General features: G+C 40.2%; 1 protein-coding gene, 2 long non-coding RNA genes and 2 pseudogenes across 4 annotated transcripts; 3 read left to right on the top strand and 2 right to left on the bottom strand.

Moving 5' to 3' along the window:
- Positions 1-1,855: 1,855 nt before the first annotated feature.
- Positions 1,856-13,702, bottom strand: LOC122658722 (bifunctional riboflavin kinase/FMN phosphatase). 2 transcript variants are annotated; one of them, XM_043853809.1, is made up of 11 exons: positions 13,684-13,702; positions 6,541-6,669; positions 5,844-6,030; positions 4,608-4,738; positions 4,396-4,465; positions 4,211-4,276; positions 2,862-3,016; positions 2,671-2,766; positions 2,331-2,482; positions 2,144-2,227; positions 1,856-2,026 (listed from the first exon to the last, which is right to left on the bottom strand). In XM_043853809.1, exons 2-11 carry the CDS (start codon positions 6,620-6,622, stop codon positions 1,877-1,879), a joined length of 1,173 nt encoding a protein of 390 aa, XP_043709744.1. In that variant the 5' UTR covers positions 6,623-6,669; positions 13,684-13,702; the 3' UTR covers positions 1,856-1,876. The 2 variants fall into 2 exon arrangements, with proteins under 2 accessions (XP_043709744.1, XP_043709745.1); XM_043853810.1 differs by lacking the exon at positions 13,684-13,702 and adding an exon at positions 7,571-7,579 and having other exon boundaries at positions 6,541-6,672.
- LOC122658723 lies at positions 7,018-7,603 on the top strand. The gene is made up of 2 exons (XR_006332484.1): positions 7,018-7,179; positions 7,298-7,603. It is a non-coding gene; the product is annotated as an uncharacterized LOC122658723 (long non-coding RNA).
- Positions 13,703-21,394: 7,692 nt separating the features above from the next.
- On the top strand, positions 21,395-42,198 carry LOC122660572. The gene is made up of 4 exons (XR_006332714.1): positions 21,395-21,552; positions 29,776-29,781; positions 33,768-33,777; positions 42,186-42,198. It is a non-coding gene; the product is annotated as an uncharacterized LOC122660572 (long non-coding RNA).
- A 5,056-nt stretch (positions 42,199-47,254) lies between these two features.
- Positions 47,255-51,229, bottom strand: LOC122659433 (annotated as a pseudogene).
- A 26-nt stretch (positions 51,230-51,255) lies between these two features.
- Positions 51,256-52,545, top strand: LOC122659431 (annotated as a pseudogene).
- Positions 52,546-60,948: the final 8,403 nt, after the last annotated feature.

The raw sequence follows: 60,948 nt of genomic DNA, 5'->3' as shown, positions 1-60,948 counted from the left end.
AATTAAGTAGGGTAGGGGGAGCCACTGAAAAGAGATAAGTAAGCAAGCGAATTACTGGGACCAACGTTTGTAATTTTTCTCTTAGTTGGTAGAGACGTCCATTAAACAAAATAAATCAGATGGCCTAAAGATAGAAAGATCCATACCAATTAAACATCACCTCCTACAATGGGAATGGAAGGCATAAGCTGTGACATCATGAACCGAGAGCTTAATTATGGTTCTCTCAGTAAAATGGATCCAATTCGATCACTAACTTGGCTTTCATTACCCCCCCCCCCCCACACACACACACACAAAACAAAAAGCAACTATCTATTCTTGGACACTTTGAAAGCATTCACCACTCCAAAGCATACAAAAGAATCAGAATATTCCTTCACCATACTCGTGAGTTTAGGCTAATTCAATTTCACCTCCTCTGCCACTTTGAAGCATTCTCTCTCTCTCTCTCTCTCTCCTATTAAAAACCCACCCTATTGTGTTTTAGCGAATCCTCCACCAAAAAAAATTAAAATATATGGTGCAATCATTAGGGCAGGAAACTTGTTGGCAAACCATTCTCCTCCAATTTATAATAGGAAGAGGATACCATAGAATCCACAAAAATGAAGAATATTGATGGGTATAAATTATGCACAACGCTAATTCAAAATTGAAATTGCACACCCCTTCACATATTATTGTTCATATGAGGGATGATGTCATAAATGTCTCTCCCCTATTATCAGATTTCAAAAGGGTTTCTCTTATTCGCCTAGAACTATACTTAGTCAATGTAGGGAACCCTCTCCCATTTGAACATTTTGTTATTACATGAGAACTATCCTAAACTTGACAAAATTCCACCAAACAGCTGGTGATAGAGACCCTTGTACGTGAGGACTCTTGAGTAGGACGAGTAAGCCCTTTTCTTGGAGTCTCAAAGCTTGGAGACAATTGAGGTGCTCTTACCATCCCCATCCAAAAAAGCTTGCAAAGATGTTAGTATCATTCTATTTTTGTTTCTTTTTACCTCATCTTGCTTATTTTAAGAATATATTAACTTAAAATTTCAAAAATTTTATCTTCTCAAGTCCAGTGCACTGCCCAATGCATTGAATTTTTATCCGCTCAAGTGCAATGACCATCGTCCAATGCACTTTAAAGGTGCACTAGGCAACGCACCACACTTGAGAGGATGAAAATCCAAAAATTTACTATATATATGGTATAGAAAAGGAGTGACCAATAACATAAAGGAAATTTATCATCAAAAAATAACAAAAAGGCTATTTTGTCAACCACGATTATTCTACCTAATGGCAACTGGCAACTCATCTAAGGTACATTGGTAGTTTCAACTTTTCACAATTTCCTTATGAAATTTCAACCCAATTTGAATTTTATATATGAAGAACAGAGGTTCAAGGCTAAAAGGTCAATTACAAACAACATAGACTTGCCATCGAAAAATACACAAGGAATAATCCAATACTACTTGGCCAAATGATAGACTTAGCTCACCAAATTTTACACATGGTTAATAATGGGTGGATTTTACCCATCCATACACGCTTGAAACTTTGGAGTAATTTGTATCATCCATTCTCACATCTATTTGCCATTAAAACATGGTAAATATTTTATATTTTCATTTTTCTATGGTGGGAACAAAGTTCCAAAAAATTGTGAAAAAACACACAACTTGAGAGAGAGAGATCCATCTCTCAGTTTCAATTTATTTAAGGCATCATGAGGCAGTAGCTGCATGAGCACTATCTCTCAATATAAAATGGGCAAGGAATTTTTTTTTTCCCACATTTTTGTATGGGTACCAGGAAATAGACTTTCTTGATGTATCTATGGCACAGCTGGGACACAGAACTGTTTAATATCATGAATGATGTTCATTATTCTGCAAAGAGATTGACAAGTAGGGATCCTTCTTGTATTTTGTGAACAGGGGAAGATCTAAGGCCTTCTCTGCAATCCTCCTGTCCTCCTGAATTTTGTCTATCAGGCTCTCAAGAGACGAAAAATTGGCCTGTCATATTCCAGGAAAAAGCTGATGTTACTAAATTATGGAAGGTATGGATTGGGAAATGGACGAACCCCAATCGCAGGTTTGGTAAAAAAAAAAAAAAAGGACTTTCTTGGCTACCTCTGGTCGAATATAACCAACGATGGTAAGGCGTAGCTCCTCACCATAGAAATCCTCATCAAAGTCATGAAGTAGCCATGGCTCCTACAATATGACCACAATTTAAGCAAACAAGAAAATACTACTTATTGCAATCATTAATTCATTTTACATTCTTCTTGTTAATTTAAACAGAAGTTACACTCACAATGGTCTTCTCCGTGTTATTGAAGTATGGATTCCAGCCAATACTCATGACCGTCTTGTAGACACCGCGTGTTGATAGCCCAGCCCAACCAAAATACACCCCTGATGTATATTCAGAGAGGATTTTTGAACAGCCTTCTGTGGATAGATTAGCTGAAGAAAACAAAGGGGACTCACAAAGTTCAGTTACATAGACAATGGAAAATAAATGATGAACTGACAAGCTGAACTCTACCCACGCAAAGTGGGCGGATGCTCACATCAAGAATACAAGAATGAGCCACATATGTACTGTAAATCTATTGGCAAACCATGGTAAGGAACTTTAGCTTTCTACACACCTGTGGGTATTCCAAGTACCTTTGAGCCACGACCAAATCCCTTAATGACAGGTCCTCCAATATACCAAGGTTCAATTGGTAAAATACCCTCTACCCCTGGAAATCCAAAGCAGAAAATGACAATGAGTAGCCTCGAAATAAACCAACTTATGATATAGTTAACAAATAGGTTTCGAAAGTTCAGGAAATACAATCTTGAAATGGTGGCAGGCCCCATCTTTCAGGTTGTAGATCAAACAGAGAGTTGATGACCTCGTCTGCTAAGGTGTATAGATGTGACTGCTTTGGAAGGGATGGAACAGCAACTACTTCCATTCCAGCAGCCTTACCAGCCGTAATACCTGGTCTGATCTAGTAAAAATCATTCTCCAGGTCAGAAATACAGAAGCACATACAGAACGAGTGGGTATACTATAAACTTGAAATGAAGTTAAAGTCAAGCATAAAAGATTACAGACAGTAATTATACTATTATAGAACAGATACATGTTTCCCATGAGTTACTAAAAATATTCCCAAGCTTTCCCATCACAAAATGTATTATCCCTTATCATATGCTACTCACTCTAACAACCATTTCCAGTGGAGAATCTCAATGCTGTTCAACTTGGATTTTTAAAATAAATATAGCTCCATAATTGGAAATGGTAAATGGAGTTGCATGATTGGATGGCTTTCAGTGTTTGCAAACTCCAAAACATCTAAAGTAATGAAACAATGACCTACATATAATTCAATGATCAACCTTTCAACTCTTATCGCCACACATAAAGAATATATTTGTGTTATAATAATTGTTCTTTTTATCATTTTCTTTCACTTTCTTCATTCTTGAATTTAAATCATAGAAGTATCAAAAGCTTCATAGAGTAGCTGAAAAAAGGGTCATGTTTATTGGCCCTCCTCTGCCGACTGCATATCATCATTCTCCAAACAGCTATTACTTGAAGCTGAAATTAATTAATCAGTAACCCCCTCTCCCCACCCCCAACCCCCCCCCCCCCAAAAAAAAAAAGATTGCTTAATCAACATCAATTTAATTAGATTTGCCTTAATTGGAAATAAGAATCAATATGTAACTTGGGATTTCCTAGAAGTCCTCAAAGTATAAAAAGCTTCATAGAGTAGCTGAACAAAGGTCAAGGTTTTTGGCCCTCCTCTGCCGACTGCATACCATCATCTTCAAACAACTGTCACTTGAAGCTGAAATTGCTTAATCAGTAACCCTTCCCCCCCCCCCCCCCAAAACAAAAAAAAAAAGATTGCTTAATGAACATCAATAATGAGGTTTGCCTTAATTGGAAATCAGAATCAATACGTAACTAGGGGTTTCATTAATTTTGAACGATAATTTATGGTAAATTCTCTTGAAAAGTGAATTCACAATAATTGATGTAGATAGTTTAAACAAAATCAATTTTTTGTGAACAGTCAAAAAAAAAAGGGGGTAAATTCCCTTGAAAAGTGCTCTTCGGTATGTAGTATGCTCATAAAAGAATAAGTGTTGGTCAGAAAACACATAAAACTGAAAACTACTTACAATGAATCTTCAATGACAAGGCAGCAGGAAGGTTTACTGTTCAACCTTTTAGCAGCTTCGAGGAATCTTGGAGAACAATAACAAGAAATTAGCTTCATAGAATCACTTGTCGTGGCGTACAATATCAACAGTAAGGAAACAATAGGCAAATCCAAAATAATGAAATATATTATGTTGTATCTCACAATTCAGGAGATGGCTTCCCCATTTTCACTTCATCACTGCCAATGATAACAGAAAAGGATTCTTTCCAGCCTACAAATGGAAGATAAGATTCTGATAAGTTCAAAGATAACAATCATAAACCACAATGCCCCTGAAGCATTAATCTGTTAGGAGCATCATGAGCTTATTACCTCATAGACTAAATACTTTTGATGTTATAACATGAAATTACCTGGCTGATAGGATATTTTGGCTTCTATACTGGCCCTCGGAGAGTTTGAAGCCAATGCCATTGGCACTCCATGACCATTAAAATGTTTAATCAATCGTGAGGCACCTGGAAGAGGTTTAATGTTGCACCATCTGCAACAACAATCTATGTCAGTGTGGTACAAGAATATGTCAAATCTGAAAGGGAAGATTTTCCAACCAGATGAGATAATGTAGCCAGCAGTACATTGTTGGAGAAATGCCCTGAGTTTTGAACGTTAGATATCAGGATAGGGTTTGCAGCTGAAAGTAGAAAGCATTTTCAACTTGGATAAATTATTCATGCTAAACATTCTGTGTAGGTAGTCCATTAATGATGCATTGGTAATAAAACACAGCAGTATTCAAACTCAAGCTTTATGTTTTAAAAATCAATGTTTTCTTTATTCTTAGAAAAGGCCACGACTGAAAACCCGTAAGTACACCTACAGTGTTTTGTGATACTGTCCTGTATATAAAATTTCGCAAGGGTGGAACCTACTTAATTTGATGGGTGTCGTGGCAATTTAGGCCCTTCAGGCATTGGTAGCATCTTTAGAAATAGAGATGGTAGAATCATCTACATGTTAATTGGCCCTTTGGATAAGCCATTGATGTAGTGCCCAGGTTTAACCTCTTCTCAATAGAAAGGAATAGCCAAACCAACCAACCTGGCTGGTCAATCCCAGAGATCGTATCGGCTGGCAAACCAGAGATGTAAGACCTTAGAATCGATAAGGTTCAAATGCAAGGAAGTTGATTGTTGAGTGGAACTCCAGTGTAACTCTCTTTATGCTAATGCTAGAACTTCAAGATAAGAAAGGTAATTGGAGCTTTTCACATTTATCAACGAATAATGAAAATCATGAACCAGAAGATTTCCAGTTCCTTTTCGAGGGCGGAAATCAGCTCAACGGTAAGATTGTTCTATTGCAACCTGGTGGTCGCGGATTTGAATCAGGAAACAGCCTCTCTACGAAGTGGGGGTAAGGCTACATACATATGCCCCTCCCCAGACCCTGCAGTAGTGGGAGCCTCGTGCACTAGATACGCCCTTATTCCAGTTCCTTTTACACACCCTACTACCTTCAAGTCTCTATTGGTCATTGTTTATGTTTTATAAACAAAAAGTGTCCATGACTCACATTGCAATTTGCAACAGATCTTTGCCAAGAAAATTTCAGATTCAAAATAAGTTTAAGTGTATAAAAAAGATTACTGATCAGAGAACATCGGATTAAGTTCTGATATAAGTTCGTCCACCGTGCAGGGTAGCTCACAATCCTCCACAATAGCAGCTGCAGCCTCAATAGGTGTTTTCCCTACTATTCTCTGAGCTACTCTGCCATCCCATGGCTTGCCATACTTACCCAAAAAGGCTTTTAACACTTCACTGACAATGCCATCTGTCATGAAGTTGAAACAAATAATAAATAGAAAAGAAACAAATAAAATAACTTAAATAATAACCACAAAGGATATTATGGGGCTAAAAACACATCTAATATTGTTGCCTGCAACATAACCATGAGAAAAGAGTATCTCCATTCATGATCAAAGGACAGCAGAGACCATCCTGCTTGCTTTGATCATAGACATGCTACATGGCCAGAGAACTTGAAACCAAGGATTCAATAGACTCAAAGGAGAAATCTCACACAAGAATATTTAGCATTCTCAGGTTAGTCAGGAGAAGGAAAACAATGAATGATGCTCAACTGTGGACAGAAATGTGCATGCACAGATACGCCAAAAAAGAGGGGGTGGGGAAACGAACACACAATTTTCCTGTTAACCAGTCCAGAGTACTCTGGCAGAAGCATTCCTTTTGAAACTCACCTTCCAAAAAAAAAAAAAAAAGAGAAGGAGAAGAGAGATAGAAAGAAACAGATACAAAAGAAGGAATAGGGACTCACCCGTGTTGAGGAGTGTACCATCCAAATCTAAGACGACACACGAGATCAATTTCCTCAATGGCATGGTGGTCGCAATCCTCATCCAACTTAGAGAACTCTCAAGTAGAAACTATGTTTCCATTTACAAGATGCCTGATAAAAAAAACCGATGAGCAAGCAATAGTTAATAAAAGTCCTTTATTTGAAATAATGAATCCAAAATAAAATCAATCCCATTCAGATCCAATAATCATGGTCTATCGTATTACCAGAATTACATACAACAACATTTTAATGTAATAATATTCTGTCAAGTTCTTGTTGAACATTATAAATATATTGAAAAGATTCACTATCACATGAACTGACATGTTTTACAAATCAACATTGCTCCAAACAGGCACACTCGTACAGCAGATACATCAACATTGCTCTAAACAGTTCTTCAACCAACAAAGCCTTATCTCAACTATTTTGACCAGGCTACATCGACTCCCAATGCCATTAACTAATTAAAAAACCTTCTTGTTCCATTCCACTTATCAAGGGCCTTCAACAATGTGGCACCAAATGTGACAATACAAAACACATTTTTACTGTTCTATAATTTATGCTATGAAATATTATTACATCAGATAATATAAACAACAAGAAACTATGGTACAACAAAATTCAGACAACATTGTAGAGGTAAAAAGTTTTAACCATTTATTATGGTCCCAATTTAGACCACTTTGGATAACTGTCTACTTATCATTCTGGATTTCTTAGGCAGCAGTCCAGAGAATTGAATCATGATTCCTAATCTTTTTAGTCAAACTTTTAACTCTTTCTGCACTTGTTGTCACTGAACAAGACTAAAGTTTGTTTGCTTTGTAATTCAATTCTGTCATTATTTGTTGCTTTTCAAACTGTTTTACTAGGCCACTCTCGTACCTCATCTGCTCAAGCTATCCACAGTCCCTCCTAGATATTTCTTGTCCATCATAGGTGAAGTAGAAAAGAATGATCAAAACTGAAACAAGAGGCAACAACCCACAGTGAAGAAAACCTAAAACAACTGTCACCAAAGATTTATTCAAAATTTTATTTTCAAAGTACTAGAAGGTGGTGGACCAACAGATCGTACACAATCACGCAACCAAATGCTTGAGGATTTGGATTTATAAACTTTCACAGCAAAAAAGTTGTAGGTGATATGTTTGTGAAGGTTAATATAATTGATATGGAAGGTACCCAGGTGAGTCAAGTGAGATGGTGGTGACAAATATGAAAATAAGGGCTTCTGTTCGTAAAATTTGTGAAAAATATCGATTGATCCATAGGCAGGGACGAATTATAGTAATTTATTCCAACCCAATTATAGTAATTTGTTCCAACCCAAGACATAATCAAAGACAAGGATAATCTTTCTAAAATAAAAAAGGGAATCTTTTCTGGAGGAATTACAAGAACATTTCGAAATAGATAGATCTCGGCAACAAGACTTCCTATATCCACTTTTCTTTCAAGAGTATATTTATACACTTGCTCACGATCATGGTTTAAATAGATCGATTCTTTACAAAAGTCGTACACTCGAAAGATAACCCAAAAAATCAAGGAAATAATTGGATGGAATGTAATGACATAAGGATCCATATGTAAACATAGTCTCTATTTACATACGCTCGAATGAACCCTTCTCATAATTAACCCTATTCTGGTGCATAGTTCTAAAACTCGCCGAGATCTTGGAAAACTCAAGAATCTCGACCTAGTCGAAACGAGTTCTCTTACGATACCCCAAATCTGAATCGTTTTGGTAAACTCGACCGAAATTTCGGTGAAATCTCAAAAATCTCGACCTGCTTAAGAAGAAACTACTCTTGTTTCTTCTCAAACACTATGATGTGGCATTCATATGTCATGCAGACAGAAGACAATGCATGTACCATGAGTGGACTTGATCCAACATGTCATAGTTTATATCAATAGACAGTCACAGACTCACAAAATTGTATTGTTGGGACATGGAAGACTATGGTGCTATGAATGTATTGTTCATTGTCTTGGTTGTCTATTTAATATGCATTGTTCACTCATCACTGTACTTTGTAGTTTTTACTTTAAGTCCTTAACTATTTCTTAAATAGTTATTCAATATTAACTGTCTTCATCCATTATTGCATAATTTACTTGTTTTATTTAACCATTATATCTCATAGCACCCAAACAATGTGTATAGGAAAATATTACATAAGGATTCAATGTTCACTACCAACTAAGGGTATCAACCGGTACGGTTTCAGTAATACGCTATGGTTTTGGTATGATACAGAAAATAGGTACCAAATACCGATACCATACCATACCGCATAATATGCATATTTCTAATACCGATTCGGTACGGTATATATACTGTATGGAAAACGGTATGGTCTCAATACAAAAACGGTTCAAATTCGGTATTGTAATCTGACTTGTAAACCGTTAGTTATTCGGTATAAAAACTGCAGGTGCCAAGGGGAGAAGATCTGATCTTGAATTCAATAGAACTTCTCAAAATGGTACTTATTCAGTATAAAAATTGCAGGATTGGATGAATCGATGATGATTAGGCATTAGGGTTTTCCACTTTTTTGTTTTCAATTTCATATCCCTTTAGTTATAATTTTAATTTTACAATCTTACGGTTTCCAACCCTTCTCGGCTCATCTTAAGAAGAAAAAAAATCCAGAGATATAAATACATCAAAGAAAATCTCAAACTACAATCGGATCACAACCAAAATATTCCCATAACAATTTTAATATATTATATAACAATTAAATACATAATAATTAACAATGAAAACAAAACAAATGAAGAAGATAAGGTCAAAAGACTCAAAGCCTCAACCCCAATCTCAGACTCTCAGTATTGGAATAGATCTGTGCAGCGTAGGAGAAGTGACCGAGATTGGTAGTGGGAGAGACAAAAGTCTTCTCATCTACATCAAGAGATTCATCCTCTATTATCCAAAAGATAAAGATTAGAAGAGCAAACCGAAAGCAAGAGCCCTTAAAGAAACGAAAATGGCAGGAACGAATGGGGCTGCGTCGAAAGCAAGAGCAGTGCTGGAAGCTTCAACCATGAGGATTACAGCTTCAATGGCTCCATTTTCATTTGTTTATTTTCTTTGTCAGAGAGAAACTATGATTTGTCTCGAAGGCCGAAGAGAGAAATTGCAGAGAGCCGAGAGCGAGAGAGAAGCTTCAAGAACCATCAATGTTAAAATAAGATATTGTTTGTTCTTTCCCCGAGACTGAGAGAGAAAGATATTGCAACGGCTGAGTGGCTGTCACTATCAGCCTGTCATTCACTCTTCACCAAAAAAAAAAAAAAAGCCTGTCATTCACTCATTCTTACCCTCCTATACGGTACATTATCGGCACCATATGTGTAAAACAGTATGGTATCGGTACATACCTGACGGTTTCAACTTAGAAACCGATACCGTACCAAGGGCAACACCGTTTTCTCATACCGTACCATACCGAATTTGTAATGATACGGTTTGGTACGGTTTTATGCGATTGGTTTCGGTATACAGTTACAATTCCAAATTGACACCCTTACGACCTTACTGCCAACCAAGGGTGCAAATCCAAAGCACAACATTGGGTGCTTTTTTTTACAATTTGAAGATTTAAATATGTTTATCAAGCCTAAAACAAGCTTCTTTTAAAGTTTCAGAGCCAACTATGGCCATTTTCCCACCGAAACCCCAAAAAAAATGCAATGTCTCACTGAGATCTCAACCTGGTCGAGACACCTCCTCGAGACGAGTTTTTGAACCTTGTTATACATTACAAGGTTAACACCTCACCCCCCCCCACCCCAAAAAAAATGATAATGAGGGCTGGTTATTGTTTGTTGTTGGGTTCAGATTATTGCGAGTGTGCTTTATTTTTCTAGACAGATATCAGTATAGTTTCTGTAGAGCTTTTAGGGCCAGGGTGATGCCGCTGCCAAGAAGAAGAGAAGAAGAAATTAGGCTGCCATATGGTCTTCCTATAGTAATAAGGAGAGTAGTACAGCCTGGTTATGGGTTAGTTTAGGAGTTATTTTTTTTATTTGAATTCTATTCAAAGTCCTAGAATAATTAGGCATTGAGTTGCACTTTTCCTTTTCAATTTATGTTTATTTCTAGGATTCCTAGTTGGAGTAGGAGAGCCACCATAGGCTGGTAAAAAGGTCATTTGCAGGGTTCAGTTTAGTTTTAGGAATCCCTTATGAGAATGTGATTTGGAGTTGGGTCCTAGTTAATTTGATAAATAGATCCAAGGCCGCATGCATGACTTCTTATGATAATAAAGTCCAGTTTTTTTAAACGGATCTGCTGTAAGTTACAGTGCTTGCTTGGTGGATTCCAAGGGTCCCTCGTAGATGGGTTCCTGCTCTCCATCTATCTTCTATTTTCAATTTTATTTCTTTCATTCCCAATGTCAGTATTCTCATCTTTCACAAGCTTGTGGCACTTGTGTTTCTGCTTAGCTTTCTAGTTTGCTTTCAATGGTCATCTGTCTTATTAATGTAGAACCAATTCAGAATAGAATTAGTCCCAAATAACCCAGGGAAACTCAGCAATTAGGGTAAGGTGTAGACTGAAATACATCCAGATTTCAGATTTTCAGTAGGCAACCAAATTAGAAAGTTAAAGAAACTTTTCTGTGGAAACTAATCCAGCTAGCAGAAGGGAGCCAAACTCAGGTCGAGTAGGGCTTGTACAGGGAGTAACCTTGGCAAGCAATCCCAACCTGATCTGATGCTGTGATTGTGAGAACCAAGGATTGATCAAAAAATAGAAGGTTAATGGTTAGGCCAGATCTAGCCAATGGAAAGTGGGGTTGAATGGGGTGGATGGATGCTCAAAAACCCAGCTGAGTTGGACGGAGGGATAAGGAGTTATCACGCCTGAAAGTGGCAGCAGCCACACTAGATCGCAGGAGCAGGAAAAGGACTTGCAGAAGTAGTTCTCGATTCTCTTTCTGATGGTAATCAGCAGCAACAGCAAGGTTCGAATGGTCCTCTGAACAAGGAGAAAGTCTTCACAGGGGTTGCAGTAAAAGAACTCGAACAGGGAAAGGAACAGAGGAATAGAAGAGGAGAAGGGGGGGTCGGGGAATGGGCCTCTCACCCTGGGTTTCTCACCCACAGCTATCTCAGCTGTTGCAGCATAGAAGGAGCTCCCATACACGATGGCTAAAGTGGCCTCAATATTCTTTTCTCTAAATTCTTATCATTCCTTACAATAGGGGGCTATTAATAGCTTAGGCAAGCTTACAAAATAGAAGGTAGAAAATAGGAACTTCCTAAAACCAAAATAGAAGGTAGTAAAATAGCAACTGATGAAAAATAGAAACTAGATGAAAATAGAAACTACTAAGGCTTTATAGATCCAGCCTTCTAAACAAGCAAGGAAACAAAAATAGAAACAAACTGAAATTAGAAACTATCTATTATACTTTCTAAAACTGAAAATAGAAACTAAACTATGGCAGCTTTAGGATAGAATCTTTCTCCACTTGATGGGCCCACAAAATCCTCTAAAAGATATCTCCACACAAGGAAAATATGGGCTGTGACACTGTCCACGTGAACAGTGTTTTGGCCTCTTTTCTTGGCCATTCTAGAAGACCTGCTGGGCTGGTTCGATCTGATCCAGTTCTGGTCCATCTGGAGCTGGTTCGATGGGCCTTGGTTCTTCTTCTTCTTCTTCTGGTCAGCCGTGGGATCTACATCACTATTATTGATCAGAATTCATTCAAATTTGATATCACAGTTTTTGTTCATATTTTCTAGTTAAATCTATTCTTGAAACCTGAGTTAAACTGCTTATAATTCCAATTCCTGCTACCTGCCCTGTTTTCGTACTGGTACTAGGAATAGCCATCACACCACCTATCTGATCTCAGATTTTATGAGTTTCAGGTCATGACCTCTCTATTTCAAGTTTCAGATTTTTCCCTTAAACCTTTAAATTCGAGTATTCTCAGTGTCCTCTTTTATTGGATCCTATTTTCCCAATCATCCTTTAGTCTCTCTAGAGCTTGGGAATTCAGGTTTGGTATCACAAGGCTGTCAACATAATTGAACATCTGCAGAATCTAAGTTAATTTGATTGCTTTGTTTTATCTGGAGATCAAGAAGGCTCAAAAAAAAGTCCATCCCCCACCCCCCACCCCCAAAAAAAAAAAATCAGAGCGCAAGGGCAGCTGAAATCACCAGCAACAAGAAAGTAGATGTTTTGAAACTTAGTAATGAAGGCCTATTTATCATTTGAAAAGTTACAGATAGGACATTAAAGATGTAGACAATCCAGTGATAATTCCCTAACACTGAAGACAAACAGTGATTCTACTAAGAAAAGCTACAATACAATCGGTCACTAGAAATTGGTGCAGAAGAGTCTAGAAGATTGGCCAGTTAGCCTGAGTGGAGGCTGTCAAAAATTTATATCAGAAGACACGACCAAATTATTGCTATATTCTACAAAAGATTAAAGTGAATTGAGTGCCAGCCCCAGTAAATTCCTAAACTGAGGAGAGCTAGGCCAATACTTTGAGCTCATTTACTGGGCAATTTGTGTCCGTTCTGCATGTGTTAAAATAGGTGTCGTTAGCTTGCTCCTCACTTTATCAGTTTATTGTGTTTTCTAATGGTCAATCAAGATAGACTCTATTAACTTCCATCCCCAACAACAGCCCATACAGTCTAAGAAAGGAAATGTAGCCAAAAATTATTGCAGAGACTTGACAAATTGTTTTGGGGCTTTAGCCATAGTAAAGCCCCACAATTACTAAGCTCATTATTATCTCAACCATAAGAAGAAATGAAAGTCAAATACGAAAGACAATAAATCAGTCGGTTAAGAATTCTCAGAGAATCCGTGACAAAACTGCAAACTATTAACCTGAATTCAATCAATAAAATTATTCATTTCATAAGAAAGAAGAAGCAACTCAAAACCATCTCAATTCTGACAAGTTGGATAAGAAAAACATGAATTTTATTGGAAAAAGCAACCAGAAGATGAATGAACTCTGCTATTTTAGAATCAAACTGATACCCCAAAAATTGGTGAAGCAGGAAAACACATACCGGCGATGGACTTTAGAGAATTACTTCTTCGTTCTTCTTCAACCGTGGAAGAATAATAAGAAGAAAGAAGAACTCACAAATGACGAGGGATTTTATTCTTCCGATGTCATATAATTTATATATAGGAGAAGGTTTTCTGGTCTCGCGGTTCATACAGGATCAGCCTCCATATGACTGATGTGATATCACCACCTGCTTCCAAGCCAACGTCCACGACGACAGTAAAAAGACCTAGAAACCCTAGCCTCTAAATTTAACCAGAATAGTTGGAGAAGAAGAGAAAGAAACCCAGAATGACTTTTTTTTTCTGTTTCTTGGGTAACAAACCCAGAATGACTGAACCCTCTTGAATCGTCTTATTTTTTTTGTCTCCTCGGATGTGGGTTCCATTGTTATTGTGCGTATCTTTGATTTTTTTTTTTTTTTTTTTTTTTTTTTTGGTAGAGCGTATCTTTGAACTGACTAAACAGGAGTCCGGCTCAGCTCCTCATACGAGGAGCAAGAGTTTTTTTTTTGGTGAATTACGAGGAGCAAGAGTCTCTCCTCGTACGTTTTAAAAGTGGACACGTGGCCTTTACAAAACTGAAAACCACCTTTGTGGTTATGATTGTTCTTTATTTTTTTAGGTTTGTGATTGTTATTTATTTTTCACGTACCCTCCTGAGGTTTGACCTAATTATGAAAAAATTCCTCAGTTTTGAAAAATTCTGCGTGCCCCCCTAAGGTTCTTAACAGTTAACAGATACCCCCATTCCATTAGTCTAGGGTACCGTTTGACAACGTTACGAGTGTTTCTGTTCCGTTTCTCACCAAAAATGTATTTTGGTGTTTGTGTTTGCAGAATAATGTTTCTGGATTGCAAAATGGTGTTTGATAAACCTTTTTGTTTTCCCCATTGTTCTTCTTCTTCCTCCTTTTCTTTCCTAATTTCTTTTCTCTGCAGTTGGAAAGAGAGAAACCAAAAGAAGTCCAGTAAAGAGACACTCATTGTGAATCACCTTTCCATTGTCATGCATAGCCCATTAGTTTGATGGAATGAAGTATTTTAAAACCAAAAAACTGTCTCAGTGGCAAAGGAACCACTGTGTTCACATTAAGGTCATAAGAGATTCACTTCTGTGAATGAAGTCAACAGCTCGGCTAATATCTGTAAGTGATGGGGCAAATAGGTAGTCCCTTGTTGAAATAACCAGATGGTCAATTCCATAAGCCTGAAAACCATAAAAGAGAATAGCTGAATATACAGAAGAAAACTTGAAATCAAGCTCTTTATGGGATCTATAGTAAGCTTTACAGGGAGCAAATCTGAATTTTCACTTATTCTCCTAGATCAATTACAACGAAATTGAGAAAAACCTCCAACCAAATGGAAGAAAGTGAAACACCACCTCAACAGAAAACAGAAGACCAATATTCTATATAGAAATTCAGATAAGTTAACTCAAAGCTTCACTGTTGCTTCACTGATGGGACACCAGACAATCTCTTTGTCAAGCTTCCCATTATATTGAAACTAATTAAAAACTAATCCATTGAATTCTATGGAAATACTCAACAAAATAGATGGTGAAAGGAAATCTTTTTCATCAGATTCCACCTCTCCTAATTCCTCGATTTTCATAGTTACGATCTGTGGACACCCAAATTCAAAACCGGAAGCCAATCCCGACCACCCGATTCCAGTCTGTTAATCTTCCAAACAGCAAACCGACCCAACAACTACAAACGATTATTGTTTGTAGAGAATTAAGGTCGACTGTTTCAAACGAAAATTGAAGAACCTTAATTAGGAATTCAATCCCTTCTGTCGGAAACCGAAAATAAATCGAACGCAAAAATACCTTCTTAAGCGCGAGAGAACTGAGAAGGTTGATGTCCTTTTCACTTGTTGAGGAAGAAGTTTCTGGGAACCTGATTTGCAGAACAAGTCTCGTAGATAGATGAGAGAGAGAGAGATCGCGGTGGTGGTTTGACTCCAGGCATCGACGGCATCCTTCGACGCTTGTTCCTTCCGTTTCTTCAAACCCAGAATGACTGAACCCTGTTGAATCGTCCCATTTTTTTTTGTCCCCTCGGATGTGGGTCCCATTGTTCTTGTGCGCATCTTTGAATTTTTTTTATGTTTTTTTTTGATAGAGCGTATCTTTGAACTGACTAAACAGGGGAAAATTATGGGAAAATTATCGCCCCCAGTACGGGGCGGTCAAGTTCGGATCGTGCGGCTGGGGCACCGCCCATGTGTGTATAGTGGATCCCCCGTGCACACATGGGTGGTGCCCAATCGCACGATCGCCCCCAATATTGGGGGCAATAGAGATCCCTAAACAAGAGTCCAGCTCAGCTCCTCATACAAGGAGCAAGAGGTTTTTTTGGTCAAATACGAGGAGCAAGAGTCTCTCCTCATACGTTTTAAAAGTGGACACGTGGCCTTTACAAAACTGAAAACCACCTTTGTGATTATGATTGTTCTTTATTTTTTTAGGTTTGTGGTTGTTATTTATTTTCACCTATCCTCCTGAGGTTTTTTGACGTAATTATGAAAAAATTCCTCAATTTTAAAAAATTCTACGTGTCCCCCTAAGGTTCTTAAGAATTAACACTTAACAGATACCCCTATTCCATTAGTCTAGTAACATTGTTAGAACCACGGGGGGCACAAGGAATTTTTCAAAACTAAGGGATTTTTTCATAATTACGTCAAACCTTCGGGGGATACGTGAAAAAAAACCCTTTATTTTTTTAGGTTTGTGATTGTTATTATTTTTTGGGACATTTTTACGGACACCCCCGATAAGTATATCGTATATCTCGAACACCCCAAAAACTATCAAAATATCAACCTTCTCTTAACCCTAAGCATAGTTAGCACCCAAAGTTGAAATGTCCATTTTAACCCCATTAATTATTTAAATAATAACCTCTCATTCCATCTTCTTCCCTATTCTCACCATTGGAGCATCTTCTTCCCTGTTCGTACCTTTGGAGAATGCTACAAAACCATCTTAGGCGATCATCACCTGGCCCAACTCTAGTTCCGACGACAACTCATCATCATCCACCTGCTGACAGTGAAACATAGAAAATGACATAAAGAAAAACAACAACAAAATGAGATGAAGAAAAGATCAAACGGCTCTGAGAAAACATCATATATAACCCCAAAAACATACCCTCTAGGCCTCTATTACAGAATTTGCAATACCAAGAATATGAGAGAGAGAGAGAGAGAGAGAGAGAGAGGTTGATAAAACAAAAGGCAAAGAGAAAAGTAACCAATATCCAATACAGAATTTCCAACAAAAAGTAGGAGGGGTAGAGGATCTATTGAAAATATCAGAAGAAAACAATTGTCATGACAACTACAGTGCTACGCACAAGAAAATTAGATGAAGGGCCATACATGAAGCTGAGATTTTACATGCGCAGAAACCCAGAAGTCCCCATAACACTTTACAAGCAATGAACTAAGTTTAACCTTATAAAGTGGGGCAACAAGCACACACCCTTAGAGGTTGCAGAAAGAGAGGTTATTTTCTAGGATAATTAGACAAAATTAGAGTGCGAGAGAGGGGCTTGACGTGGGTTGGTCGAGAAAGTGGAGCTGAAAGATGGTTTGGGAGGAGCGAGGGAGGATTAGAGGGAGATGTGAGACAGAGAGAATATCGGGGACAGGATTTTGACTCTGTTGTTAGGAGCAGAGAGTAGGGATGAGGGTTTTGAAGTGAGAAGAAAATTAGTGGGTGATAAACCATAAAACTAACGGCCTATCAATGAACGACACGTCGCTGGTTCTAGGCCGAGTCTGAGAACCCGGTCCAAAAAGAACCAAATGCCGACCAATCGGAGATGATGGATCAAACAAAAGGAAGACCCCTCAATGGTCGGCGAGGTGGCCGAATCCTCCATGATCGGCGACATGGCTGAGTCCTCCATGATCAGCGACATGGCCAAGTCCTCCATCATCGGCAATGTGGGCGAGCTCTCCATTGTCAGTAACTCCGCTGGGTCCTCCATGATCGGTGATCTTGAAGAGGCCTCCACAACCAGTCATATGACCGAGTCTTGCACGATCGGTGGGTAACCCGACCCCTCCTCACTCAGAGCCCCTGACAAGCCCCACGAGCTCAGATGACAGGTCTGATGAGGATACCTGAGATGCCCCCGAGGCCTAAGGATCGAATATTCCGAGCCGATCCCTCTAACAAGGCAATAATTGTCACTTGCTTAAAACATGGAGCCACATCATCACGTCCCGATGTTCACGGGATATGATGAGTCAGCCGAATTTGGCCGTTATCCGATAACGAATCCGTCTTACACTCAAATAAGGACTCTTACCTACGGAAGAGTCCGTTTTCAAATATAACTCTCATGTTCCCACCATTAGGAAGATTCCATCCAAAAATAGAACTCTTGCCATACGAGGACTCTTCTCCACCGCCCCATTCTTGCTATATAAATATTAAGGTATGAGGCATAAATGGGGGCTCACTTTTCACTAAGTTGAATCGTTGTTGCATCGGAGAGTCTTCGGTTGGGGTCACACCGGCTCTCTTGTGCTAACTCGGTTTTTTGCAGGATCATCCGTAGGCAGACCGCTGAATGAATCGACGTTAACGAAGCAGCGTCATTTCTACCATTAATCATAGTGAAGACAATGGTGCACACAAAGTCGGGTGAGCACACCGCCGCTTCCCGGGGGGAGGAGGTACAACCCAATGGAGGTGTGAAGAACTCCCCTCCACCCGAGACTTCACGTTAAGGAGCAGCATGAAGACCTCCTTGGGGAGGAGGGACCCGACACAACGCGAACGCAACCACCGACCCAGCCTTGCCAGTAGACAGTGACAATGGAGGTAGTGTTTTGAACACGGCTCAAGAGGGTCGGCCGCTGAATGAACCGACCATTGTCGGGGTGAACTTGCCACCGCCACCTCCCATACCGAAGAATCTGGACCCAGAAGCTCCAGCGAATAACCGGTAAGTCATGGACCTTCAGTTGCAGATGCTCCACACCAACGAGATGCTACGCACCCTCGTGGCTCAGATAGCTCGGGGAGGGAACTGGGTCTAATCAACGGGAGGGCCAACCCCTGGAAACTGAGGTGGAGCGGCGACTGCGAGAGCTCACCGAGCAGCTTGATGGCTTGAAAAAGCAATCGGCCAAAGATATGTACTCACTGGTCGGACATCATCCATATCCTCCCGAGATCATGTACACACCACTCCCTCTAGGGTTTAAACTCCCCTCCTTCGACAGATATGATGGAACGACTGACCCTAACAATGTAGAAAAACAGTGATTCCCTAACAATGTAGACAAACAGTGATTCTGCTATGAAAAGCTACAATAAAATCGGTCAATAGACATTGGTGCAGAAGATTCTAGAAGATTGGTCAGTTAGCCTGAGTGGAGGCTGTCAAAAATTTATATCAAAAGACATGACCAAATTATTGCTATATTCTACAAAAGATTACAGTGAAGTGAGTGCCAGCCCCAGTAAATTCCTAAACTAAGGAGAGCTAGGCCAATACTTTGAGCTCATTTACTGGGCAATTTGCGTCCGTTCTGCATGTGTTAAAATAGGTGTCGTTAGCTTGCTCCTCACTTTATCAGTTTATTGTGTTTTCTAATGGTCAATCAAGATAGACTCTATTAACTTTCAACCCCAACAACAGCCCATACAGTCTAAGAAAAGAAATGTAGCCAAAAATTATTGCAGAGACTTCACAAATTGTTTTGGGGCTTTAGCCATAGTAAAGCCCCTCAATTACTAAGCTCATTATTATCTCAACCATAAGAAGAAATGAAAGTCAAATACGAACAGACAATAATTCAGTCGGTTAAGAATTCTCAGAGAATCTGTGACAAAACTGCAAACTATTAACCTGAATTCAATCAATAAAATTATTCATTTCATAAGAAAGATGAAGCAACTCAAAACCATCTCAATTCTGACAAGTTGGATAAGAAAAACATGAATTTTATTGGAAAAAGCAACCAGAAGATGAATGAACTCCGCTATTTTAGAATCAAACTGATACCCCAAAAATTGGTGAAGCTGGAAAACACAGACCAGCGATGGACTTTAGAGAATTACTTCTTCGTTCTTCTTCAACTATGGAAGAATATTAAGAAGAAAGAAGAACTCACAAATGACGAGGGATTTTATTTGTCCGATGTCATATAATTTATATATAAGAGAAGGTTTTCTGGTCTCGCGGTTCATACAGGATCAGCCTCCATATGACTGATGTGATATCACCACCTGCTTCCGAGCCAACGCCCACGACGACAATAAAAAGACCTAGAAACCCTAGCCTCTAAATTTAACCAGAAGAGTTGGAGAAGAAGAGAAAGAAACCCAGAATGACTTTTATTTTTCTTCTTTCTTGGGTAACAAACCCAGAATGACTGAACCCACTTGAATCGTCCTATTTTTTTTTCTCCTCGGATTTGGGTCCCATTGTTCTTGTGCGTATCTTTGAAATTTTTTGTTTTTTTAGGTGGACAGGAGTCCGGTTCAGCTCCTCATACGAGGAGCAAGAATTTTTTTTGGGTGAACTACGAGGATCAAGAGTCTCTCTTCGTACGTTTTAAAAATGGACACCTGGCGTTTACAAAACTGAAAACCACCTTTGTGGTTATGATTGTTCTTTATTTTTTTAGGTTTGTGATTGTTATTTATTTTTCACGTACCCTCCTGAGGTTTGACGTAATTATGAAAAATTTTTTTAGTTTTGAAAAATTCTGTGTGTCCCACTGAGGTTCTTAATAATTAACAGATACCCCCATTTCATTAGTCTAGTAACATTGTTATACCTCAGCGGGGCACGCAGAATTTTTCAAAACCGAGGGATTTTTTCATAATTACGTCAAACCTCAGGGGAGTACGTGAAAAAACCCTTTATTTTTTCAGGTTTGTGATTGTTATTATTTTTTGGGACATTTTTACGGACACCCCCGATAAGTACATCGTATATCACGAACACCCAAAAAACTATCAAAATATCAACCTTCCCTTAACCCTAAGCATAGTTAGCACCCAAAGTTGAAATGTCCATTTTAACCCCATTAGTTATTTAAATAATAACCTCTCATTCCATCTTCTTCCCTATTTTCACCGTTGGAGCATCTTCTTCCCTGTTCGTACCTTTGGAGAATGCTATAAAACCATCTTAGGCGATCATCACCTGCGCCAACTCTAGTTCCGGCGACAATCAATTGCGACAACTCAACATCACCCACCTAGAGAAAGTGAAACGTAGAAAATGACTTAAAGAAAAACAACAAGATAACGAGATGAAGAAAAGATCAAACGGCTCTGAGAAAACATCATATATAACCCCAAAAACATACCCTCTAGGCCTTTATTATAGAATTTGCAATACCAAGAATATGAGAGAGAGAAGTTGATAAAAACCAAAGGCAAATAGAAAGTAACCAATATCCAATACAGAATTTCCAACAAAAAGCAGGAGAGGTAGAGGATCTATTGAAAATATTAGAAGAAAACAATTATCATGACAACTACAGTACTATGCACAAGAAAATTAGATGAAGGGCCATACATGAAGCTGAGATTTTACATGCGCAGAAACCCAAAAGTCCCCATAACACTTTACAAGCAATGAACTAAGTTTAACCTTATAAAGTGGGGCAACAAGCACACCCCCTTAAAGGTTGCAGAAAGAGAGGTTATTTTCTAGGATAATTAGACAAAATTAGAGTGCGAGAGAGGGGCTTGACGTGGGTTGGTCGAGAAAATGGAGCTGAAAGATGGTTTGGGAGGAGCGAGGGAGGATTAGAGGGAGATGTGAGACAGAGAGAATATCGGGGACAGGATTTTGACTTTGTTGTTAGGAGCAGAGAGTAGGGATGAGGGTTTTGAAGTGAGAAGAAAATTAGTGAGTGATAAACCATAAAACTAACGGCCTATCAATGAACGACACGCCGCTGGTTCTAGGCCGAGTCTGAGAACCTGGTCCAAAAAGAACCAAACACCGACCAATCGGAGATGATGGATCAAACAAAAGGAATACCCCTTAATGGTCGGCAAGGTGGCCGAGTCGTCCGTGATCGGCGACGTGGTTGAGTCCTCCATGATCGACGACATGGCCAAGTCCTCCATCATCGGCAATGTGGCCGAGCTCTCCATTGTCAGTAACTCCGTCGGGTCCTCCATGATCGGTGATCCTAAAGAGGCCTACTCGGCCGGTCATATGACCAAGTCCTGCACGGTTGGTGGGTAAGTCGACCCCTCCTCACTCAGATCCCCTGACAAGCCCCACGAGCTCGTATGACAGGTCCGACGAGGATACCTGAGTCGCCCCCGAGGCCTAAGGATCTAATATTCTGAGCCGATCCCTCTAACGAGGCAATAATCGTCACTTGCTTAAAACATGGAGCCACGTCATCACGTCCTGGCGTTCACGGGATATGATGAGTCAGCCGAATCTGGCCGTTATCCGATAACGAATCCATCTTACACTCAAATAAGGACTCTTACCTACGGAAGAGTCCGTTTTCAAATATAACTCTAATTTTCCCACCATTAGGAAGATTCCATCCAAAAATAGAACTCTTGCCATACGAGGACTCTTCTCCACCGCCCCATTCTTGCTATATATATATTAAGGTATGAAGCATAAATGGGGGCTCACTTTTGACTAAGTTGAATCGTTGTTGCATCGGAGAGTCTTCAGTTGGGGTCACAATGGCTCTCTTGTGCTAACTCGGTTTTTTGCAGGCTCATCCATGGACAGACCACTGAATGAATCGGCGTTAACGAAGCAGCGTCATTTCTACCATTAATCACAGTGAAGCCAATGGTGCACACAAAGTCGGGCCAGGACACTGTCGCTTCCCGGGGGGAGGAGGTACAACCCAATGGAGGCATGAGGAACTCCCCTCCACCCAAGACTTCACGTTAGGGAGAAGCATGAAGACCTCCTCGGGGAGAAGGGACCCGACGCAGCGTGAGCGCGACCACCGACCTAGCCTTGCCAGTAGATAGTGACAATGGAGGTAGTGTTTTGAATGGTGGGTGGGTGTGTGGGGCCCATATAGGCGCCATGTCGCGCTGGGTTGGCTTGGGCATGGTGCTTATTGGTCGGTCATTTAAGGTTATTACCTGTGTTGGAGTGGCTCAAGAATATTCGGGCTTAGTGGGTTAAATGGGGCGGCGGCTGTCGAGGCTTTAATGGGGTGTCGGCAATGAACCGAGCGACCATTGTCGGGGTGAACTTGCCACCGCTTACGCTGCCTCCCATGACACTAGTTTTAAACATGGCTCAAGAGTCGCGACCATTGTCGGGTGAACCCGCACCTCCCATGAGAATCGGAATAACTCGAATCGGTAAGTCATGGACCTTCGATTGCAAATGCTCCACACCAACGAGACGCTATGCACCCTCGTGGCTCAGATAGCTCGGGGAGGGAACCTGGGTCAACTGTCGGCCGCACCATCGCTGCCCCTCCCACCTGCTGGCGAGAGACCTCATCTTGTGGGTGACCAAACCCAAAGAGAGTCGAGTCGAGCAACGTCATCCTAACCACCTCGCCGAACCTCCCCACCTCGATTGAATGGAAACGGGAATCGCGAGGAGCCAGAGTGTCTACCTGCGTCCAAAATGCGTGAAAAGCTCGACCCGAAAAATTCAGTGGCCAAAAGGTCTGTGTTTTTTGGCCGTCTAGATGAGAATACCCTGTAAAGGGGCCACCAAGGCCAACAAGAAGACCCCCAAAGCAGCCACATGCATAAGGAAGAATCTCACTGTGGTCCCCCGTGCCAAAGTCCTACACATCGGGATGATCACTAGTGGAGTCCCCAAAGGGCTAACACGCGAGAGAATGTCGAACCGAGCAAACTAGCTAATCATGAGGAAATGGTCGTGTCGACCATGGAGCAAAGAAGAATGGTCGATCACGGTCTAATGAACGGGAGGGCCAACTCCTGGAGACTGAGATGGAGCGACGACTACGAGAGCTCACCAAGCAGCTTGATGGGTTGAAAAAGTAGTCGGCCGGAGATACGTACTCACTGCTCGGACAACATCCATATCCTCCCGAGATCATGAACGTACCACTCCCGCTGGGGTTTAAACTCTCCTCCTTCGACAGATATGATGGAACGCCTAACCCTATCGACCATGTCAATTACTTCAACTCCATGATGACTATGTACGGAGGGTCGGAGATAGTTTTCTACCGTGCATTCCTGGCATCCGTTAAGGGCGCGGCTACTTCTTGGCTCTCATGGCTGAGGCCGAACTCCATCCCCAATTTCTCTCAATTTTGTCGGGCCTTCGTTATATGCTTTCAAAGCAGCATAAAGAATAAGAAGACGACAGTTAATCTTTTGAGCGTGAAGCAAAAATCTGACGAGTCCATCTGAGCCTTTGTCTCACGCTTCAACAAAGAATCATTGGACATCAAGGATCTGGATGAAGCTACGGCCCACACGGCGATGAGCTATGGCCTCTCGGACATGGACCTCATCAAGGATCTAGCTTGGAAACTGACCAAGAATATGGCCAAGCTCCTAGAGTGGTGCAATGAATTTGTCAATATGGCAGAGGTGCTCCAAGCTCGGAAGGCAAGTGAAGGAAAGAATGAGAAAAGAGATTAGCAGTGGATGATCATAAAAAAAGAAAAGTGCTCCAAAATCGACTGCCGACCCGAGAAGACTGACCGAGCCCAAAGTCCTGATTACACTCCTTTGAACACATCCCAAAAAGAGATTTTGATGCAAATCCAAGATCATGGGTATATTCATCGACCCCGATCGATGCAAGCAGGGTCATCCTAAAATCCTAATAAGAACTGCTAATTCCACAACGACATCGGTCATGATACCGAAGATTGCTTTTAGCTGAAGAGAAAAATTGAAGAGCTGATAAATGCGGGAAATCTGAAACTGTACGTGAAAGGAGGCCGAGATGAGCGCGAAAGTTGGCGAATTGATGGCCAGGGTCGGAGGAAGGATGAGCCGAGGCACGTTGATAGGAAGGCCGAGCGTAATGATGATAAAGCTCGACCAGGAGGAAAAGATGATGGCTCGAGACCAAGCGGCACTAAAGGGGCACATATCTACACTATCCTCGAAGGACTAGGGCAAGAGTCAACGAGGAAGGCCAAAGCCAATGCACGGTTCATCGAGATCACGAAAATGCCCAGCAAAGTAGATAAGATAGAGATGGTGATCTCCTTCACCGACACTGACCTCAATGGTATAATCTTACCCCATGATGACGCTTTAGTAGTGTAGGTGGAGATTGCTAAAAGACCCGTACATCGGCTATTGATAGATATGGGAGCATCGGTGGATTTGATATTGCTTGACGCGTACTGACAATTCAGCTTGGTGACGATGTGCAAACTCGAAGGTACCTCCATACATGGATTCTCAGGAGCCTCAACAACGATTAATGGCTCAATCGAGCTGATGGTTACAATAGGAGAAGAACCATGCCAAATGACCATTAAAGTCAAGTTCATGGTGGTGAGGTCGGTTGTGGCCTTCAACACAATACTTGGGCGACCGACCATCATCGCCCTCCAAGCAATCATCTCGCCGACCCACCTGAAGATGAAGTTCCTGATAGAGAATGGAATAGGCGAAATCCAAGGTGACCAAAAGAAGGCCAGAGAATGCTACGCTTCATCAAGCAGAACAAAGGCAATGTCCGAGGGATGGCCATGTGTATAGAAGATCTCCCCAAAGATCAGAGATATTAGCTAACTAAGAGACGAGGGAAACTAGTAGAAGAACTTGTTCCATTCCCGCTCAACGAGGAAAACCCCTTTAAGACAATCCAACTAGGCTCATTGTTAAGCAAGGAACAAAGAAGTAAGCTTGGAAATTTCTTAAAGGAGAACGTGGATGTCTTCGCCTGGTCGGTCGCGGACATGCCAGGGATACCCAGATGTATAGTCGAACACCGGCTTCAAGTGGATCCGACCCAAAAACCAGTTCAGCAAAAGAGAAGGAACTACACCCTTGATCGGCAGATAGCAATCAAAGAAGAGGTGAAAAAGGTTCAAAAATCAAGCTTCATCAAAGAAGAGAAGTTCCCGACTTGGTTAGCGAACGTCGTAATGATTCCCAAGCCTAACGGGAAGTGGAGAATGTGCGTCGATTACACCAACCTCAAAAAGGTGTGTCCTAAAGATGAGTACCCCTTGCCTCGGATGGACCTGCCGATCAATGCCACCATCGTTCACGAAATGCTTAGCTTCATGGATGTGTACTCAGGTTACAACCAGATCCTCATGCATGAAGAGGATTAGTTGTACACACCCTTTCGAACCGACCAAGAGAACTTCTGCTACCGAGTCATACCTTTCGGATTCAAGAATGCCAGAGCCACTTATCAAAGAATGGTCAATCGCATGTTCTGGGATCAGATTGGCCAAAATATAGAAGTATACGTGGATGACATGCTGGTGAAGAGTCTCGAGGCCGACCATCACTTGGCTTACCTAGAAGAAGCTTTCGGTGTATTAAGGAAAAACTAGATGAAGCTAAACCCTGCCAAGTGTGCCTTTGGGTTGACCTCAGGAAAGTTCCTTGGTTTCATGGTCTCCGTCTGAGGCATAGAAGCCAACCCAGCAAAGATCTGGGCCATCCAAGAGATGAGCCCGCCCAAGACGATCCAAGAAGTGCAGAGGTTGAACGGGAGGGTGGCTACGTTGGCTAGGTTTATGTCGAGATCAAGAGACAAGTGCCTATCCTTCTTCAAGACATTGAAGAACCTTCGAATTCTTAAGGATTTCGTGTGGACGGATGAGTGCCAGCAAGTTTTTGAGGAGTTGAAGAGGTACTTAGAAATTCCACCTCTCCATGCTCGACCCGAGCCCAACGAAGAGCTACAGCTATACTTGGCCTCAACTCTTGTGGCCATCAACGCGGTACTACTAAAGGAAGAAGGCAAACAACAGAAGCCCATATACTATGCCAACCATGTATTGATCAACGCGGAGACGCAATACTCTAAGTTCAAAAAGGTGGCGTTTACCTTAGTGATAGCGGTAAGGAAGTTGAGGCCGTACTTCCAAGCTCATCTGATCGTGGTTCTCATCGATCAACCCCTTAAGAAAATATTACACAAGCCAAATGTGTCGGGTCGGCTGATCACACGGGTGGTTGAGTTGAGTGAGTACAACATCAACTATAAACCCCGCATGGCGATAAAGGGATAAGCCTTGGCCGACTTCATTGTTGAGTATACCATAGCTGACCCCAAGATCCGAGATGTTGAGGCACCAGATGAAGAGGCCGAGGTCGAATAAGCATGGATCATGAATGTAGATGGTTCAAGTAATGCGGTTGGGAGCGGCCCGGGGCTAATGTTGGTTAGCCCAGAAGTTCGTATGCAATATGCTTTAAGGTTCAAGTTTCCAGCCTCCAACAATGAGGCCAAGTATGAGGCCCTACTAGCTGGACTCTGAGTCACCAAAGCCATAGGCATCACCCGACTGAAGGTATGAAGTGACTCCCAACTTGTGGTCAATCAGGTCAACGATGAGTATGAAGCGAAAGACGATCGGATGAAAGCCTACCTTGACCGAGCCCGAGGTATGATTGCCGAACTCGAGCAATTTAAGATGACCAGAGTGCTACGAGAGGAAAATATCGTTACTAACTTCCTATCAAGGCTTACAGAGGCCGAGTTCCCGAGTCTGGCAAGCTCGGTATACATTAAAATTTTCGATAAACTGTCGCTCCAAGAGAAGAAGGTCAACCACATTGAAGAAGATGGTCTAAGCTGGATGGACCTAATCGTCAATTACTTGGAGAATGACCAATTCCCAGAGAGTCGAGAAGAGGCAAGAAAGGTCAAAATCCAAGCGGCCAAATATACCATGCTGGATGGAGTCTTGTACAAGAGGGCAGCCTCGGCCCGGTTACTTAGATGCCTCGGACCAAAAGGAGCCGAGTAAGCTTTGGCAGAGGTTAACAAAGGAATATACGGGAGTCATATGGTCGGACACTTACGTACAAAGTACTTTGACAAGGATTCTATTGGCTGAGAATGCAAGAAGAGGCTATAAAATATGTAAAGACTTGCAAGAAATGTCAGTTGTTCGCTCCAGTCCCGCACCAGCCTGCGAGATGCTGAGCCCAATACCCTTCGCCATATGAGGGATGGATATACTCGGAGATTTTATCTCGGCATCGGGTAATAGGAGATATTTGGTAGTCATCATTGATTACTTCACTAAGTGGATTGAGGCCGAACCATTGGCCACCATCACAGAGAAGAATACGGGAAGTTCTTTTGCGATAAGATTATATACCGATTTGGCCTCCCAAAAGTGCAGATCACAGACAACGGTAAGCAATTCGATAACCCAAACTTTTGGGAATTTTGTAAACACTTCTCCATAGACTTCCGCCTAGTGGCAATGGCTCATCCTAAAGCTAACGGACAGGTTGAGGGGTCCAACAGAATGCTCCTAACAGGGGTCAAGGAAGACTGGATGAGGCCAAAGGATGGTGGGTGGAAGAGCCACCGAGTATACTATTGGCCTACAGAACTACTGTACGAACGCCAATTGGTAAAATTCCATTTAGATTGGCATACGGGACCGAAGCACTCACCCCGGTAGAAGTTAAAGCCTCATCCTACTGAGCCCTAAGCTTCAACAAGAGGACATATGAAGATGGTCTGAGAGAAAATCTAGATTTTCCCAATGAAATTAGGGAGAACACGCTACTGAGAAACATGGCGTACCAACAAAGAACGACCAAGTATTACAACTCCAGAGTGAAGGAGCGATTATTCCGATAAGGGGATCTCATCCTATGGAAGATCAGCGCATCCCAACCAATGAAGCAAGGAAAGCTATTGCCGAATTGGGAAGGACCCTACATAATCTCCAAGCAGATTTGACCAGGGACGTACCGCTTGAAGACTCCAGGGGGCAAGAAGATACCCCGTCCTTGGAATTCCAAGAACATAAAAAAGTTTCATCAATAGAAGTTGTAAGCCTCGACAGTGGCAAAGTTTAAATTTATTTAGCAAAGTTCGGCAAAGTTTGTTTAAACTTTTTAGTCATAAGTTTTACAGAAATAAAGAGAAGTTCTTCATCTAAGCTCCTTGTCTACTATAAAGACCGATTCTCATAGGTCGGCAAGTCCAAGGGCGTAAGACCAATCCTCATAGATTGGCCGACCCCTAAGACTGATCCTCATAAGTCAGCGAGTTCCAGGGCATAAGACCAATCCTTATAGATTGGCCGACCCCAAAGACCGACCCTCATAGGTCAGCAAGTCCAAAGTCATAAGACCAGACCAATCCTCATAGATTGACCAACCCCTAAGACCAATCCTCATAGGTCGGAAAATCCGAGGGCATAAGATCAATCCTCATAGATTGGCTAACGCTTAAGGCCAACCCCCATAGATCAACACATCCAATATCATAGGATAGACCATTAGGGATCGATGGATTCATCAGCTCTTAGGCTAACCCCCATAAAGGTTGGCATCCATCAATGTTAAGACTTTTTGTAATCCCAAACAACCAGGCTCGAGGATGACCAATCAAGCCCTAATATAGTTCTCCAAAGGAAATCATAAAAAACTCTAAGGCATAAGGGTCGGCCATGATATCGACCTCGAGATCAGCCTTGAGATCGATCTCACAGTCGGCCTCAAGATACCTATTTCATGAAATCGACGTAGTTAAGATCTGGTCACAATCTCTAAACATGAAAATTTTAAGGCCTTTGGGTCGGTCTAGACGGCTCGGCCTCAGGTTGGGGATTGGGTTCCCTATAAGATAATCGCTGAAGAAAAAGGAGAGAATCCGATGCAAAACACTTAGAAAAATAAAAATACATTTTAATAATGAAAAGCCGACAGATCGGCCTCTGAATAAAAAGCCCCGAGCAGGCGAGGCAATACATGAAAAAGAAAGAAAGGAAGAAAAGAGAGAAACCCAAGCACGTAGGAACATGTACATCAAAAAAGAAAAGAAGGATCTTCAGGGGGTCGACATGTCCTTAGAGGTGTTGTCGGCTGGAAGGTCGGTCTGCAAGGTAGTAAGCTTTGTAGTCGACGCCATAATCTGCTCAGTCTTGGCCACAGTTGTGACATCCTCATCAAACTGGGAGAGATACAGGTTGGGGTGAGCCTCTCGGTGTTCATTGAGGACCTCTGCCCGATCGTCACTGAAGCCAGAGGCAGATGTAGGCTTGTTTATCTTGTGGAGCAGTTCAGAAAAGTCCTCTGACCTCAGGTACTCCTCCACGACGGCCTTTAGAGCCTCTTGGAGGTCGGCCTCATACTTCTTCTTTAAATTGTTGAGGTCGACCTCAACCTTCTCCGACTCCTCCTTTAGAGTCTCCAGTTCAGCTTTTGAGGATTCCAGAGCAGACTTAGCCTTCTTCTGCTTGTTCTCCTCATCGTGGTGCACCTAGATGGCCTTTTTATCTTCCTCCCCAGCCTTCTTGGTTTGAGCCTCAAGGGAAGCAACCTCCAAGGCTAAATTCTCAAAGTGGAGGGCCACCTCGGTAGCCTTAGAAAAACCCGACAAAACGGAGAGAGGGGTCAGCTATCAAAGTCAGAAAGTATATATGAGAAGTTCTGCTCAAAAAGGAACTTACTACCGCCATGTCCTTGAAGACTGTGGTCGACAGCTCGACGTCGAACATGTCTTATAAGGAAGCTCAATCAACAGGCAACCGACCTACATCCAACCACTCCTTGGCTTGAGGCACCAACCATAGAGCCGAGTCCCTTTAAAATAGTCACCAGATGGGCCGAATGGGGACATTGCTTGACGAGCTCTTTCCTAAAGAAGGGTCAATAGACATGCCTTCGATTTTCTCCCACGGCCGAGAAGCCGAGGTCAACAAAACCCAAGGAGGAGCAGGACCCTTCAGGTTCACAGAAACAATATTTTTGAACCATTTCCCTCCCTTCGAGCTTGGCTCCTCCCTCTCCCTCTTCTTCTAGCTGGACATCGCAACCTTTGTGGGGTCAGCCTCAATACCGACGATGACCCCTTTTTAGTTCTGGTCGATCGCCGCCGCCACTTTAGCCTTGGATTTACCGGCCACCTTTTTCCTTTTCCTCTTCTCTAAGAGCTCGGCCTTCATGTGAGCGGAGTCAAGAGTTGGGAGATCACCTGCTACTAGATAAGATAAAAGGAAGATCAAGTAACAACAAAAATGGCTGAGAATTAAGAAATATGAAGGATCGGTGCCGATCGCATACCTGGGGTCAGCTTCCACAGTCGAAGGAAGCTCTCATTTAAGAGCCAGAGGACATCAAAGGGCTGACCCTTAATGATTCAGTCATACAAAACCTAATCATATTCACTCAGGGTCGACGGAATTAGATTGACGTATTTCAAGTCAATCTCCTTCCACTAGGTTGGGATAAAGTTGGGGATGGAGGCAAAAAAGAACCGAGGCTTCCAATACTTGTCGAAGCTTGAAACACGTTCCAAAAATTTACAGGCATTCAGAGCCTTAATCTTCTAGGGTCGATGAGAGAAATAGTACCACTTGCGCTCCTTAAACTTCTTCAAGTAGTAGAGTCAGGAGAAGAGAGCCACAGTCGCCACACAACCCATCTGGTCGAAGAAGATGTGGACGTTGTACATAACAAGCCAGGCATTAGGGGACAGCTAGCCCGACGATAGGTGCCAGCGGTCTAAGATCTCATCGACCAGGTGAAGGATTAGAAAATGGAAGGCGTACTTAAAGGCAATCTCATAAAGAGCCACCTCGTCGAGTTGGATTAAGCAAGCCATCTCTAGAGGATTGGGCGCCGGAGTCCGATCTCCTCAAAGATCCCATACGTTTGCCGAAGCTCAACCAGGTCGGCCTCGGAAACAATACCCTCCACAGTCCCGACACTACCTTTGACTGGTACGGGGGCCAGGGATGATGAACCCGCTGATCTGTGTCCCTCATATTCTCCTAAAGACGACCCCGAGGACTCATCTTCTCTTGAGGACAACCCCGAGCCCTCTCCACGTTCTTCGGAGATAGGATGGGCAAGTTGGTCAGACTCTTAAGGTAGAGGGGCCTCGGCAACATCGAAAGGTCGGGGTTCCACCAATTTGGGCTTGTCCGAGCCAGAATCCATAAGGTCTACTATCAACTACAGCATGTTAAAGTCTTGGCCCGGCTGCATAACCTCTCGTAACTCCCCAAGAACTCCCTCTTCTAACCCACTATTGACTGACATAACTAAGGGTTAGAAGACTTACTGGACGCTGAGGCTGAAGAGGAATCTAACAATTAAAAAAGAGAAGAAGCGGGCTTGGAAACGCTCCAACACCCAGAGCAGGAAAGCTAAAAAATCTGATAAGAAGAAGCCGAATAAGATGAAGGCCAAGTGCTTGAAAGACCGAGTGCTCTAAAGTTGAAAGCTAGTGCAAATGAAGAAGAACCCTCATCTATTTATAGTAAACGAGAGACAACCGAACCGAAGGGATCTGACAGACGAGAAAATCTAAGAAGATCTAACGATTCCCATCGTGTAATGGTTCGAATACCTATGCGCAATGATGGTGATAAGTGACGTATCGCATGAGGAACAAAGCACCGCTTGACGTGTCACTCTGACAGCATTTAATGTCAGACCATCTATACTATTCCCAAGACTACAGCGATCGGCCTCGACCAAATACAGAATGGTCAGCACTCCAAGAGATGAACTCACCAAGGTCAGTCGAGCCTTGATGAGTGGGGGGCAAGTGATAAACCATAAAAGTAATGGCCTAGCAATGAATGACACATGGCCGATTCTAGGCTGAGTCTGAGAACCCAGTCCAAAAAGAACCAGACACCGACCAATCCGAGATGACGGATCAAACAAAAGGAAGACCCATCAATGGTCAGCGAGGTGGTCGAGTCCTCTGAGATCAGTAACATGGCCGAGTCCTGCATGATCGACGACATGGCTGAGCCCTCCATGATCGATGACATGGACGAGTCCTCCATCATCGACCATGCAGCCGAGCTCTCCATTGTCGGGAACTCCGTCGGGTCCTCCATGATCGGTGATCCTAAAGAGGCCTCCACGGCAGGTCATACGACCAAGTCCTACACGGTCGGTAGGTAAGCCAACCCCTCCTCACTTAGAGCCCCTGAGGAGCCCCATAAGCTCGAATGACAAGTCCGGCAAGGATACCTGAGATGCCCCTGAGGCCGAAGGATCTAATATTTCAAGCCAAGCCCTCTAATGAGGCGATAACCGTCACTTGCTTAAAACATGGAGCCATGTCATCACATCCCGATATTCACGAGATATGATGTCAGCCGAATCTGGCAGTTATCCAATAACGAAGCCATCTTACACTCAAATAAGGACTCTTACCTACGGAAGAGTCCGTTTTTGAATATAACTCTAATTTTCCCACCACTGGGAAGATTCCATCCAAAAATAGAACTCTTACTAGATGAGGACTCCTCTCCATCGCCCCATTCTTGCTCTATAAATACTAAGGTATGAGGCATAAATGGGGGCTCACTTTTCACTAAGTTGAATCGTTGTTGCATCGGAGAGTCTTCGGCTGAGGTCACATTGGCTCTCTTGTACTAACTTGGTTTTTTGCAAGCTCATCCGTGGTCAAACCAGGCGACAAAGGTTTTCAGATGCAACAGTGGGGATGACGGATGAGAGCAAAAGAGAGATTGAAGCTGTTGACAATGGAAGGGACTGCAATTTCCTCTTGGTCTTCTTCAACGTTGCTATCTGGTTGCTCTAGAATCCGTAGATTGGTATCTATTTTTAGGGTTTTTTCGGTAACGGAACGTGGAGTTGGAAGACCTTTGACCTTCACTTCTTCCCCCTTCTCTTCTTCTACTCTCTCTACAACGTCATTGATTTTGAATCTCAATTCTCACACAATGTCTTATGGACGTACTTCACCGATTATGTCTGAGATTTCATACCTATTCAAAACCCTAGAGGTTAGAATTTTTTTATGTAGATGAAACGAATAGGACAGATTGAAGGGGGAAAAACATACTGGTATTGTCGTTGTTTCTTCTTCCTCCTTTGGAGCATGGAAATTGAAGCAAAAATGGCGCCTTGCAGAGCAGTACCCTTCCCTGTTCTTGCTTCTTCCCCTTAAGACCAACGGAGATGATGAAGAGAATGGTTTGTATTTTGGTTTTATCCTTATGGGAAGTTCACCATGTGGTAAGGGTAATTTCACCATTATAAAAGAGTTAACAGCGACTTAACTGCACAGACCTAACGGAGTGGACTAAGTTGAAATAAAGTCATAAAGTACAGGGTATCTGTGATATTTGACATTTTTTGGGGTGTCCGTGATATACGATATACTTACAGGGGGTGCCGTGAAATTTTCCCTACTTTACCAACAGTTGCACTATGGTGCGCTTCATGCCCATGCTCACCAGGAGATCTCGAGTTCGAGTCTCTTAGCTGGTACCTTTCCCCTCCCTAATTTCCTCCCCCCCCCCCCCCTAAAAAAGTAAGATATATATAAAAGCTCCCAATTCCAAAAAAAAAACCTCTACTTTTTTTAATAAAATAAATGGGATCCACGCCTTTCTTCTTCTACTACTTTCTTCATCTTCTTCTTCTTCGCACGGTCTTCTCTTTGAAGAATGAAGCAACACCACCTCCCAATCTTGGCACCCTCCCTTGTAACCCTATTCCCGAATCCCACTCTCACTCTCTGTTCCACCCCCAAACCCCATACTCGCCCCTCACTGCAACCCCACCTCTGATTTGATGTCACATGGAGAAGGGGGGTTTGCGGCAAAATGGTACATGGTAAAATTTAGGTAGCAAATTCCTGCTTAAATCATCACTTTAGCAATGGATGAACCTTGTTATGCATAAGGACTCCAATGAAGTATACCAAGGCGGCCACCATGAAGGCGAAGAGACTTAAGCGGAGCCTAGATGAAACATGTGGGCGTGCTTGATAGTAAAATACTAAAAGAGGTGTTTAAGCAACTTGAATGGAGATTCTTAGCTCAAAGACTTCATCCTTCTAATACTCTCGTCTCCAACCCTCTTGATAAACCATAAATATACGGACCAATCCGGATCTGCCATGTGGCACGATAAGAATAAGAGAATGACCCAAGCCCAGCTACATTGAGACTCATCCTTGGCCCAAGAGGAAGAGACCCAGTAGGTCACTCAAGGACCAAGATCACTACACAGGTCAGCATGACGTCACCACAATGATCTACATCATCCTATCGGCAAAGGGATCTTATCCCAAAGAAGATGTATCTTATCCATACTCAACCCTCAAGGATCTTATCCAATATGGAGGGAAGCACATGTCCATCTGCTAGGGAACACCTTCCCTACTCGGACTCTACCTCCCAAGAGGAAGTGATCTACTACGTGATGGACTCTATTACAAAGGAGACTATCACCAACCACCTAGACTCTCCACCGCCATACACAGCTATAAATACCCAGGTATTCTACCCCCATTAACCCATCTTGAATTCCAATTATTCATCTGTTGCTCAAAGAGATCTAACTTAGTCATCGGAGAGGCCTAGGCCGGAACCACACCGGTTCTCCCTTGTCCCTAATGTCCTTTTGCAGGTTACAGCACCCGAAGGACCCATCGACGATTTCTTGATGCAAAACCTCTTCACTAAGAATGTTAAAAATCTAATGTAAGGGACCCTTATAGCATATTATTCCTTCGGGGATGCTAAAAACCGATTGCCTAATGTCCAACACTAAATGGAATCCCAACCATATCCTCTATGTATTCAACCAATGGAGTAAAGAATTCAATGAGCCCTCGAGATATTATTTTTAGGTTGTGGTGGTGTTGCTTCGTTCTTCAAGTAGAAGACCGTTCGAAGATGAAGAAGGGCATGGGTCCCATTTGTTTTATTAAAAAACAGTAATAACAATCACAAACCACAAAGATTGGTTTTCGGTAAAACATACAAGAGAGACTCTGCCAGACTCACTAAACAGACTATCTAAACTGCCATAACGAACCCACAGATCTTCCTATCTTCCCATGAAAAATCTAGACCCCTTCTAAATGACCTAAATACCCCTACTAAATTGACAAATCAGCCTCAACCTTGAATGAACTCTGATGATCTAAAAATGACATATATGCCCCCAAGTTATTAAAATCATAGCCTATCCTTGTGATAGTGGAACTAGTGTGAAAATACCTAGTTGCCCCTAGGATGAGCTAAAAGTTATGAAGCCATCGATTATTGTAGTCCAAAATTCTATATGGTCTTGAAAATTTTGGTATATGTACAAAAAACTAATATGTTGTTATAGATTATTTGTACAAGTTATTGATTTTAAACATTAATGAGGGTGACAAAATGGAGTATCTACATATGATCATTGATGATCTTGGCTTGAGGAAAATGCAGTCCAAAATTCTATTTGGTCTTGAAAATTTTGGTATATATACAAAAAACTAATATGTTGTTATAAATTATTTGTACAAGTTATTGATTTTAAACAATACAAAAAACTAATATGTTGTTACATATTATTTGTACAAGTTATTGATTTTAAACATTAATGTAGGAAAAATGAAGAGTACAACAAGAACCTAGAAAAATATTTAAAAATAGGGAAGATAATGTTACATGGTCACATACGGTACGCGGCTCATGCGCCTAGACATAGGACCATGTGAAATGACCGCCACGACCCCCTAGAAATGCGGAAATCCTCAAGAGTGTGGTGGTCAGTTCGTTTAGCCCTGTGTCTAGACACAGGAGCCGTGCACCACACGCGATCAGGTAGGATTCTTTTATCCTTAAAATATGTGGAAAAAGGCTAGAAGATTATATGGTTGATATATAAAATTCATAATTTTTCTCAAAGCTTGGAAAAATATCGAGTGTGGAATGTATATTTCACAAATTTACAAAAAAGAAAAAAGAATACACAAATTTACTATGGGTTTATCTTAATGATCTCTTAGTTGAGTCACTTTGAAGGTTTAAGGTTTATATAGTTGAGTTGACTATTAATAGATACATAAAATACACTCCTTGGGTTGTCTCCATGTTAAATTCTGTAGTCTATTTCCACGAAATGGCACACCATGTACAGGATTTTTTCCTTTATATTTTCAATAATCAAATAAACAAGGGTTGAGGTAACTCTAACCACAGGGTATATATGAGATCATGTGGAATGGTCATTTACAAAGTTTCAAAGCCAAGCGCAATCATATGCTCACCTTACATTTAACTTTTTCTCTTAGTTTAACTAGTCCATAAAATATAATAATGTTGTACAATTTTAACCAAAAGCAAAATGAAAACCTTTATAGGCATGACTAACAATTATTATATAATTAACTCAGTATTCAAATATAACTTAAATTTACTTTAGTATTCAAACATTATAGGACATGGTAACTACTTTTACTTCAATATTCAAATATAACTTAGATTTAAGTAGAAAAATATAATAAATGTGGATGTTTAGTTCACATTTCAGTTGGTATCTGAAATGTTTTTGTTTTTGTTCTATGTTTTTTTCTTCTTAAAATATGTTACACTTCATTTCATCATTCGACATCCTATCTAACAGAGCTTTAACATCACCAACCATTATTTACCAAAAAAAAAACATCACCAACCATTCAAATTTTGTCCAAAATATAATTAAAAGAAAAAAGTCCAATAGTGTATTACTTTTGGGTTAAAAAAATACTGCATGAGTCAAGGATGATATGATCAATATATTCGACAAAATTTGGAATCCAACAAAGTTGTTGCATGAAAGATATTCGTAACTATTTATATAAGCCTATCTTAACAGGCCATGAAGGAAACTCAAATCCTTGTTTATATGGATTCCTTTCTGGTCCATTATTCCATTGCAGTTCACCTAGTAAGGCTTCCTTGATAGATCTAATATTTACCAATGGTAGCTTAGTTGGTGTTATAAGTGTCTTGATATAATGTCCACATAATCATCTGGAGAATAATAAAGATGTTGGTCTACTGGAGTGTGTGGAATGTTGTTGTCATTGTTGGCAACATATTTCATCATAGTAGTGTTGTGACAATAGCTATTGGTGGTTTGGTAGAGCTGGAATGGTCAAACGGGCTTCTACACAGTGTCAAGAGCAGTTTGATCATTTGGCAGAGTTACAGAGGTATCCGAGCATGGATGATAACTATTGATAATATATTGGGTCTCTAAGAAGTGTTTGGCAAAGGCCCGAAGCAGCAAGTGAAGGCCTCGTACATCAAAAGTTGTGATTTCATAGGATCGCACAGTGGGGTCCAATTTGAAGCTATTTTTGAAAGTCTTACTGGCAGAAATGGGTGAAACACTCTTCACAAGAAATGTATCTCATCGAATTGTGGTAACAACGCAATTTGTTTCACCTCTTTTTGATGTTAGACAAGGAAGTTATGGAGTTTTTTATGTCGTTGCGTGAAAATGGAGCGAATCTGGAGAAGGAAGTTTTCTCTCATACTTAGCCAAATTGTTTGGCTCAAGTTTAGTGACCATTCTATAAATAGTCAATTAATATTGTTTTGTTAAAACTATAGAATCTTTTAGGCTGTTGGATTGAATTCTAGTGGCTAGATTCCATTTGGAGGAGACAGAATGACCAAGACAAATTTGATGCTGGCGCTAGCACTTCTATTGGTTGGATGCACCAAGTATTTTTGTACTGGTGCTCCATTATATCAACCTTTTAATGGTGTTATGCAGGTAGTGTTTTAGTGTTGAGCATGTACACTAAATACACTTGACAGATTCTTTTTAAATGGATTTGATTTTATTTTTTTTAAAGTAAAAGAAAGGAAATAAGTGTTCTGTAGTGGAATGTGGCATCAGCATGATGTTACCCCAATTTCTATAGAAGCCGGGCTTTGTGAATTCTTTGACGCGTATCCCTGTTACACATGGTTTTGCCACAATGGATCTATTTAATTATAATTTTGCTCCTGGTTACCAGTTTTGGAGCATCCATCTTTGGAAGGCCGTATCTTGGCCATCTGGGGTCCAAATTGGACGATTTTTTTACATGTTTTTTTTAGAGCTATTTATTGGAGCCACTTTCAGAGGTAGAAAACACAGAGAAGAATGTATTATGCACGAAATGCACTAATTGATTGATCTATGAAGCTGCAATGAAGATTGGAATGTGTGCATTGACTCTCGAAGGGGTACTGTAGTAGATTGATCACTGGGATATACAAGAGAGAGATATTCTTTTATTCTACGAGTCCTATTAATTTTAGGGTTTGCTTATGTGTTGAAAAAACCATAGTTTTGTTCATGTATTGGGGAAGGGCTTGTAATTGCTTTTACATTCTTGTACTCTCAATTGATGGATTGTAACTTCCTTCAAGTTGGGGCTTGATTGGAAAAGGGGTTTCTACTCTCGTTTGTATTGTTGGACAAACCGAAGCAGGGATTATAGTTCATGGGTTGTTGTTGTAGTTAAAATTTGAGTAGCGTTGAGCAATATATGAAACCCTAAGTAGGATATTGCTCCGTGGACATAGGTAGTTTGGCCGAACCATGTAAATTTGGTGTCTTGTCTGCTTTACTTTTCATTGCATATATTGGAGTGTGTTTGATCTGCAGAGTGGGGTGCACTGTCTGGTAGACCTGGCTGGCCACACAGTGGTTGTGAAGTGGACATGCATGTGTTGTGGGATTAGTAATTATGGGATTGCCCCGATCAATCAGGTTTGCCTAAAGTCTTCTCCATCGATGTTAACACAGGGTTGGAATTGATGGGTTATTTTTAAAGGACACTGATTCACCCCCCCTCTCAGTGTCAACCTGGGATCAACAAAAGATAATTAGCTCATTAAAATATTTGGGAAAAGGTTCCATTAGTTGCGTTTATCATGATTTGGTTTTTCATTTCAATAAAAATAAATAAAATTAACAAGATACATATGTCCATATTAAGATCCTATAAGGATCACCATTAGATTCACATATAAAATACATCTAGTCAAACTGTTGTATAAATAATAGGAAAAAAAATCCTACACCAATAGTGTGGAGATTCCCACAACATTGATTTTGCCATGTTGTACAAGATTTGGTCATTCTAATAATTTAATATATGATAATCTATGTATTAAATTTGGTGGTCCATCATAATTGTAGACCTCATCATATACCTTTTTTCAGACAAATTTAACTTTTTAAATAATTTTTAAATATTGTTTTGCTAGATAGAAAATTAAATTGGCTTCACATTTTAACTCATGGCGAGCTAATGATGTAGAACATATTCCTATAAACACTTTTATATGGTAAGAAAAACTAGAAAACTTCTTGTTGTTACCATTTTTTTTCTTCCTTGACGAGATTAAATCCTGTAATTTCACATAAGACAATGACAACTCATAATAATAAGGCACTTTCCTTGTATTAAAACCCTTTTTACCCTGGTCTTAAATAATTTTTGGGAATAAAACAAGGGATAATTGAAAGAATGTTACAACTTTTGAGTTCACCACTTTGGTATCAAGAAGTTGCACCCAAAAAAATATTAGTTGATGTGCGATGGCTTTCCTCCCCCATATCATAATGCTTGGAATTGAAATGGTGGAGAAATCAGACCTTATGGCAAAAATAAAAGGAAAAAAAATCAATACATGGTAGGCATATGATTGAGGAGAGGAAAGAATTAATGTAAGACAATGATTGAGGAGAGGAAAGAATTAATGTAAGACACCGGTTCAGAGAAGATGCAAAATTTTGATTAGTTGATTAGCGAATGAAATCAAGAGGCTTGAGTTGTGGATGGATAATTAAATCTTATAATTAACAAGAAGTTTTGAAAATAGTTTCAACCTCAGAACAAACTTTAAGTAAAGTAGTAACTCGGCAAAGCGGACAAGTCGATGATCTCTTCAACCACTGATCGAGACACATCTCATGAAACTTGTGACCACACTCTGGGACTATACACCATGGCTTTGATTTCACCTCCAAGCAAATTGAACACTCTAAACTCTGATCACCTTTGTGACTTGCACTTGATAATACTTGTGGTTCCTCTTGCCTGATCTCCTGCCTTATTACTTGAACTGGAGTTCTCTTCAGAGTTGCCACAGTAGGGACAAATTGATGATGAATGCTGCTAACTCTTTGGATTTGTCGTTTGAAGTCTCTAATGAAGTCTTGGATTATGCACCAGAAGATGAAGTAGATTATGAAAACAAACAGAGAAAAGACAACCAGAAAGGCTAATTGGGCAATGAAGTGAACCAATTCAATATGTCCAGATGATAATGGAGGGATGGGAGGAGATACTACAGGGAACTTAGCCTCAAGATTATGTGAAAGATGCATCAGAGACCATTTGTGTTTTTGGTTCTGATCTTATCTCTATATGAAGAAATGAGTCCCCTTTCCTCTCAAGTGTCAATGCATCAAATTCTAAAACTAATCAAAATATTACATAGTGCTTAGCATGACTTCTTAAGCAGGTCAGAATATTAACTTAGTGGCTAACATAAAACTCTCAATTAATTAAAACCTTTATTGGGATTACTTTCTAAACTAATCTTCTTAAACAAATTATATAGGGATTGTTTGTTTTGGTCCTCTAGTTTGGTTATCATTATTAGGTAAAAAGGACTTTGTCCGGGAGTGTATGTCATATACCCAGACTCAGTCTCCTATGAAATAACCGCCTTGCCCCTATGAAAAGAAAAAATCTAGCTCCTATTGATGCTTGTACATACGCTCTCATTGGCCCCTACACTGGTGCAGGAGCCGCACTCCCAACAGAAACCTCTCTTCCTATTATTATTATTCTCTTTGAGTGTTAGGGGGAGGGAGAATTTTGTTCTTCTACTTGCTTGCAAGTCTAAGGAGAAGCCAAACGTGATGTACAATAGAGTATTGCAAGTCTGCAACCCACTCACAATGATGCTGCCAAGAATCACACCTGAGTGTCAAGGGTGAGGTAGCGCATATTCTGCTAAGGTATTTACAAATTTTAAAAGGGAAAAATTTTGTATGTCTCTGAAACTTTGATTTATATTTGCTCACATTTCTCTCTGTCTCTCTTTATGTATGTATGTATATTTTTTTTGTTTTTTTTTTTGGTCAAGGACGAAGAAAATTTTATTAAAAGAAATTGACAACAGAGAAACTCTGGCCGGCTGGAAGATTTACAAGGACAGGAGGTGGGTTAGACCACCAAAAAATGAGACAAATCAAACCTACAAACCCCCATAGCAAGGAAATGAGCCCCTTTAACACAGTTTCAGGAAACATGCAAAAAAGACAAAAGAAAAAGTAGTACAAATAACTAAAATATCATCAGCTACTAACTGTGATGCCCAATCCAAAGTGGTTGACGACCTCTGATTGTCTCCTGGTTGTCCTATGTATGTATATCTGTATATATATATATTCTAGTAAATGTGCACGTGTGGCCATACGTTGGGGCAATAGAGAACCAAGTGAGGGGAGATATATTGAGAGAGTGAGAGAATTTGTGAGAGAGAAGGAACATTGGAAGAGTTCGAGAGAGAATCAAGATCAGCTTTAAGTGTCCGTATGAGACAGAGAGAGAGAGAGAACTCTCCATCAGCTTTGAGTGTCCACATGTGTGGGAGAGAGAGAGAGCTTGGGAATGAGCTAGAAAGAGGGAAGGGGAGGGCATAGAGGGGAAGAGTTTGAAGCGAAAAAGACTCACCTCCAAAATGTCTAAAGGAGAAATTAAGTAAATTTATTATATTTGTGGGTGGGGGATATCGTGGAGAGGGACAGAAGGATCTTCGAAACGAGGGGAGGGAGAGAAGGAGTTGGTCTCTTTTTTTTTCAACACCAATTAAGGAGACATAAATGGGATTGGTCTTTATTGATTCCAACTTGATTCCAATTAATATAGTCCTAGAAGTGGTTGAGAATCCATCCAACTCAGCCAAACCAAATGTTCAAAATAAAATGCAAAAAGATGCAACCAAAATGCAACATGAGTACCCTTAGGTTCCCTCTGGTAGGGCAGTTCATGCAAGCTTTGATTTAACTTGAAGCTCAATTCCGAACACTCTAGATGGTATTAGTAACACAAACAACCTAAAAAGTGAATAAACATTTTATTATAATGCTTTCTTCTACATTTCTAATCGGCAAATTGCTACCCGTCTGAAAATGTGGAATTAATATTTCAAATAAAAAAAGGTGAAAATGTGTGGTAAGACTCTGTTTTATTTTGGGATATGTAGTTGGGAAATAACCAACGCAAAATGAGGCCATGAATGGGAAGAGTCAAAAACCTCTACTTTTTAAATTGTTGTTCTACAATAGTTGGACAGAGGAAGATTCCAAAGCACTTCCAAAAAAGAATACATCATAATCACAATCAATATGAAGAGTGAAGGTAACCACAACAAAACTTGACAGCACAACAACCTGCAAAATTTGAGGACACACCTTAAAGAACCCAACTGCAATTTTTCTCTGCAGATTCTATTAAATTATGTCTTCTATTGGGGAGCCTTGTAAGGAGGAAGTGGATTCAAAGACCCTGTCCCATGGCGAAGATGTTATCCCAAAGCCCTTGTCTTGAATCCTGAATTGATGGTTCATGTGATACTCTGGCAAAACCAGAAAAAAAAAATCAAAAGAAACCATTAGCATAACCATAGTAAAAGGTCTATTTGTTTATCATTCTATAAATCGAATAGTCAGGTACTGAAGGATCTTTTTCTACGGGTAAATGAGGGAAAGCCTTGCAATTTTGTGTGGGCATTTGTTAGGTGGCAATGGTTACGAATGCCCTTAATCTTCATATTAACATACCAAAGGCATCACAATCCAGTCATGCTAGCAAAACTGGGTCCATCATCGGCTAACCCGGCAATTGGGATAAGAAAATTATTATTATTACATAGGAAAAATACGGAAGATGTATGCAGGTGCAACAGATTTCAAAGCTTTCCACAAAGGCAGAAAATTCAACCACCAATACATCTGTATATCTTTAGAAGATTTATGGTTAGATGAAGGCTTATCAGTGGAGCTTGAAGTCTTAAAATCAAATGGTTTTTTTTCTGAACTTTCAAGGGTATGTCCTATATGGAAAATGAAACGGGGCAATCCTTAGATAGATCAATGTTTCAGTTGGGTTGTCTACCTAATCCATTTGATCATCAATTAACTCCCTCGAACTGTCTCATGATAGAGAGAAAGAGTCGTGAGAAAATAATGAGTTCCAAAGAAGATCCTTCGAAGAGAATAATGAGGGAGACAAAGTCAAGTGAGGGAGAGAGAGAGAGAGAGAGAGAGAGATGGAAAGTAGTGTACCAAAACTTCCAAATTAACTTAATACAAAATCTTCCTTTCATTCCCACATTGTAAAAAGAAGTGCACCAAAACTTCAAGTTAATCACATCGTACATTAGAGTTCATAATCAGTAGCGAAGTAAGGTATATTTAATTCTCTTTCTCTTGTTTGGCTGCAACTGGCTTAAAATGATGTGCATGAAAGTAGGGAGCCTAAAAAAATACCAAAAACTTAGATTCTTAATTTTTCAAAGGATCAAGACTAAATATGCTGAGCAAAACTCCAAGTCCAAAATTTCTATACAAGTCTTAATCATCTAAACAGCATATTCCTAGAACCATACCTATAATGAAAAATTAATGTCAAAACCCATTGGTTTTTACTTGATGCAATTGTAATTGCACATATGGTTCTTGAATTCAACCCTTATACTTCACACCTAACAAAAAAAAAAAACCCCTTATACTTCACAGTAGTACAAGTGTTAAGAATTAGTATATGACTGGTTATAGGGATTAACATACTAAACTATTATAACAAAAAGAATCCAAACAAAAGCAAAACTCAATGACTAAATATCTTTATCTGCATTAAAAACATGAAAATTTTCATAGCAATAAGGAAATTGCACCCTCAATTTTGTAGCATATAAGATCGGTAACTATATTTGCAACCAGTGGCTTGGAGAACTATGCATCCATCATGCATACTATTTTTGATAACCAAATAAATTACAAAAAGTAATATTAATAGTTCTTGTCACAATAGAATCACCGGCCAACTTTCTTGTCTTTGCTAAATTTACATCGTTCATTAATCCTAAGGTCATATGAAGAGACAATACAGATATCTAAAGTAATAACTAATAAGAAGAGAAGCGAAACATGAAGAGGAAAATGCTATACCATGATATCTTCACGATCTTGCCTTTGATATCCTGTCAAGCATAGACATTTGGCACCTAGGATTCCATTTAAATCTTTTATAAGCCTGTACAAAATCTGAAAGGGAACGGAAGTAGAAAATCAAAAAAAAAAAAAAAAAAAAAGAACTTTAAGTACACAGAGAAAAATAAACAGAAACAGGTAGAAGCAATCACTGAAGAGAACACTTAGTGGTAAGCATATGCAATGACATGTCCAATGCAGGTAGACCTTAAGTGGAATAAGGAACATCAATTGCAAAATGCATTAGCTATGAACTGAGAACTGCTTCACAAGTCCAATGAAGCTTCAATGACAGACAATAAGAACCATGTCTGTCCTTGTTAACTATTGGCATTTGGTCTCTATCCAAGAAATGACAAAAGAACACAGAATTAAAAGCTTTTAGGCAGTATACCTGCTCCTAAGGGTGTCAAAACCTAGCTCAAACCGTTAAAACCGATAGAAATCGACCGAAAAAACCCGGACCGAGCCGAACCGATCCTTATTGGATTGGTTTTGGGCTAGGGTATTGCAAGACAGGCTGAAAACCGGACCGCACCAGACCGATCGCTAACAAACCGAAAATCGAACCAAATGAAACCGATAAAAAAAATAGAGTATAAGATTATGAATAGGTGGATTGATTACCCATTGATTTCAATATTAGTGAGCAATTTCCTGGTTGTAAGGGGAATTGTTACAAATCAATGAGCATGAGGTTGAAAAAAAAGGAAATTGATTTGTAATCATGCTTCTTCCATTGATCTCCTTGTTTACTATACAAAATTAGTTGGTTATCCAGAATGATTTGATAGTAGGGTTCTTTTTGTAATTTCAATATTAATTATCTTCTCAGTGATTATTCATTGATTTCAATTTTAATTACCTTCTCCTTACAGTTAATGATAAATAACTATACGATTTGTATTTTGTAACAATGATTTTGCTACAAACTCGATTTATCCATTGATTTGAATATTAATTATCTTCTATTCTTCCCCATATAATTTATTCTTCTTTATTTGAATTACAACACGAACTGATGAACATATCAAATCATTTTTCTTATTTTTGGTTGTATACTTTTTTTTTTTTATTTGGGAAAATGAATTGAAGTGTTTTTATTGAATCTTTCCTCACTACAAATTATGAATTTAAGATTTCATTGTGGCTCAAACTCGAAAGCAAACCGATCTAAACCGGTATTAATCCGATATTGAAAACCCAAAATAAACCGAAACCGCACCGGATCGAAACCGAAACCAACCGAAAACCGAAGTTTCTTAACGGTTTGGTTTTGGTCTCACTATTCCGAAACCGAAACCCAATTCAACCCGACCGAAACCGAGCCGAACCAACCGTTTGACACCCCTACCTGCTCCGAAGAGAAAATGTCCATAACCAAATAAATAGTCCTGTGATCAAACTGTTATTCTGGAAAACCTCAGAAATCATTAGCATGCCATTACTTTGGATCCAAAAATAAGACCTCTTCAGAAAACAGATATAGGGCACGATCCATCCAAGGTACATAAGCTATTTCATATTAAGTAAGAAATGTATTAGGAAACAAAAATTTAAAAACTTTCCTACAGAAACCCCAGGTATTCCCTAGGCAAAAATATAGAGGCAAATAGTAAACTTTACCAATGTTTCCAATATAGCTTTCCTTTATTTGTTGTTAAAATCGACAAATGGTTTCTTATTACAGTTTCAAAAATCAGATTATACTCTGGGTCATGTTAAGGTCCTAAAGAAGATTTGTAGTTTCATATCCAGTGATAAGCAAAAATCTTCTAATGATTTCAGCCCAGCTGGTGATACATAGGGTTAGAACAGGTAATCCAATCAGGTCAGACTGATACTGGCATAAAATAGAAAGAAGTGTTAAAAGGACAATTAAGTGATACACAAAACCTAAACTCTTTTTCTTCTTCCAGTGGCCTTTTGGCCTTGGTGCAACGGTAAGGTTGCTCCATTGTGACCAAGTGGTCATGGGTTCAAGTCTGGAAACAGTCTCTTTGCGAAAGCAGGGGTAAGGCTGAGTATATTATGACCCTCCTCAGACCCCACAGTGGTGGGAGCCTCAGGCATTGGGTATGCCCTTTTTTTAAGCATTAATAACAAGTTCTCTTCAGCAGTTCAATTCAGCTGGTGAATGGTTCAATTAGGTTGCATATCCTTGTACCACATTGACCTGTTTTCTTCATTTGAGTCATTTAAGATTATCAAAGATAAAGAAGGCTATAGATGGTCAAAAGCTTGTCACTACAAATTAACGATTACGGGCCACCAAAGGCTTCATCACTATATAACAGAAGACTGTACAAAGAAAGACAGCAGGCCACCCTTACATTTATTCAGGGAAGTAACCTTATCTAGTAAGCTCATGGTAGGCTCTTCTAGCAAAAAGGGAACTCATTATATACACGAGTGGTGCAGTATCCATCTTATTCCATAGTGTCATAAAGCTGATAACCTCCCAGCTTTCTCCAGCAGCTCCATTCTTCCACTCCAAATTCTTCTTCAATGAGAAAATGCACGTGGATGTTGAAGACTTTAAATGATTGTGCCATTTGCAATGGTTGCGTTCTTCACTATAACAGTGATACCAGACCTAATGTAGAATCCTTCATTTGGCCTATCTGCTTCTTGAACACCCTAAGAAATAGCATTGAGATGAATATACATTATCAATATATGAGTGATAGGAACTTACGACATCAATTATATGTTCCTTGAGGCTCCAAAAATTCATGGAAACTTAACTTTTATCTGTAAATTTTATTTTATATTTCTTTGATTTTTTTTTCCCATCAACAGCATACAAGGAAACATAATTTGGTCATGGCTGAGTGAGGGAGAGACCCAACTATATGATAGGGATGGAGTGACAATTATTTCACTGGCCAAGATGCCACCAATCTTTTTCTTTGGAAAACAACATCCAGAAAATAAAATAGTAAGTTGTTTTTCAATTTTTTGTACTGCATTTCAGTAAAATTATTAATAATTGTTTTAGAGCTATTTCCTTTTGCTTTCAAGAAAATTCTTGCAAAATAATTTTAGTTGAATCAGCCAGAGCCTAAGGATGTTTTGATCTTATAAACAAAAGGGAAAAAGAACTCCGAAAGGCAGCGTGACCGCTGTGCTCAGACAGAGGGGGGGCGAAATGACAGCGTGGGGAGCGGTATTACCGCCCTGTTGATGCCGCCACGCCCTCCCATTGGTCCCCACGCCGACGCAGGGGTCATGCTGCCTTTTGGAGAACACTCTTCCAAAAGAGAAAAAAATACATGTTGAGATAGCAATACTTACATCTTTGTTCGCAATGACGACATCTCTTCCTATCTTGGCATTCTTATCGATTATGCAGTTCCTTTAAGAAAATCATGGAACACATTTTTAGATTAGAAAATCGAAAACCTTGCGCATTAGGATATGAGTGTTGACAAATCCTGAACCTGAAGTCAAATATAAATCTACACTCAATTCCCCTGAATTTTTTTTTTCTGGAGTTGTGCCGCAATTACAAACAATCAAAAAATTGCCATAAATTGGATTATGGGATTGTCAAACACTTCACATGTTTGGCAATAGAATCTGTAATGCAGGGTCCACAAATCCATATTGCAGATATAACACTAAAAGTTCCATGTAACAGTCCCTAAATGAGTAGTTTGATTTGACTCTTATGTATATGCATATGCAGGTGTACTTAAATTCAATCCTCACCGGATCTTGGTATTCTGTCCAACACCAATTGGAACCTTTCCCTCTGCCAGCATAGATGCAATTTCAGATTCAGTTTGGTAATAGTCTGCACGCATCATCATAGTTTCCTGAAAATGAAACAATGCATTTCCAAGGAATAAAAGTTAGGTTGTTAAAAATTCTCCCCCTATTGGAAATGGTTTAAGCTATCCAGCAGTATCATCTACACATCAACATATAGCAGAGACACTAATTGTCTCCTTATACATATTTTTTGTTTCCAAGTGGGACTATCCCTGCAAAGGTAAAAGGAAACCTGTTTATTGTTTGATTCAGTCTCTCGTCAAGAACAGAATTAAAGTAGCTTTACACCTATTTTTCCCTTGGCTTTGACAGGCGGAGAAAAGAATGTTGCAATGGCAGCGAGGAAAAAACATTGCCTGAATTATGATAGCTTACCTGAAGTTCAACTCCATGCTGTAAACGTGAGCACACCCCCACTATAGAGTTTTGCACGCTACATTCCCTCAAGAAGCACCCATGAGAAATTATTGCATTCAAAATCTGCATAAGCCGACCAAACCATGAGTAACATGAAATAAAGCTGTAGCCTCAAACAAATCCAACATACATCATCATACCCGGCATTTGTCAACTTTGGTAGGTGGCAAGAACCGAGGTGATGCGAAGAAAGGTGTCTTTGGGTCATAGAACTCAAACTTCGGCGGCTGGATCAAAGATAAAGTGCAAGTTTATAGATGTCAACCGTGCAACCATATAGGAAAGAACAAAAATAGTGAACATCTATATAGTAAGTTTATAAATGTCATACTCCCGTTATAATACAATCCCTTTTTTTGGTAGCTTAACTATCTTCCAGCAAAAATTTTGAATTGATTTATTTCCACAACAGTGGGACCAACCTGTTCTGTGAGGGCCAAGTTAGCATCAAAGAACGATTTGATTGTTCCAATGTCCTCCCAATAGTCATTGAATAAATATGCCTGTCAAGATAAGGCATTCAAAGACCCATCAATTTCATTCCCTATACATAGCACACATCTGGAAGATATGTATACACAAGGAGTTAGGAGGGGGGGGATGTTTAAGGAGCATGAGAAGACCCAAACATAATTAAGCTCATGGATCAACCAAATGGTACCTGGAACTGAAATCACTCAGGCATTACTTATGTATACTTCCCTATCTAGTAGAATTGGTGGGAGAAAAATATAGAGAAATAAAAGAGGTCTGAAGCTTTGCTTACTTAAGCTTGCCCACCTAATAGCATTGGGGGAAGAACTCACTTGGACATTGTGCTCCTTCACAGCTGATGGAATGATTTCAGATCCAAAGTCATTGCACATGGAATATTTCCATGTCAAAAGCTTAAGTAGAACCTCTGTTCTAAATACATAGACGCCCATTGATGCAATGTAAGGAGATTCCATGGCTTCTTGGTGCTTCCTAGGAAATGTTAAAAGAAAAATTGTGCAGAGATTTTCCTACAATTATTTTCTAATACTTGATATAATTTGTGCCTTGATTATAGATAAAGATAAATCTTTTGGCTATATATATTTAGGAAAAAGTGGTTTAAAGTCTAGCTGTCTATGTAGGATGTAGTACAGATGTTGTTCAAGTAGGCTTCTCAATTCTCTCATTACATTAATAAACTGACTGATTTTCACTAAAGAAAAAGAGGAGGTACAGAAATGTACGGTTGCTTTTAGGTCAAAACCCTTAGGTTTCTCGGCAAATTGGATAATCCGTCCAGACTTATCAATCTTCATCAACCCATAATCTGATGCACCGCTGCAACATGATAGAACAACTTGAGATGAACTCCCGGAAAACAAAAAGAAGGCAAGCATTTACAGAATTGACATTCTACACATAAATGGAGGGTTCTACCTAAGCTGAACAATTAAAATTGGTGAAACCTTTTGAATCTTTTAATATAAAGTAGGATATTAGCCTTCCAAGTTTAAACTGTCTATACACAAGCTTTCTCTACTTGAATAGTATTTATTTGTAGGAACAATCCCAAACCAATACAATATCTCTCCACACACACACAAAAATAAAGAATCTTCAATATCTTGGGTTTTCAAGCAATTGGGACTCCACATGATAAGGGAATATAACCAGATTGTTCATTAGCATTTAAAAAAAGAAGGAGAATACTTGGAGCTTTATAGTGAAGGGTTTATAGTGAGGGTAAAGAGTACAGCAGTTTTACCTGTCATTCATGCGAATACATGAAACTGTAATATCAGCATTTGTGTCAATATGCTTCTGCAAATTCAATATATGTAAGAAGTAAATTTCGCAAACATGTTTAAAATATCGGATAGGTATTTAACAAGCAATGAAATGAAATGGATACCTGCACAAAGTCCATATAATCCATCCTATAAAGATGGTCACCAGACAATATCAAAATATTCTCAACATTCTTGGTTTTGGCATCCTACAGGAGGCAATCACTGCATCAGGACTACTTGCTTGAAACAGACTCTTTTTTTTTTTAAATAAAGTTTTCTTCTAGCAGATATGGTTAATTACCAAAATTCCAGGTACCAACCTCAAAGACCCACGTAAAGTGCCTTACAGCATCAGCTGTGGCCTTGAAACCACTTCTTTCCTGTTTCTCCTGGTGTTTGAGTGGCAGCAAGAACCTACTCTCAGAAAGAAAGTAGCATAAGGGAACACGGCATTGCATGTGGCTGCTTACAGGGGTCACTTAGCAGTGTTAAAGGCTCTAATTCTCACATCGCCTTCGTCCAGTTCTTTGTAAAACAGTGGGGGAGATATCTTCCTCCATATGGCTGTGGCTGGTTTCCGCACTCCAGGTTTCCGAAGGTTGGACAGACAGATTGATCTCATGAAGCAGTTGGTCCGTGGAAAGATCATAAGTATGCAAGATGTCATTAATATCAGAAACAATGATGGAAGAACTCCCCTTCATATGGCTGTTCTCGAGAATATACACTCTAATCTGGTGGAACTCCTAATGAGGGTACCGTCAATTGATTTAAACATACGTGATGTTTATGGCATGACGCCGCTAGATCTCCTCAGACAAGGGCCAAAATCTGCATTATCTGAATTACTGATTAAGCAGTTGATTTCTGCTGGTGGAATGTCCAATTGTCAGGACTATACAGCTAGAAATGCCATCGTTTCTCACCTAAAGATGCAAGGCATTGGAAGCAGTCCTGGAACTTCCTTTAAAATCTCTGATGCAGAGATATTCTTGTTCACAGGCATTGAGAATGCATCAGATGCTGGTGGTGTTATGGGAAGTGCAACATGCTCAAGTGAAATAAGTAACTTTGACTCAGCCAATGGGAGCCATGGCTCTTTTGATAATAAAAGGCCTGGTTCTGTAAACTATGCAGCAAGACATCTAAAATTTCTCCTCCAATGGTCAAAAGGCGGAAAGAAAAGAAAACTGAAAATTTGAAGAAGTTGGGAGATGATGATTCAGTAGGATCATGTAAGAAACAGAGAAATTTGGATGACACTCCAACACCACTCAGGCAGAGATTCTCAAAGCCCTCATCTCTTCTGAACAACAAAAGGGCTCTTTCTGTCAGGAGTAATCTTCCAAGTCCATCCCACAAGAAGAAGGTTGCTATAGGACTAATCCATGGTGTTGTTCAGGCCATACCACAGTTATCAGTTCCCACCGGATCATCTGCCAGTTCTTTCTCAAACTCACCGATTGCGTCACCTACTTCATTGGATAAACAAAAGGGTGTGCATACTGGAAATGAAAGTGCTGATCCCTCTTGCTCTAAGCAATCTCTAATTGGTGGAGAAGTGGACATGAGCCAAAAACAAACCCCAGTAAAAAGGAGGCTGATGAACCAGTACTTCTGTTTCGGTGCACAAAGCTTGTCTGTACATGACCCTGCTATGGGGCCTCCGTCAAACCAGGGTTATAAGCGTTAACTTCTATCAGTGTCTTGATTGAGTTGATGTAAAAGGATGGTGCCTGTGTGGCTCCTGCCATTAGAGACTCTTCCAAATCATCTCGTTTGTTTTTTTTTTCAAAGTTGGGACGTTAGGTCTGGTGACAACATCCAGAACCATGGCTCTAAGCTACGGATTTGAAACTCTTAGTAATCTAGAAATTGGATAGTGGTCTATATAACAAATCCAGTTGTCACAACCCTCAAGACAAAGAAATTAACTAGAAATGAGAGAAGTTCTTAATGGAAGAAACAAAAACTTTCTTAATGCCACAATCAATTATTGTGGATTAGACAATCAATTTAATACTTCTCAATTGGAGTTGCTGTCCGGAAGAGAAGACACGGACCAAAGATAATAATGTCTATATCCTTAGGAAGGAATATGTATTAAGATCATGCGTAAACTAACTATATACAAAAAAAAATTAGCATAGGAATGAAATGTACAAAGCTAATCTAATGCACGGTTTGTTACCTTAAAATCCAATGATCACTCTCTCTCTCCACAAGTTTCTTCTCCCTTTCAAAAACTCTCCACTTTCTTCACAACCTCCCCCGTGCCCTAATCCTCTCTCCCCCAACAACGACCCCCTACCCTAATCCTCTCTCCTCCAACAACCTCCCCCTGTTTCATATCAATTTCTAATAAAGATTATTTTATTAAAGTAAGATACCCTATGAACATAATTCCAAAATTTTACCCTTCATCCTCTTGAATATCTTTCAAACTTCGCCTTCCAGAGATCAACCAGCTTCTCAGTCTGATCATCAACACCTTCTACAGCAACAGGAGGATCGTCCATCAACACCTTCTACAGCAACAAGGAGATCTTCCTTTTGAGAACTCATTAGTAATTCCTCAAATGTAAGTTTTTTTTTTTTTTTCTGTTTCTTTCGAGTTCCTTTCCCTGTAAAATTCGAGATTTGTTTCTGAAACGTAACATCGTTTCAGACATTGGACAAGATCCTTCCAAAGTCTGATGACAAAACCAGAGTTGTTCATTAGGCTTGTTCCTGATAAATTCAACAAGATGTTTTCTATTATCGACAGCGGCACTGTATTATTTTCCTTGTACCTGAGTTCATGTTTCTTTGATTGGTCATCTCTAATCGAAATTAATGGTTTCCACAGATTTGGTGAACAATTTGGGAACAATTGCAAGATCTGGAACCAAGGAATTCATGGATGCAATATAAGCTGGAGCGGATGTGAGCATGATCAGTCAATTCTGTGTTTCTCTAATAATCTTCGTGAGAACAAAATCTGTTGTCCTTTAAATCATTTTGCTGAGTACCATCTTGTTTGCTTGGATCAGATGACTGTGGGCCAAATTAGTAAATTCTGCATAAATCAAGTCTGATATTGAGTTACATGCTTTTAGGGCTATTTAATCTCAACATTGTTCTTAAGTTATTAATTTTTTGTTTACAGTTAACTACCTCCAATGTTGAAATGAGTTGTGTTGCCTGCTCTGATTATGTCAAACACACAGACTCTATCAGCTTTGATGGTCCCTTCCCCTCTCCTCCTCCTCCTCCTCCTCCTCCTCCTCCCAAACCATGCGGCTGCACACAATAAAATTATGTGAGTTGTAATTCAATAAAAAATAATGATGGTAAAAAGTACATTTTGAAAGATACTTACAACGTTGGTATTGTAGGCTGTTATTGGTAATTCCAACCCTAGATGGTCAAATTTTCTCCTCCAAGCCGCAATCCCAGAGCCGATCACATAATTATAGAATTGAGAAAATAGGAAAGAGGCAACTAGGGTACCCCATATGATGGCTCCAATCATCAATATCCATAAGAGGTTCGGCTGTAGCATGTGATCCATATCCAAAAAGAATGCTACTATCATGGGAAATATGAACGTTATAACCCAGGTGGATACCTTCCACCTCCTAGTTCTTTCACACATTAACCATACGCCCAGATGTATCGTCTTAAGTATGAAAACCGCACATACAAGGCCTACCCAGGCATCTGCTGTATAATCCCCAAGTATATTTCTTAGTGGATCTAAATAGTCATTACCAGTTGGGACTATTTGGTACAGTGACATGCACCAGCCCACCACTAACCCTGTGATTATACCCCACATTATTAAGTTCAGTATCCATAATAAAAATCTCCGGGTCAGTGGTAATCCACTTATAAGAAGGAAGATGACTAACAACGATCCGAGTAGTGCTATGGCATTAGACACTAAGAAGACGAAGAATCTTTCAAGATTCATGTCTGGCATTTTGGCACAACCCAATCTGTTCCTAAGAACATGATCGGGTTTCAAAGGATCGTTCGGGGAATCTTCGTCCCATAGCCCACCCGGAGGTTTTAAAAGGGATCGTATGGTAATCTCGGCTGTTACTGTTCCAATCATCATCAAGGAGTTTTTCTGTTTTTTTATCCACTGGATTTTGTCGGCTGTTTGCTTCCCTGAATCCTTGGAGGTTTGCCTATGTTTTTAGACATAGAGTTACTTGTTTCACAAGTGAACTGCTAGTTCCATTGGTAGCCAATGACTGGAAATGATATTATTGCTCAGTTGAAATAACTACTACTAATAATGATCCATGTATGAGCAGCATAACTCAACAACATCAAGGCTACATTTATTATTTAATCACTTGAATTGGAGGACACAACTGTAGTAGAAATTAATGCATATCGAGTGTGAAAAGTTAAGGCATGTGTTTCTATCCAGTTGGGTTTTCACTATCAGATCGACAAAGGGTCATAGGAAGGGAATATCTAGAGATAGAGAGGGCATCCCTTATATTTTTTGACCCACTATCGAATCCTAGACCAAGGGAATTGTCTACATTGAAACATATGTTCCAATGCAGGGTTCTAATGGAAAACTGCCTAAACAATCATCAAATCGATCGCTGTCAACCCATTACGTACTCTTTGTAATACTCTGAGTGAACCAACCAGCCCTCATCTTCTCTGTTCAAGATCACAAGTTCACAACCTTCAATCCTTTTTATGATGGGCACATCAGTGGCCATAACAGGGACAATGAGAGCTAAGGCATTTCACGTTGGTGATCGGTTTGTAACCAACGTACCCAAAAATAAAAACTAGCATAACCAACCATTATAACAAGGAAAAAAAATGTTAGAAAAACTTTACCTCCACGTCTCTAGTTAGCACCGCCAGGTGCAAAGCAGTGTCTCCTTCCATATTTTTCAAGTTGATGAGTTCTCCTTGTTGACCAACGTCTGATTGAAGAATCAGCTTTAGGGTTTCAAAACGACAGTACTTCACACATAAATGGAGAATAGTATCTCCCATATTATCACTCCCAATGTCTATATGTTATGCATCAATAAACAATTTAGAAAATCATCTTTGCCCTTAACGATTGATTCCTGTATAGGAGTTCTCCCGCTTTTGTCGTTCCTGTAATCGCAAGTGCTTGGGTTCGTTCCCATCAACATTGCAACTATATCCCAGTTCCCTCTAGCCGCAGCTATATGAAGAGGGGTTAAGAGTTCATGGTTTACACTGTCTGTAAATTCTGGGTCGAGCATAAGAAGTTGAGAAGCAAATCTAATATGTCCCATTATTGCTGCAATATGGAGTGGTAAATCACTCCACTTTTCCGACCGTTGAACACTTTTCAGAAGATATCTATCTTCACTCACCAGCTGAACAAGAGCTTCAGTGTCACCTTTCCATGAAGCCTCCCACAGCGCCCTCTCCTGCTGCTCTTTATCCTTTGTTTCAGGTAGCCCTCTTGCCATTCTTCCCTCTACTTCTTCTGCTTTGCTTTCCAAGGAGAAATGAATATCTCAAACACTAAAATTACTCTTCCGTCTCGCTTCCCTTCCCTCTCCGTCTAATAGAATGGAAAACGATCTCTGCCAAATTAAAATACCCCCCTCAAACTACTCATAAGATCAAATGCACCCCTGAATTTTCACTATTTGTAAATGCATCCCAACTTTCCAAACTTTGTAAAACTTTAGTCCAATCCGTTAGTCTAGGACGTTAGACGTTAGTTTTAGGGAATCTAATGACCAAAATGCCCTTATGTTAAACCTCTTTATTCCTCCTACTTCTTCCCTTTTCTTCTAGCCTTTTCTCCCAAAATACATAAGCTAGGATGAAACCCTAGTTATCTCTTCTCTCTTGGCGACCACCATGCTCGCCGTGACCACCATGCTTGCCGTTGTCATCAACTATCAACTATTGAGAGAGGAGCTGCGACTGAGATGGGCACAGCTCGAGCTCTGTGATATTTAGGGTTTACTGCTTAACTCCTTAACGTGTTACTCAAGTGATCAGACAATTTGGATCCCCTACTACCAAGCTACCCGGCAGGACCGTGCTGCCAAGACACGATGAGGCGTGCAATGACCGCCTTACCCTTGCCCGAGTGCCTTGCCCAAGTGGGGGTAAAGCGGTCATTACGCGCCTCACCATGTCTTGGCAGCACGGTCCTGCCAGGCAGCTCGGCAATAGAGGATCCGGATCAAGTGATCAGATGCTCGTAAACCAGGGTTATGGTAGCTCGGTAGTAAAGGCCTCACCATGTCTTGCCCAAATGTCTTTTTTTCTCATTTCCTTTCATCTCACAATCATCAAACCCATTCTCTCCCACCATCAAACCCGCCGATTCTGCTGCAACTTCTGATTCCGATCATCCTACCAGGCGGATTTGAGGTTGTTTTTTCACCTGAGTTGAAAGATGCAACGACGAAGGTGCAGGGTGAGTAGATGAGAGCAGCTATAGGTTGTGTACCATCGTCGTAGCCCTCGCCGTCAGCTGCGAACACACACTACAGTCACCGTGAGAGCTGAGAGGAGCGTGAGGGGAGAGGGTTTGGTAAGAGAAAGAGAGAGGAAGGGTTAGGGCTTATGTTAGAAAACCAAAACGATTTGCAGTTCCAAAGGTTCACGGAGAGGGAGGAAGCAGAGCCACAGAGCGCAGAGGAAGAAGACGATGAGCTGGGTTTTGAAATCCTTAAGGTTTTGAAAATCTTAGGGTTTTGTCAGTGCAAACCGAGCTGGGCCAAGTTAGGTTTGGTTTATCTGACCCGTCTAGCTTGGGTTGCTTCTCTCAACAGCTTTTAATAAAGAAATTTTGAAAAATTCAATAGTAGCCATTAGATATATTGCTTTACATGTGTCCTACCCAGAAAACAGGGCAGTACGATGGCTGCTACTATGGAAGCCGTAGACAATCTGAATCCCATTCTGACTCGCACTATAAAAGCAAACGTTACGGCACTTGTCTCCAACTCCCCATCTCTCTTTTTTTTTTTGGGTTTTTGTCAAATGGCCCTTCTCAAAATGTCCATTTATCCAAATGCACCGTTACAACTTTACAATTTACACGTGTCCTTTACTTTCAAACCATTATAACACTTTAGTCTAGTCCGTTAGTCTGGGATGTTAGACGTTAGTTTTAGAGAATCTAATGACTAAAATGCCTTTGTGACAAAAACCCACCAAAATTAAAGGGTAAAGTGACCAAATTGCCCTCATCTTCTCTAAACCGTTTAGGGTTTGAAACTGAAAATCAAACCCTAAACCATTTGGAGAAGATGAGAACCCTAAAATCAATGAATCTATCCTAGCTCTTGCCATGTTAATCTTTAGAAATAAGAGGAACATAGAACATGATATTGATCATATGGAAAATGTCATTCATAGAATCGACCATTCCATCATGGTTTTAGTGGACGGTATCAGAATGGGTATCAGTCATCTTCAAAACCGATATGATATCGGGATGGATCAGCAATATTAGATAAATTTGCCCTTGATTCAATTGATTTTTTGACCATTCTATCCCTTATCCGTACTGTGTCACCGATACGATATCGATAAGCTACAAAACCGGTAAGGATTGCCCGATATTGCCGATTCGATACTGATACTTAGAACCATGCATTCCATAATGTATGCCACCCAAGATCATCGTCCTTTGATTTGCAATGGATCTTCATATCATTAATTATTTCCATCCAAGTTAGGGGTATCAATTGGTCGGGTTGGATTGGTTTCGATTCGATTTGAGTGAGTCCAAAACATGATCTAATAAGGGTGCATTGGTTTCTTATTGGTTTGGATTCGATTTGAGTAGTCTAAAACATAATCTAATAAGGGTGCACTGGTTTTTCTCGGTTTGGTTTTGGTTTACATGGTAAATATATTCATAAGTACGGGAAAATGGAGAGAGAAGTGTCAATCGGTTAACCCTAACCCTGGTTTACGAGCATCTGATCACTTGATCCAGATCTTCTACTGCCGAGCTGCCCAGTAGGACCGTGCTGGCAAGAGTCCAAGACATGGTGAGACGTGCAATGACCGCCTTACCCCCACTTGGGCAAGGCGCTCGGGCAGCAGTAAGGCGGTCATTGCACGCCTCATCGTGTCTTAGCAGCACGGTCCTGCCGAGCAGCTCGGTAGTAGAGGATCCAAATTGTCTGATCACTTGAGTAACACGTTAAGGAGTTAAGCAGTAAACCCTAAATATCACAGAGCTCGAGCTGTGCCCATCTCAGTCGCAGCTTCTCTCTCAATAGTTGATAGTTGATTACAACGGCAAGCATGGTGGTCACGGCGAGCATGGTGGTCGCCAAGAGAGAAGAGATAACTAGGGTTTCATCCTAGCTTGTGTATTTTGGGAGAAAAGGCTAGAAGAAAAGGGAAGAAGTAGGAGGAATAAAGAGGTTTAACATAAGGGCATTTTGGTCATTAGATTCCCTAAAACTAACGTCTAACGTCCTAGACTAACGGATTGGACTAAAGTGTTACAAAGTTTGAAAAGTAGGGATGCATTTGCAAATAGTGAAAACTCAGGGGTGCATTGATCTTATGAGTAGTTTAAGGGGGGTATTTTAATGTGGTAGAGATCATTTTCCATTCTATTAGACGGAGAGGGAAGGGAAGCGAAACGGAAGAGTAATTTTAGTGTTCGAGATATTCATTTCTCCTTGGGAAGCGAAGTAGAAAAAGTAGAGGGAAGAATGGCGAGAGGGCTACCTGATACAACAGACAAAGAGCAGCAGGAGAGGGCGCTATGGGAGGCTTCATGGAAAGGTGACACTGAAGCTCTTGTTCAGCTGGTGAATGAAGATAGATATCTTCTGAAAAGTGTTCAACGGTCGGAAAAGTGGAGTGATTCACCACTCCATATTGCAGCAACAATGGGACAGCTGCGGCTAGAGGGAACTGGGATATAGTTGCAATATTGATGGGAACGAACCCAAGCACTTGCGATTACAAGAACGACAAAAGCGGGAGAACTCCTATACAGGAATCAATCGTTAAGGGTAAAGATGATTGTTCTAAACTGTTTATTGATGTACAACATATAGACATTGGGAGTAATAATATGGGAGATACTATTCTCCATTTATGCGTGAAGTACTGTCGTTTTGAAACCCTGAAGCTGATTCTTCAATCAGATGTTGGTCAACAAGGAGAACTCATCAACTTGAAAAATATGGAAGGAGACACTGCTTTGCACCTGGCGGTGCTAACCAGAGACATGGAGGTAAAGTTTTTCTAACATTTTTTTTCCTTGTTATAATGGTTGGTTATGCTAGTTTTTATTTTTGGGTACGTTGGTTACAAACTGATCACCAGCGTGAAATGCCTTAGCTCTCATTGTCCCTGTTATGGCCACTGATGTGCCCATCATAAAAAGGATTGAAGGTTGTGAACTTGTGAACTTGTGATCTTGAACAGAGAAGATGAGGGCTGGTTGGTTTACTCTGAATATTACGAAGAGTACGTAATGGGTTGACAGCGATCGATTTGATGATTGTTTAGGCAGTTTTCCCTTAAAACCCTGCATTGGAACATATGTTTCAATGTAGACAATTCCCTTGGCCTAGGATTCGATAGTGGGTCAGAAAATATAAGGGATGCCCTCTCTATCTCTAGATATTCCCTTCTTGTGACCCTTTATCGATCTGATAGTGAAAACTCAACTGGATAGAAACACAAGCCTTAACTTTTCACACTCGATATGCATCAATTTCTACTACAGTTGTGTCCTCCAATTCAAGTGATTAAATAATAAATGTAGCCTTGATGTTGTTGAGTTATGCTGCTCATATATGGATCATTATTAGTAGTAGTTATTTCGACTGAGCAATAATATCATTTCCAGTCATTGGCTACCAATAGAACTAGCAGTTCATTTGTGAAACAAGGAACTCTATGTCTAACAACATAGGCAAACCTCCAAGGATTCAAAGCCACTAATGTTGACTTCCAAGAATGAATGAAAAAGAATATGTTTGATCAAGAGCTCGAGTCCATCAATATACAAACCTAATTGAAATACTAGTGAAAAGATCCATTCTTCAAATCATAAGGATGGAGTGAACAAAATCAGAAAAACCGCCATAGAAAAAATCCCAATGTATATTTCATTTAAACCACTAGAA

Source organism: Telopea speciosissima, chromosome 4 (genome assembly GCF_018873765.1).
Source record: "Telopea speciosissima isolate NSW1024214 ecotype Mountain lineage chromosome 4, Tspe_v1, whole genome shotgun sequence".
Classification (NCBI taxonomy): domain Eukaryota; kingdom Viridiplantae; phylum Streptophyta; class Magnoliopsida; order Proteales; family Proteaceae; genus Telopea; species Telopea speciosissima.
Note: the sequence above shows the minus strand (reverse complement) of the source record. Positions and strands in the feature narration are given on the sequence as shown.

Coding starts and splice junctions, on each gene's coding strand:
- LOC122658722 (XM_043853809.1), bottom strand. CDS start 6,622: ATGAGGATTGCGACCACCATGCCATTGAGGAAATTGATCTCGTGTGTC. Junction 2,228..2,330: donor ATAACACGGAGAAGACCATT/GTGAGTGTAACT, acceptor GTCATATTGTAG/GAGCCATGGCTACTTCATGA. Junction 2,027..2,143: donor TTGGTTATATTCGACCAGAG/GTAGCCAAGAAA, acceptor GGAATATGACAG/GCCAATTTTTCGTCTCTTGA.